At 37.5% G+C, this 72,089-nt stretch overlaps 3 protein-coding genes across 3 annotated transcripts; all 3 read left to right on the top strand.

Moving 5' to 3' along the window:
* The first annotated feature begins 32,359 nt into the window (after window positions 1-32,359).
* Window positions 32,360-34,057, top strand: LOC142608634 (presenilin-like protein At1g08700). The gene has a single exon (XM_075780333.1). It carries the CDS (start codon window positions 32,526-32,528, stop codon window positions 33,834-33,836), a length of 1,311 nt encoding a protein of 436 aa, XP_075636448.1. The 5' UTR covers window positions 32,360-32,525; the 3' UTR covers window positions 33,837-34,057.
* Window positions 34,058-41,125: 7,068 nt separating this feature from the next.
* Window positions 41,126-52,450, top strand: LOC142611350 (F-box protein SKIP24). Its single transcript, XM_075783459.1, has 5 exons — window positions 41,126-41,464; window positions 41,573-41,746; window positions 43,293-43,455; window positions 43,549-43,693; window positions 52,034-52,450. The coding sequence occupies exons 1-5, from the start codon at window positions 41,220-41,222 to the stop codon at window positions 52,042-52,044; spliced, it is 738 nt and encodes a 245-aa protein (XP_075639574.1). The 5' UTR covers window positions 41,126-41,219; the 3' UTR covers window positions 52,045-52,450.
* A 9,688-nt stretch (window positions 52,451-62,138) lies between these two features.
* LOC142609054 (uncharacterized) lies at window positions 62,139-62,576 on the top strand. The gene has a single exon (XM_075780696.1). It carries the CDS (start codon window positions 62,139-62,141, stop codon window positions 62,574-62,576), a length of 438 nt encoding a protein of 145 aa, XP_075636811.1.
* Window positions 62,577-72,089: the final 9,513 nt, after the last annotated feature.

Genomic DNA, 72,089 nt, shown 5'->3' with positions numbered 1-72,089 from the left:
AAAGACCTTCACACACTCAAGTGCTTCCGAACATTGCACATGCCACCATAATCCCAATCCTTATCTCTGATTTGCGAGCTTCTTCACCTCCACCTTACAGGTTGTGCACGCACATCCACCAAATCACCAATCTAGACACTTTAAGGAGAGGAAAATAGTTTGAGTTTGCGAGTGGATATCGAGAGAGAGTGAGAGATTTAGAGAGATAAAATGAATCAAGACTCTCTTTCTCAAATTTGAATATGTTTTTCTCTCCTCTCCCTTGTCGCAACAACCTAGTCTCATTGCCACCATTCAATTCTCTCTCTCCTAAAGGTTTATCTCCCTTGTAAGTTGGAGAATTATTTAAATTCTTGTGTGTCTCACATGAGTAGTCTATTAGTATCTATTTATATCTATACTACTATTTAAGGGGTTTCCCTATTTGGGATCCTTATTTTTTTTGGGTTCAAAAATACCCCTACACCCCTACATTTAAGTAAAGACAAAATTAAAGGACAATTTGGTAAAAATACAACTTTAACTCACCCAAAAACATTGCCTAAAAAATAGGGCTACTCTCTTGTTGATTTTCAAATTACTTTATCCACTTACAAATTCTAAATACGTAATATTAATGAGAAAATGTGTAAATCTTAAATTGGAATGAATGAAAAATTATGATAGTAAAAAAAAAAATCCTCATCGCAGCGCAAAACGCGTGTGATGAGACTAGTATTCGTATAAAACGAATTGGAGTACTAGTTTGACGCTCGTGAAGTTTAGGAAGTAAATTGGCTAAAATGAAAGTTTAAGGGATGTAATAACCACTATCCTAAAGTTTAAGGGGTGTCAGAGTATTTTTCCCATTTTTTTTAAAACACATTGCATTTAAAAAAAATCCATGACACAATAATAGTATAACAAACGAGTTTTTTTTTAATCAATAAATTTATTTTATTATTTATTCTTAAAAGTAATGTGCTTAGAAAAATATTTTAGAAAATAGGCTCATTTTAAAATCGTATTTTAAAAACCTGATTTTATTTAAAATTCTTCTAATGTAGCAAGCGTTGGCAATGCAACTCTCCATGTGGAATTCATGTTTCCAAAACACGATTTCAAAGTGCAAATTTTGAAAATTTGCAATGTGTGCAAGGCATCAGCATAAATTGTTTTGCATTAAAATCGTATTTTGGAAACCTGATTTCAAGGTTAATTGAAATGATGTTTTAGAAATACAATTTATCAATGGACACTTGCCAATTAGCTCTTGCCACATCAATACAAATTTTAGGTGAAATATTCTTTTCAATGCTTAAAACTATGATTTCACATTCGCATAAGCTTGTGCAAAAATTTATGTTTACTTAGCATAAGAACCTACTTTTCTATTTTACATACTTTTTGACACTAGAGTAAAGTAACAGTCACAAATATGGTGGCATGAGGAGTGTCCAAATAAGCATACAACTAAATCCAATCCGATTATAAGCCTAAAAAATAAGGTCATTATTTTGAACGAATTTTCCCACCATTTTAAAAGATATTTGAAGATCAATAGGTTACTTTGTCCAAGAACTCAAATAGCATTTAATTAGGATTTCCTAGGGAATATTCAGCTTTTATGTTTTAGTTCCACTAGGCAGAAAAGTATTTTATTATGTTTTTAGTTTCCATGAGTCAAGATCTTGAAAATGTAATGTTTTTAATTGCTATTTTGGTTCTCCCATGCTTAGAGCGTTGTTCTAAGCATTATATAAGTCATTTGGCATAAATGAATAATAGTGATAATAGAGTGTCTTCAAAATTAGTCTTTGTGATTTCCAGAAGATGGAATTCTTCTAAATTAATTCTTATCCTTTGGGTAGACGAGTTTGTGTTTATATCTCCTTGGGTGATGATATTTTGTATCTCATTGAGTGCTGAGTCAATTCAATTTTGTATTCTTAACTAAATTCCTTTGGGTGGTGATATATGTATCCTTTTAGATTTACTTTGGTGATGAGATTATCTATCCTTTTAAGTTTGATTTGACCATACTTTTTCGATATCACTTTTCAAAGCACCCCACATCAAATTATCTATTTTACACTACATTTTATTAAAATATCAAATTTTCTTGATATTTTTTTAATTTTTTCTCTTTCTTTATATACAACAACGATCATCCACGCTCTTCATTTTAAAGATACATATAGAAATAATAAACAACTAAATGCAAAATGAAAAATGTTAGTGTAAAGTTATATAATTATTATAGTTGCGGATGGATTTTACACGATATACATAGACTTTAGAGGTTTTGGGTTTATTATTATTATTATTATTATATATCAAAGGTTTTGGAGGTTGGTTGGGCAAAAGGTGGAACCTTATCTATTTTACACAGATTGACGTGAATGTTCTTAAGGCTATCCTCAATTGTTTTCCCCACAACCATATTTTTATAATTATTAATAAAATAACAACATTTCCCAAAAAATAAAATCAACAAAGAGGTCTATTGCTCCTACGTCCCCTCCTTCTTCTATCTCTATATGTGTCTTTGGATGATTAACAATTCACAAAATGTCAATCTCAAACACATTCCTACCAGAGGAACTGTGGAGACGAATCTTTGAAATAGGTATCAAAACCAGCAGACTTACCTAAAAGGGGAATGAGATCCTATGCAATACTGTATTGCACGGGGTGTAATAGCACAAATCTCAGTTGTCTATATAATCCAAGGCCCATTAATTTGATACGTTATAACTCCAGCCTGGCAATCCGTGTCTCCCCTTAAAGGACCTCTACAATATCTCTGTCTCTTGTAAGCGCCTCCACCGACTCTCCAACAAACACTCGCTTTGGTCTCACCTTCTCTCCTCTACCTTTCCCTCTTCTTCTTCTTCTTCTTCTTCTTCATTGACCAAGTCTAGCATTGAAAACCTTAATAAAGAATGGTAGTGATTTCTATTTGGTTAATGAAACAGGGTTGTTTTGTGTGTTTTTGTGTTTGGTAAAAGTATTTGTTGCTATTGTTGATAGTGTTTAGGCTTGCGAGAGATAGAGAGAAGAAGTTAACGGCAATTAGGACGATTGTGCGTAAAAAGGAGTCAAATTATGGAGCATACTAGAAAGATTCGAGAGCAAGACTCGATTGTGTTATGAGAACCAAAAATTGAAGACACCTGTTTCTAAATTATCACATTTACAATTAGTAAGGTATTTGTTTATCTAATCGAATTTGAAATTTTGACTTAATTTGATGTATGACTTAATTTGATGTAGTCACCAAAAATTGAGAAATATAGAATTTTAGAAAGAAAGTGAGAAAGTACACCTTATTTTTTCAATGATGAAATACTATGGATTATAAGTATTTGTATAAATTAATTGCAAATATTATTGATACCTTGTAACCAACTTGGCTCCTCTTCTTGCAATTCCATACCACTAACTAACTAATTTAACTCGACTTCAAGGATTACTATGTGATTGCAAGAATTATACCTACACAACTATAGTGCATTACATGTTTGGGTTTATTACAATTTACTCACACCTAACCAAGATTGCAAGTACGTGTTTTACCCAAAAAGTATTTGACAACATTTCACGGTACACATAACTGGTCAAAGGTGCAAACTAGTGGGTTGTAAACCCAGACAAATTAGGTTTGATTCCGGCTAGGAGTTCCATTGGCTTATCTAATGCACGGTTATGGCGGATGGGGTTGTATATTTGTGATTTACTTCTCAGGGATGGGTCCAAAGGACCCTAACTTGGTGAGATTCTATGTCATAAAAAAAGAAAAGAAAAAAATGCATGTCTTAATAGGCCAATATTAAAATATAGTCAAATAAAAAATGTTGCTAGAATGAAATTAACTAGCCTTTTGCATGGGTAAATAAAAAATTAAAATAAAATACAATTACAACTTTGGTCTTTTTTTAATTATAAAAAAGTGTTAAATATCTAGTGGTGACAATGTAACTCATAGGATATCAATTATTAGTTAGATATGTGTCTTATCCCCCTGCCTCCCAAAAAAAAAAAAAATACAGCTCAGTAGAATAAGTAATGGTGACTTGATCAAAAAGGAAATAACTAATAATGGAAACATGTCACTTATGGGAGATTAGGAAGATGTGCTTTTTTTTTTTTTTTTTTATTGCTAAATGATTAGCAAGATATGTCTTATTCAATAGAAACAGTCCCCATCAATTCAAGTCAAGCATTCCGAAGAGTCAAAGACGCCAAGGGGCTCTCCTTTTTCATTTATAGGATGTTTCTATCATCATTCTTTTCTTATCTCAAAGGCTATATACAATACTTTTATAACAAATTATAAGTGATAAGTTGATAATATTTTTAATTTAAATATATCTACTTTTTTTTGTTCATCAATAACAACATGTCACGTTATAAAAGTGTTATGCAAATATTATTTCTCATATATATATATATATATATGTAATATAACCCATCATATTTTCAGTTGCAACCATCTCTTTCTTTCTTTCTTTCTTTCTTTTTTTTTTCTCTCTCTCTCTCATTTAGATAATATGGAAGCTCACAAGTTGAGAAGTGTTATGTATGGGGTAGCAGTAGTAGTCCCAGTGATAAATGTTGCTTCAAAATCCAGTGTTGGGTGCAACAGATGAGTGTGTTTATTCGGGTATCATAAACCTTGGAGACTCTAATTCTGACACAGGAGGTTAATCAGCAGCATTTGGACATGCCCCATATCCACATGGAGAGATCTTTTTCCATGCCCCTGTTGGTCGTTTATGTGATGGCCGTCTGATCATTGACTTTATAGGTTTCCTTTTTCTTTTTCTTTTAAAGTATTAATCTTTTAATTAGCACTATTTGATATTCTTTGCACCATAGCGAATTACTCTTCAGAACTACCATTCAAAATTTCATAACATTTTTTTTACAAGAAAATTTTCTTTACTTAAAAAATATCGTACTTGTGTCAGTTGCGTGAATGGTACTAAAGTAATAAAGTATCTATTATCTTTTCTTCTACATTTACGGGTGTGCAGCTAACCCACCAACTTGTTAAAATTGACCCAATCCGTCAAAATCGACCCAACCCAACCTGTCAAGTTGGATCGGTTTTTAGGGCTTGGTTGGTTGGGTTGGGTTACAAATTTTTTTTTAATAGCGGGTCGAGTTGAATTTTGATCATAAAATTTCAAACCCACCAAACTCGACCCCATCCATCCATATATTTAATATATATTTAAAATAATTTATATAATTGATTTTTTTAAATAACCAACTCTTCCTATTTTATATAAAAATCAATTAGTTCAAACAAACCTTAGTAAATTGCTATTGTTGTTTAGTCATTAGTGTTGTTTGCCTTTAAAGAGTTACATTTATATTAATCTCTGGATTTTTTTAATATATTTATATTTTTTATGCTCAATTTAATAATAATAGTAATAAAAATTGTTCAACTCATGGGTTCAACCCACTCCAACCCGACCCATGTGAGTTGGGTTGGGTTGAGTTGGACTTATGTGATGAGTTAGGTTGGGTTGAATTTTTTTTAACCCACCATGGTGGATTTGGTCAAAAAATCTCCTTAACCCGATCTATGCACACCCCTACAGGCTCCATCTCTTATTTTTTTTCACAGTCTCAAAATTTGAGTTTTTACCATAAATCTAAATTTTAAATAATTAGAAGTATAAATAAAGAAAGTTGAAAATTTATTTTCTTAAATTATTATAAGGAATCAAATTAGATGTCTAAAATTTGTATATATAGATTAATTTCTTACTTTAATTGTTAGTAACTATCAATTGGTTGTTTTATAATTGTTTAATTATTTTACAAATATTTAAATTTTAATATATTTTTATGATAATTACTGTTTTTTATAATTTTACTAGTATGTAACTCATGCTATCGCACAGGAATGAATATAATTTAATAAAACAATGGAAATAAATATATTGCATTTTATTATTTAAGTGATACTATTGGTTTTGTTATTTATTTATTAATCATGAGTTTAGTCATGTTTAAAAGACTTAGTTTATTCATGTTTAATAAAACTTAGTATTATATAATTTTTTAACAAATATTTTTATCATACAAAATTATAATGAAAGAATGCTACATAGACATATATATTCAAGGTTGATTCATACACGATACATATAACTATGATTAAGTTGTTTTATCACAAACCATTTTTAACAAAATATTTTAACCAATTAAATGTAAATCTCATAATGTGCATCTCATAACAATATATAATAATAGAATAACGTGAATCTCATAAAAAAAAATTTATTAATTAAAAATTACTAAAATTATGAGCATAAAATTTAAAGACAAACAAATAGGATAAGTACTAATTCCTTAAAAGAAAACTTACAGTGAGTTGAGAAAACTACACAAATAATCTTTGATATTTGAAGAATAATGGAATTACAACTTCCTTTCGAAATTAGGTAGAGACTCGTGCTGATAACGTGTTATGAAAAAGAAAAGAAACATGCAATATCAATGATAGGAAAAAAAAACAATTTTATAATTAAACAAAAAAAATTATTGACAAAAAGGAAAGAAAGTATAAGCAGATGAAAGGTAATAAACATACAACATCAATCATAGGAAAATCACAAAATTATATAATTAAACAATAAAAAATTTACACAAAAAGGAATGACAGTATAGGCAGATGAAAGAAAGCAGTAATCAAACCTTAGGAATGGTTGGAATTCGTTTTGCAGAACATAAACCGGGACCATGAAAATTGTAAAGATAAGTACAATCGGAATATCTGGAGAACCTCTTCTTATATAAGATACAAAAATACCCAAATACATGCATCATTGATACCGAGAGATTCTTTTGAAATTCTATATAGAAAAGGAAGGTGAACCTGAAAATACGTAGGTGTGGAAAAGGGAGGTGAATCTGAAAATAAACAGGTGTGGAAAAAAAAAAAGCACATCGAAATTACAAATTAGACTCCAATTTTATATTTACATTGACACGCGGCACAACAATATATTAGAATTCTAATTAAGAATTTCAATTGGAGTTTCTCTTTACTTCATCTATTATATATATATATATATATATATATATATATTAGTAATATCTATTAATATTTTAAAGGTCTTTTTTAATTATTGTCTTTTGAGCTTGCTCTCTTAAATTGAAATTTTGACTCCGCTAATGCTTATGTCAATTTGCATTGAGCACCAAGGCATGGTTTTTATTTTATTTTAATATAGCATTGACGACATAGAAGAAAATACACTAAGTAGAGTAGAAAGTAGAAAACACTTCTCATCTACTTTCCTTTTTTCAGAATTCACTAAAATAACATGGCCAAAGTGAGAAATTATTAGGATTTATCAGTAAAAAGGAGAGGTGAGGTGTTTGCAAAAGAAAAAAACATAATGAATGAAAGAAACGACATGCTACTTCGGCTGGAGAGTGGAGGCCACGTGAAGCGGATATTTGTCCGCATTCTCTTTTTTCTTTTTTGCTAAATTATTTGTCAGCATTTTGATTAGTTTATCTTTGAAGTTCTTTTAATTGGGACACCAACCGACACTCCGTATAAAGACAAGGAAAAGTGGAAAACGTAAAAACCACCGCCATGCCCTCATCTTTTGAAAGATATTATTTTAATTAGCCTCGTCACATGTTCTACAAATGAGATAGAAGCTTTTTTTTTTGTATTATTTTATATTTTTATAATTTTTATTTTTAAAATTTAATTTATAAGTAGATAAAATAATTTAAAAATTAACAATAAAATAATTATATTTTTTAGGTAATATTTTAGTGGGAGTTAGAATTTTATTTTTATTGAAATATCATTTAGTTTTGTCTTTACTTAAAAATAGGAATGTGAGAATATTTTTGAAAAAAAAATCTCAAAAAAGAAAATTAAGCCTCTTATATAGTAGTATAGATATATTTTTACTTTCTAATGACTAATCCCCACGCCATTAATTAATTTAAAAAAATTATATACTAAAATACCAAACTTCATGTTTCTCATTTCCTGTCTCTCTTCCTCTTACTTCCTCCAATAGTGTCTTAGTGCATCATGGCTAAGATTGTGTCTAAAATTTTAGAAAATTTAAAACTCACATCTGTGGAGGAGGAAGTCATTGAGATTGCTGATGAAAGGAGGACCAGTGAGATTGAAAGTGATGGTACTGACGAATACTGAACTGACGAGGATAATTATAGACGAAGTTGCCTTCACGGACGAACATGACCAGTGTCCGAGTCATCAAAAAGAATTAATGCCATTCAATGCTGCCAATAAAGCTCCAACCGTTACAAGACCAGCTGGACGAACCGATGGGAACGCATTAAAGTCCATAACTCCACCAGAGACGTTATCAGGGAGTCATTAACACTCCAACGGCTACAATCCCCAAGGGTATATAAAACCCTCACAACACCAATACAAGGTACATAAAAAAACATCACCACCTGAATCATTTTTTCTGGTATTTCAATCATTATCTTCTTCGATACTGACTTTATCATCGGAGACGTTGTGGCAGGCACCACACCGGTGACCACTTGAGTAAATTCCTGCTCCCACAGGTTCGTCAGAGTACTTTCAGGAGCCGTCTGGACGAATCCAAGCAAATCGACGAGATACTGCTTCATCAGTTTGGCGCCGTCTGTGGGAACGACTTTGTCATACAACGAGAACGCAGTTCCTACCAGCTCCAGATGGAATCCAACCAGGACTCAGCGGCCTTGGCACAACAAGTCCGAAATCTCGCAGCCACCGTCGAAGAACTTACAAGACAGAATCAGGAGATGAGACAGAGGTTACAGCAAGAAGAGAACCGGTCAAGAGCTGTTCAAGAAGACGAAGGGGATAGCCATGGAAGGAGCGACCGACGGAGAACGGTAACCCCAGAAGAGCAGCATTCTGACATCCTCCAAGAGATGAGGAAGGAGATGGATGAATTAAGAAACGCCATCAAAGAGAAGACTGATCGAAGCCTGGATAAAATGGTCAGAGCGACGGACTCTCCTTTTACCATGGCAGTCTTAGAACAACCGGTACCAGCGAAATTTCGGCTACCTCAGCTTGAGCCTTTTGACGGGCTCAAGGACCCCCAAGATCACCTTAACACCTTTAAGACGACCTTAGGCCTTCAACAGCCCCCTGACGAGATCATGTGTCGTTCATTCCCAACTACGCTGAAGGGAGCTGGACGAGAATGGTTCACGAGATTGCCCACTTCGTCTATCGACAACTTTGAGCAGTTAAGTAGTGCTTTCCTGCGCCATTTCATCGGGGGGCAACGACCCAAAAAACCAGCGGATCACCTACTCACTATTAAGCAAGGAGAGAGGGAGACCTTGCGATCGTATGTAAAACGCTTCACTCGGGAGACCCTAGAGGTGGACGATGCAGACGATAAGGTCCAGCTGACGACATTTAAGGCAGGGCTTAAGTCCAGAGAATTCGTCGTCTCGTTAGCAAAGAATCCGCCCCGGACGATGGCAGAGATGTTGTTGAAAGCTCAAAAGTACATGAACGCTGAGGACGCACTGGCAGCCATCGTAGACGAGGGGAAGCTAAAGACGGAAGGAAGGAAGGAAGACGAACGCAGGGGACTAAAGAGGGAGCGTCCGAGCCGTCGGAGAGGTGACACCGACAGACGGAAAGACGAGAAAGCTCCACGACCGGTAAAATTCACACCCCTAATTATGCCTGTCGACAAAATTTTGACACAGATCCAGGATCAACACCACCTAAAGTGGCCAAAGCCCTTGCACTCGTCACCAAGTGTACGGGACAAGAGCAAATACTGTCGATTCCACAAGGACCACGGCCATTACACAGAAGATTGCCGAGATCTGAGGGGACAGATAGAAGAACTGATACAGAAAGGAAAACTTCAGAAGTTTGTCAAGAAGGGGGACTCCAGCAGGTTTAGAGAGGGCGACACGAGCCAACGAGAGCCCTCGTCCAAAAACGAGAGTCACCGGTCTCAACCACAAGAGGTAATCGGGGAGATAAGCACGATAGCAGGAGGACCTCTCATGGGGGGATCGTACAGGTCCCTCAAGAAAACATACCAGAGACAAGTAAACAGTGTCCACATGGAACCCTCGTTGAAACACAGACGGACGAACCAAGATATATTCTTCAGCGAAGAGGACGCGAGGGGAGTCAGGCAGCCCCATAACGACCCTCTAGTGATAGCACTCACAATTGAAGGGTTCAATACTAAAAGGATCCTCATCGACAACGGTAGCTCTGCAGACATTATGTACCTATCGGCCTTCCAACAATTGAAACTAGGTCCTGGTAAATTGCGCCCGTTTGAGTCCCCCCTCGTCAGCTTTAGCGGTGACCGGGTATACCCCAAGGGCATTGTGACACTAAAAGTCACGATAGGCGCCTACCCGAAGCAGCAGACCCGTCATCTGGACTTCCTGGTTGTAGACTGCCCCTCTTCGTACAATGTGATCATTGGGAGGCCCACGCTCAACCAATGGAGGGCAGCAACGTCCACCTACTGCCTAAAGATAAAATTCCCGACTGAAGAAGGGGTCGGTGAGGTAAAAGGAGACCAAGTCTTAGCCAGAGAGTGCTACCAAGCCGTGTTGGCTGCAGGAGAAAACCATACATGGACGATTGAAAGAGAAAAAGAAGACAACATGGAAGCCTTAGAAACGGTAGAACTCGTTGAGGGGGAAAGCTCGAAGGTGACGAGGATAGGTACAATTATAAGCCCCGAGATGAGGAATGAGCTCGTCCGTTTCCTTAAAGGAAATTTGGACGTATTTGCATGGAGTCACGAAGATATGCCGGGTAATCCAGCACGAGTTGAAGACAAATCCTGAGAAGAAACCCGTCCAGCAGAAACGACGGGTCTTTGCCCCCGAACGAAACCAAGCAATCATGGAAGAAGTTAACAGATTGTTGCAGGCAGACTTCATCCGAGAAGTTTATTATCCCGAATGGCTGGCCAACGTCGTGTTAGTGAAGAAAGCAAATGGAAAATGGAGAATGTGTGTAGACTTCACAGACCTAAACAAAGCCTGCCCGAAAGATAGTTTTCCCCTGCCGAGGATAGATCAGTTGGTAGACTCTACGGCTGGACATAAATTACTAACATTCATGGACGCATTTTCAGGTTACAACCAGATAAAGATGGCTGAGGAAGATCAGGAAAAAACCGAATTCATCACAAGCCAAGGACTCTACTGCTATAAGGTAATGCCCTTCGGACTGAAGAACGCAGGGGCAACGTACCAAAGATTGGTGAACAAGATGTTCAGCAAGCAAATTGGAAGAAATATGGAAGTATATGTGGACGATATGCTCGTCAAGAGCAAAGAAGAGTTGACTCACCTAGACGACCTGGGAGAGACGTTTAATACCCTCCGAAGATACCAGATGAAGCTCAACCCTAGTAAGTGTGTTTTTGGGGTAGCTTCGGGAAAGTTCTTAGGGTTCATGGTATCCCAAAGGGGAATAGAAGCAAATCCGGAGAAGGTGCAAGCGATACTCGACATGGCATCCCCCAAAACCATCAAAGATGTCCAAAAGCTCACGGGAAGAATAGCTGCACTGAATAGGTTCGTCTCTAAAGTGACGGACAAATGCCTCCCATTTTTCAAAACGTTGAAGCAAGCGTTCGCCTGGACTGACGAGTGTGAGGCAGCTTTTCAAGAACTCAAGCGCTACTTAGGCAGCCCGCCCGTCTTGAGTCCCTCAAAAGCAGGAGAGATCCTTTATTTATACCTGGCAGCCTCATCCACAGCCGTCAGTGCGGCCTTAATCCGAGAAGAAGACAAGAAGCAGCTCCCAGTTTATTATGTCAGTCAAGCCTTCCAAGGAGCAGAGGCCAAATACCCCAGGATTGAGAAGATTGTCTTCGCCCTAATAGTGGCTTCGCGAAAGCTACGACCACACTTCGAAGCACACCCTATCCTTGTAATGACGGATCAACCCATCAGGAAATCCATGAGCAAGCCTGAAGCAGCTGGGAGAATGGTCTAGTGGGCAATCGAACTCAGCCAGTTCGACATCGAATACCACCCCAGAACAGCCATCAAGGCGCAAGCTCTAGCGGACTTCATAGCAGAATTCACCCTCCCAGACGATGGTGACGGCATGGACGAGGCGGAACAGTGGACGATTCAGACTGACGGATCGTCAGCCCGAAAGAGGGGAGGAGTAGGGATCATTATAAACACCCCCAATGGAGAAAAACTCCAATATGGAGTCCAATTAAAATTCCCGGCAACCAACAACGAAGCTGAATACGAAGGCATACTGACGGGACTAAGACTTGGCAATGCTCTCGGGATTAAGAACTTGCTCATTCAGAGTGACTCGAAACTAGCGATAGGGCAGATCAGGGAAGAGTATGAGGCGAAGGAAGAAAGGATGCAGAAGTACCTCAAGTTGATCAGGCATCTAGCTCGTGGGTTCGACAAGTTGAATTTCGTCAGGATCCCGAGAAGCCAAAATGCAGAGGCAGACGAGGTCGCCAAGAGGGCCTCGTCTATAGAAGAACCAACGAACAAGGAGATTCTCATGGAGATTCAGAAATACCCTAGCATCGAGGAAGTCCCGGTATTCCCCATCCAGAACATAGGTGGTTGGATGGCACCGATCGTCTCATATCTTCAAGACGGACATCTCCCTCATGACTCAATGGAGGCCAGGAAGATTAAAGCAAGGGCGGCCAGATTCACAATTTTGAATGATACCTTATACAAAAGAGGATTCTCCTTGCCTTATTTGAAGTGTCTCGACGAGGAAGAAGTTAAGTACGTCCTCCGCGAAATCCACGAAGGGATTTGCGGGGACCACGCCGGGCCCAGATCCTTGGTAAGTAAGGTTATTAGAGCAGGGTATTTCTGGCCAACCATGCAGGAAGACGCTATGGAGCTCGTCAAGAGGTGCGATAAGTGCCAGAGGTTCGGGAACGTCCAGAGGCTGCCAGCAGAGAAGATGACAACGATTACCTCCCCCTGGCCATTCGCACAATGGGGGATCGATATCGTCGGTCCGTTACCCTTGGGAAAAGGACAGGTACGATTCTTGCTCGTCGCTATCGACTACTTCACTAAATGGGTTGAAACAGAAGCAATAGCAACGATCACAGAGGCAAGAATCCGTAGCTTCGTGTGGAGAAACATAATTTGCAGGTTCGGGATCCCGCAAACGATCATTTCAGACAATGGCCGACAGTTCGACAGCCAGGGATTTAGAGACTTTTGCTCGGGACTGGGTATCAAGAATAAGTTCTCGTCGCCTGGGCACCCACAGTCTAACGGACAGACGGAGGTAACTAATCGAACACTGCTCAGGATCATAAAAGCACGACTAGACGAAGCTAAGGGCGCGTGGCCAGAAGAATTGCCCAATGTCTTGTGGGCCTACAGGACGACAGCAAGAACCCCCACGGGAGAGACGCCTTTCAGGCTCACTTATGGCACTGAAGCAGTAATCCCAGTCGAGGTGGGTATGACCAGCACCAGGCGAGAAGTCTTCCGCGAGGAGAACAACGACGACCAGCTTCGAATCAATCTGGATTGCTTAGACGAGGTAAGGGACAAAGCCTCGAACATGACGATGAAGTACCAGCGTAAGATGACTGAATACTACAACAAAAGGGTCAGGCTCAGAAGACTAGAAATTGGCGATCTCGTCTTACGTAAGGTGACGACTGCAACTAGAGACTCCGCCCACGGGAAACTTGGCCCCACATGGGAAGGACCTTACAAGGTCGTGCACTACTCCCGACAAGGCAGCTATCACTTGGAGACCCTGGACGGACAAAAGCTCCCGCGACCTTGGAACATAGAGAACTTGAAGAAGTACCACCAACAGACATAGATCAAGAATGTACTAATTACTGAAAATTAATGAAATGATGATTCAAATGATGTGCTCATACAGGTACCAAGTATCGGAGAGTTAAAAAAAAAAAAAGTCTAAGTAATAAGATTCCGCATCGACGGATGTACATTACTGACGAAGACAAAAGCAAAGAACTTTTGTCTAAGTAATAAGATTCCGCATAGACGGATGTACATTACTGACGAAGACAAAAGCAAAGAACTTTTGTCTAAGTAATAAGATTCCGCATAGACGGATGTACATTACTGACGAAGACAAAAGCAAAGAACTTTTGTCTCAGTAATAAGATTCCGCATAGACGGATGTACATTACTGACGAAGACAAAAGCAAAGAACTTTTGTCTAAGTAATAAGATTCCGCATAGACGGATGTACATTACTGACGAATACAAAAGCAAAGAACTTTTGTCTAAGTAATAAGATTCCGCATAGACGGATATACATTACTGAAGAATACAAAAGCAAAGAACTTTTGTCTAAGTAATAAGGTTCCGCATAGACGGAAGTGTATTACTGACGAATACAAAAGCCAAGAACTTTTGTCTAAGTAGTGAGATTCCGCATAGACGGAGACACATCACTGACGAAGACTAAAGTAAAAAAAAAAAAAAAGCCTAAGTACAGGAGAAGGCTTAAGTGATAACGTTCCCATCAAGTGGGCGAACATTACTGACGAATACAAAAAAAAAAAAATTTGTTAGTAGAATATATCCAAGTAGATGTAATATTATAAAAGCCTAAAACCTGAGGCCATTGTTCAAAAAAAAAAAAACCCATAAACGCTGGGCTAAAAATACACATGAAAATTTCTAATTGTCCAGGAAATTGAGCCTGAAAAACATGTCAGGCACCTCAAAAAAAAAAAAAAACATATAAAAAAAACTTTTTAATGACAGGTTCAGGCATCCGGGTCGGCATCGTCTCCAGCTGGGGCATCGAGGGCAGGGGCATCGATGACGGGAGCATCAGGAACGTCCTCAGGAGCTTCGGCGGCGGCGGCTAGGGCAGCCTCGTCAGCAGAGATCTCCTTGTCGACCTCCTCCATATCCAGCGCCTCCAAATCCACCCCGGAAGGATGCTTGATGCAATACCTCCTCAAGAGCTCAAACCCCTTAAAGTACCAGCTGAAGAGCACAGAGTTGTACTCTTCAGTCTGCTGGAAGCCCTCGATGGCCCTAGAGGCGACGACCTTGATTTTTTCCTTCGCGGCTGCGAGCTGCTCGTCCTTTTCCAGAACCAGCTGCTGTTCAACCTTAAGATCGTCGCCCAGCTTTTTGACCTCGTCCTTGTATTGGTGAACATCCTCCATCGCGGTTATCAGTTCCCTCTTCAGCCTCGAGTTCTCCATCTCCAGGACTTTGATCCGTGAAAGCGAAGACTCGACCTTGGCCTCCTGAGCTTGATACTCCGCTGAAAAATGGACGGCTTCCCCCAACACCTAAAAAAAAAGGGGCATGCAAAAGAATAAATAAGAAAGAGAGAGGCATATGTGTAAAGGCGTCATGAGAAACAAACGATTTACCTGGACGAGTTTATGGATATGACGACCCATCAACTTAGCTGGAGTCGAACTTGAAAGCACCTTCAGGTCCTCGGCATTCACGACCCCACGAGCCCGATCCGTCGCCAACCTCTCGTCATCCCAAATAGTGGACGATCCGGCGGCATCCTTTTCTTTATCCGATGTGCGAGGCCTCTTGGAAGCAGGTGTTAGAATTTCTTCTACCGAAGTGGCCGGAGAAGCCGTCCTCGTCGTCTCGGCACCCGAAACCACGGGTGTGGTCGAGACCGTCGGAGTAACGGAAGCAACCTTGCCCTTCACTCGAACCACCTTCTTCCCGAGGTTCGACAAGGGTTCGTCTTTCTTGGACCTCATTTTCTCAAACATGCCCTTGTTGAATTTCGTCGTCATCTCTGCAAAAGGGAAAAATTTGTAAGAGAAAGAGTAAATTGAACAAGTACAGCCTCAGGGTCGAGACAGACGAACTCAGAAGCTTACTCTTCTTTCCCTCGATATCGAGGCTTCGTAAGACGTAGGGAGACGGATCGGGGCCGAGGTTGTAGAAAGCAAGTGTCCTCGGGTCTACCAAGTCGTCCCAATTGTCAATGGATTGGGAATAAGTGATGGCCGCCTCAACGCGCTCCTTGTACCTGCTTTTCAACTTCGGTCTTCGTTTAGCTGCACGAGGACGAAGGAAATTAGCAACAATCACCCAAAAATATATATATATATACATATGTAAAAAAAAAAAAAAGGGCGAGAAAGAAGACTGACGCACCTAAGGTCGGGGTTCCCCACCGACGAAGCAACCTGGGGATCTCACCCCAGTCCTGGCTGGAGGGAGTCTCAAAATTGTCCCCAGACACAAACACAAATCTGGACTTCCAGTACCTGAAGGACGAAGGTAAGCCCTTGACGATCCTGGTTCTTCTCTCCCAAGGTACTAGCTCGTAATACCCGTACTCTTTGGACTCTTTTAGACGGTATAAATATACGAGCTCGTTTACCTTAATCATATCCCCGTTAGTGGCCAACCATATTTCCATACAATTGACCACTATTCTCCACGAATTGGGCATAAGCTGCCCGGGGGCAATCCCCAGATATGCCAGGAGCTCCATCACAAACGGGTGGACGGGAAGCCTAAGTCCACAAGTGAAAGCGGCCTCGTAGAAGCACACTTCACCGGGGAAAAACGAGCAAGCCCTGTCGTCGTCAGTGGGGCGACGAACACGGACCCGCTCTGGGAATTGAAATCTATCCCTAAACCGACTGACGGCGTCGGAATCTAATCCGCACGGCTCCACGAGGGCATGGAAAGCCCTAACCTCTCTAAAAGTCGAAACGGCCGTATCTCCCTCCATAGGATTGTCGCTAGACGACAACCCAGTATCGAGATCACTAGACCTAACCTCTGACATCAACTGAAGCTTCTTCACCAAATCTTCAAACCAATCGACAGACTCTCGGAGCAATGGGAATAAATCACCCAAAACAACACCTAAACTGCTACCCTCAGAAACAAAGCCCCTCAAATTGGGGAAAGCACCTAATGACCCCCCTAAGCGAGCAAAAAGAAAAGAAATTGAAGGACAGGTTTCCCTAACCTCTAAGCTACTGACCATGAACTTCTAGTCTAAAAAGAAGAATACTAAAATTCCCACAGAAAGAAGGGAGAAACAAACAGGGAGAACCACAAAAAAAAAAAAAACAAAAATCAGATACTTACAAAGAAAAAAAAGAAAAAAGAGAGAGAATGAAGAAGCTTACCTCGAAGAAAGCAAGGAGCCCAACAGCCAAGAACCAAAAAGGAGCAAAGAAACGTACGGGGAGGATGCTTAGAGGAGAAAAACTGGAGTTTGGAAGGAAATGAAAAAGTAAAGTGCAGAGAAATGAGTTTAAAAGCCAAAATAGAAGTGAAAACCGAAAATCGGCGGGAAACCCAAGGGTCAGTCCCTTTCCAACCCCATCACGCCACGTGGCCACGACCCACGTAACGCCGCCATAACGCATTCAATGCGGCACGAAATCCTAAAGGACAAAAAAAAAAACTGTTCGGCTTCCACGATCGTCACGGACGACCATAAAGCCCGGGGGCATCTGATGGTACTGACGAATACTGAGCTGATGAGGATAATTATAGACGAAGTTGCCTTCATGGACGAACATGACCAGTGTCCGCGTCATCAAAAAGAATTAATGCCATTCAATGCTGCCAATAAAGCTCCAACCGTTACAAGACCAGCTGGACGAACCGATGGGAACGCATTAAAGTCCATAACTCCACCAGAGACGTTATCAGGGAGTCATTAACACTCCAACGGCTACAATCCCCAAGGGTATATAAAACCCTCACAACACCAATACAAGGTACATAAAAAAGCAACATCACCACCTGAATCATTTTTTCTGGTATTTCAATCATTATCTTCTTCGATACTGACTTTATCATCGGAGACGTTGTGGCAGGCACCACACCGGTGACCACTTGAGTAAATTCCTGCTCCCACAGGTTCGTCAGAGTACTTTCAGGAGCCGTCTGGACGAATCCAAGCAAATCGACGAGATACTGCTTCATCAGAAAGATGTGTGCTTAGTTTGGTAGGCAAGTTTTTAACATGTAAACTGTAATAATAAGAGAGCTACTTTGAGTACTTTAAGGAGGGTTTGGGGGTTGGACGTTGAGTTGCAAATTGTGGAAGTGGGTGCAAACTTGTTTCAATTTAAGTTTAAGACTGAATTTTAGATGGCTCGGATTCTTAAAAATGGTCCTTGGTCTTTTGATAATCAATTTTTATTGCTCAATAGATGGCAGAAAGGGATGTTTGCAGCCAATGTTATTCTTGATCGAGCTTCTATGTGGGTGCAAATTTGGGGAGCACCCTTTGACATGGTTTCTCCACAAGTAGCAACAGATATTGGTGGTTGAATTGATAAGGTGGAGGAAGTGGAAAAATGAAGGTCAAATGATTCACAAAGCTTGTTCATGTGAGTGAGAGTGTCTATCCCTATTTCTAAACCATTAAGAAGGGGGTGTTTTGTCTTTGACTCCGAAGGAAACTGTACATGGTTAAAATTTAAGTATGAGAGATTGGTGATGTTCTGCTATTTTTGTGGATGTGTTGGGCATGACTTGAAGCACTATGTGGGTTTCTTTGCTGAGGAAAAGAATGGTGCAACAATGGACCTTCAGTATGGAGACCAGTTGAAGGCAGCGGGTGGTCGGCAGAGATCAATATCACGAACTGAGGGAGAGACGAGGTTGGATTCTCAGATCAGGGCGGTGCAGAGAGACGCAGGTGGCACGAGTGAGCTGGTTGTGCAGTCTAGATTTCGTGGCACGCTCCCTGTTTTTTCAAAGAATATCCCAATTAGAGGGGCTGCGGGATCTATGGATAAAGAAATAGACCAAAGGGTCAGCTAGGGGACGCAGGGTGAAGCAGATTTTGAGGAGGCTTTGGAGAAGATTGATGTGGCAATTGAGGGGGCAGGAGTTACTATCCCTGACACAAGTTAGGCGAAATTTTAGGGAGCATTTAGTGGGAAGTGACTGATAGACGTGGCTGTTTAGGAAGCTGGTGTGAATCCTAATGTAAATGTAGAGCTATCTCCGCAAGTTTTAAGGGCCGGGCTTGAGGTGGACTGTTTTAAGTTGGACTTTAAATTAGGGGGTGATCCAACTGATGGTAGTAAACAAAAAAGGACCAATAGGATTTCATGCAAAGGAAATAAGTGTGGTAAGCTAACTACTAAGGCTTCTAACGTGGGAGTGGCGAGTAGTCCAAGCATGGGCAAGCTTAAACAGGGTACATGGAAAAGAAAGGATGAGAAACCCTTAGAGGAAACATTGAGCTCTAGCATGGATATTGATGTTGGGCAAAAATGCAAATTTTTTTTAAAGGGCCAGATGGTACTGAGTTGGGTCCAAAGAAAGGTAAGACTACCGAGATGTTTGAACTTATTTGGTTGCTAGGCAACCCCGCCGAGCACAATGATTATCATAAGTTGGAATTGTCGAGGGTCTGGGAACCTCCGGACAGTTCGTGCCTTGGAAAAGGTGGTGAATAAAGAAAAGCCCGACATAGTTTTTCTTATGGAGACTAAGGTAGATAAAAAGGAGTGGATTGATAAAGTAAAAGAAAGGTGTAATTTATAGCATGGGGTGTTCGTTCCGAGCAATGGTAATAGTGGTGGCCTGGCATTATTTTGGAAAGATGGGGTGACTCTTGATGTGCAATCCTATGCCTATGATTATATTGATGCTTGGATTGATGGTGGTTCGGGTATTGGTTGGTGGCATCTTACAGGGTTCTATGGTGGCCCAGAAATGGAAAGGAGATCGGAGTCTTGGGCTAAAATGAAGTTCTTGAAGAACTCTTCTTCTCTCTCATGGTTGGTGATTGGGGATTTCAACGAAATCATTGGGTTATCGAAAAAGGAAGGGGGATGTATAAGGCTAAAAAGACAAATGAAGCTATTTTTGGAGGTGATTAATTTTTGTGCTCTTAGAGATTTGGGGTTTGTGGGGCCTAAATATACTTGGTTATATCAACAAAGAGATGGTTTTCAGATTAGATAGAGATTGGATAGAGCCTTGGGGAGTACGGATTGGATGAATCTTTTCCTAAGGGCAACGCTACATCATCTAACCTCCTCGGCTTCAAACCATTCACCTCTATTCCTACACTTAAAAAATCAACCTAGTAAGAGAAAAGAAGGTTGTTTCGCTTCAGATCCATGTGGCTCAAAGATGCTCGTTGTGAGGAGGTAGTTAAGGAGGCTCGGGAGGAAGGGGAATTGGTGGGATCAGATTGGGCTATCTCGAACTGCTTGGAAAGGTGCAAAGTTGAATTAATGGGATGGAACAAAGAAGAGTTTGGTAATGTAGGGGCGATGGTGGCCGAACTACAAGCTAGGCTGGCTTTGTTGGAGAACCAACCTGCTTCTTCTAACCAAATTCATGCTTTGAGAAAAACAAGGATTGAACTTAACTGTTGGTTGGATAGGGAGGATGAGATGTGGAGGCAAAGGGCTAGGCAAAATTGGTTTTAAGGTGGTGATAGGAACACGAAGTTTTTTCATGCAAAGGCTTCGTATCGTCAGAACAAGAACCATATTGATGGTATTTTTATTGGGAATGTGGTGTGGCATGAGGAAGAGGCCGAGATAGCTGGAATTTTTGTGGAGTACTACACGGGTTTATTCTCTTATTCCCTACTCGAGGACTTTGAGGAGATTCTCCATGCAGTTGAGCCGAAAGTTTCAGGGGAGATGAATACTGATTTGGCTCGTGAGTTTCATGAGGGTGAGGTCCATACAGCTCTAAAGCAGATGTATCCTCTGAAGGCACCAAGCCCGAATGGCATGCCACCTTTATTCTACCAACACTTTTGGAGTACATGCGGGCATGTAGTGTGCAAAACGGTCTTGGATTTCTTGAACCATGGTATCTCTCCTCCTAACTTTAATCATACTCGTGTAGTGCTTGTTCCTAAAGTTAAAGAGCCAAAATATGTGACTGTTTTTAGACCTATTAGTTTATGCAATGTAATCTATAAGATTGCTTCGAAGGCAATAGCAAATAGATTTAAAAGAGTATTGCCATCTATTATTAGTGATTCTCAAAGTGCATTTGTGCATGATAGACTTATTACTGATAATGTGTTGGTAGCATTTGAAACTATGCATCGTATCAGTAAAAGGAAAAGGGGGAAAGTGGGGGACATGGCTCTAAATCTTGACATGAGTATAGCATATGATAGGGTGGAGTGAGTTTGGTTGGAAAAAATTATGGAAAAGATAGGGTTTGCTGAAAAATGGAGAGGTCTTGTTATGAAGTGTGTTACCTCTGTAAACTATGCAATTAAGGTCAATGGGAACCCTATGGGAAGCATTACTCCTACTAGGAGTATTCGCCCAGGGGACCCCTTATCGCCTTATTTATTTCTCCTATATGCAAAGGGTTTATCTTCTCTCATTAAGGCATCTATGGCTAATAATGTTATGAAAGAGATTTTAGTTTGCAGAGAAGGACCTGAACTTTCCCATATATTTTTTGCAGATGATAGCCTAATCTTTTTTAGAGCTTCATTGGAGGATTGTGATGAGCTTCAAAAAGTGCTGGGAGTGTATGAGAAAGCCTCGAGTTAACAGCTAAACCAGGCAAAAACTTCTCTCTTCTTTAGCAAAAACACTCCAAAGGATATTCAAGGGGAAATCCAAAGAAGGTTTGGAGCTCAAGTCATAAAACAACATGAGAAGTATCTTGGCTTACCATCTTTTGTGGGGAAAAACAAGCAGAACACTTTTAATGACATAAAGGAGAAGTTTGGCAAAAAACTAGTTGGATGGAAGGAGAAGTTGTTATCTAAAGCGGGCAAAGAAATCCTCATTAAAGCTATGGTTTTGGCAATCCCAACATACACAATGAGTTGCTTCAAAATCCCGGAATCACTTTGTGATGATTTAAAAAGTATGATTAGGAATTTTGTTAGGATTAGTGCCCTTAAATCCTATTGTATGATGCTATGTGTGATATTATGTATGACATGATGTATGACTTAATATTGTGATTGGTAAAGTTATTTTATTATTATCTAAAATAATGGTAACATGAATATGGGACATTATCATATAGTCCATGAGATGCATTGTATGTGATTTATGTGAAAAGTCACAGAAGATGTAAATCACAAGTTCTTTGTAAACTCAGAATTAATAGTTCGTAGTCGGTGATGAAATTGGGCATTTCATCTGCGAAGACTATAACGTGTCAACTAAGATGATTTGTCTTGATCATGGAAGTGGAAACTTCTAGTTGATATGTTGATATGTTTTAAGAGTTAAAACATATTGAACTGGACCGCTGTGAGATTTATTATTCTCCTAACGACTGTCAAATGAATAATAAATCTCACGACTTCTATTTGCATGAACTCTTAATCCTGAGAGAATAATGGACCTGATCATGAAGTGTAGGTTGCTTTGATATATCAGGAGTGAGACCTGAAGTGACGGTCAAAACCTCAGTATGTTGGGCAGCCACATTTAGTGTTGATGGAACATATATTCTTAATATGGAATTCATAGTCTCTTGATGGAGATATAAAATATTCCCTTGAGATAAGTTTAATGTTTTCAGTTATTCAGAGAGTTAGGCCTAACCACTTTACTAAGAAATTACTAAAGTATATATTTGTGAAATTGGATTTCATAAATATATAATGAATAACTTTAAAGAATTAAACCGGGTACTCAAGGATAAGATGTAGTAATTTACAAAGTGGCAGTCTATATTTATGACTTTGTGTTACTACGAATATTTTATGAAGGGGTTACGTGTTTAATAAAGTCTTGGGATATAATTTATTAATAAGGCCTAGAGTGCAATTATATTTATATAGTGGTATTAAATATAATTAATGGTAACTTTGGACTTGTCAAGAGTTGACGGAAAAGCTCAAGGCCCATTGGAGCTAGTGTCTTATTGGTCCCTTTTGGTCCCACTCCAAACCACACACTAAAGCCCAATTGGAAAGGCCCAATAGGCCAGCCCAATTAGATAATCAGTTAGTTATAAAGGGAGAAACAACCAGAATTTTTATTAGAAGAGAAAGAAAAGAAAAATAAGAAACGGTGTGTGAGAGAGTGTGAGACACATTTTCATTCTCCTTTTGAAAAACTGATTGAGAGACCACACATCTTGGGCGTAAAGTGGAATTGGAGTGAAGATTAAAAGTGTTCCCAAGTGCTTCTAATCTTTGTTTTGAATTTCTCCACACCAAGGTACGCCATCTTGTTCTTAAATTCTGAAATTTACATAGTGCATGTTATCAATCATGAATGAAATAGATCCTTGTTCTTCGCTTCCGCTGTGGGTTTTGCATGAGATGCAAAACCAGATTTTTTCCTTCAAATTTTTGGTGGGGCCAAAAATCCGAGGAGAAGAGAATTCCATGAGTGTCGTGGGAAAAGATATGTGAGCCCAAAGCTTGTGGTGGGATGGGGTTTAAGAATTTGAAAGGTTTTAACTTGGCTTTACTTGCCAAACAAGGGTGGAGATTGCAATTAGCCCAAGATTCATTGGTATTCCGGGTTTTGAAAGCTAAATATTTTCCTCGATGTGACTTTATTCATGCTTCTTTAGGCCATAACCTGTCTTACACATGGAGGAGCATCATGGCGGCGCAAGAATTGGTGAAGGAAGGGGTTATGTGGAGAGTGGGTAATGGGAGGGATGTGAAGGTTTGGGGAGATAGCTGGCTGCCTTGTTCTTCCTTTCATTTGGTAATTTCTCCTCGGTTGTTCTTGCATGAGGATTGTCAAGACCCAAATCCATGAAACATGAATTTAGATACATGACTAACTTGCTAACCTTACCTAGCTCAAAAAAACATATTTTATTGAAACATTGTTCCATAAAACTCCAAATAAACAATGCTTCTAATGAACCTCTTACAATAACTAAAATCCACAATTTATAATAATCTCCAAAATATTGTAAAGTCTAAGTGGAAAAAAAATAAATAATAAAAACTAATAATCTTTTCAAAACTCCACAAATTGAAAATAAACTCCACTATATAAAATGTGAACTACAAAACAAAGGTAACTAAAATTTTATGAGTCTTCAAGTAACACTGAAGCCGCCTACAACTTCCACGCTCTACCTTGCACCTCACAAGCGGTCCAAAGGTTCTAATTCCCAACTATACTTTAATCTGAAAATATTAATTGATGGGGTGAGCCACACATCTAGTAAGTAATTATACAGAATACACAACGGAATAGAGTCAAGCAAAGCACGAGTTTGATTCACAATTTCACTCAAAATATCCAATATAGTTTTCAAAACATGTAAAGAATCACTTAATACACATATAATCACATCTTAAAGTCTTTTGGAAACACACAAATAATTGTCAGAGCACAGTATCACATATACACATCACATATTCTCACATACAATCCTGTGAACGGATACCAACATCTAACCCCTGCTGGTGAGGGATCAACACATATTCTCACATACAATCCTGTGAGTGGATTTACACATATATCTGATCAATTCTAAAAACACTCATTTTGAGTCATATATCACAAACAATAAAGTTTATACAACATATAATAATTTTTTTCAATATTAACAATTGTTCCAACAATAAAGATATTTTGAATATCACAATATCAAATTGAAACATAAATCAAAAGATGCTTGACTCTCTTAGGGAACGAATAGGAACTGAAGAGTTCATATAAATGTTTTTTTTTTTTTTTTTTTACGATTCTTGAATAAGTTTGAAAATCCAGTTTGCTAAAAGGAACGTCTTAAATACCATTTGAAAAAAAACAAGAATATGATTTAGAAATCATTGGTTTGAAACAATTTAAAGAACAAAAATCTTTTAGAAAACTTACTTTGAAACTCAATTATTTTCAGAAAATAGTTTAGTTAAAAATCATCTTTTAAATGAGTTTTGGACATTCAAAACGTTATTTAAAATTCGAAATTTCTTTTAAAACATTATGTAAAAGCCAATTAAAATTTTTCTTTCAATAGTGTAAAAATGCTTTTTGATAAACTTTTAAAAAAATGTAAGCTTAAAAATATAACTTTGAAAATCTTTAACTTCTAAGAACCTAAGAGCAAAACTTGTGCATATTATGCATAATTACTTACCGCACTCGAATCACTCTGAAAGTCCAGCCAAAATAATCTCCAAAGAGCCTCAAGACACTCTTAAATCGGACCTATAATCAATTATGGAAATTACTCAATATCCTCTACAAAATATAAATTTTACTAAACTATAAAAATTGACTCACTAGTAAAATACTTTACTGAACTAATGATAGCACTAATGCAAAGTATCTCTACCCAAAAATAATGTGTTTTCCTTGAATTTATCAGAACGCAGAGGCAGCAGCTAATGTTTTAGAGTTTAAGTTAATATACATAATCCCAAACAAGCCATATTATATATATATCTACCATAGAAAACTTACAGCTATCCTAATATCCTAATATATATATATATATATATATATATATATATATATATATATAACACTACACTGGCATAGCATAAGTCCCTGAGACAATGAAACCAGCCGCATTATTTGACTTCTTCTATCCATTATATATATAACAAATCCAACAGAATAATAGCCACCTTCTTTGACTTCTTCTATAACCATTATATATGTATATATATATACACAAATCCAACCGAAGAACAATAGCCACCTTCTTTGACTTCTTCTTTAACCATTTTATATATATATATATATATATATATATATATATATATATATATATATATATATACCAATTCAATGGAAGAAGGATGGCCGAATTGTTTGACTTCAATCTAGGATTATATGTACAAATCCAATGGAAGACTTAAACAAAAATATTGATTCGTGAAATCCCATGGCTCAAATCTAACATCTAATCCAGCGGCAAATCTAACGTTAGAATATAAATTTTAGGATCAAAATCAAATTTCTAAATAACCTAATAAAATTCTAATTTTTTCTTGTTTCTAATGGAGAGAAATCTTACCTTGAACAATATGATTGTCTCTTCAATTGTACGTGCTCTAACTCCAAGGAAATCACCTTTTAGCCTTTTAGCCTCTTAGATAAAACCCTGACTATCTCTTCCTCTATTCTGTAGCTTGTATTATAAGATGTGGGCTTAGTGGGTAGTGGGCTGCAATAACAATTAAAAGAAAGCCTATAGCCCAACAATTATATTTTAAAGAAAACTCTTAAATAAAAATTATGTGGGGTATTACAATTGTGATGCCCCAATTTGATTGATTGTGTGATGTGTGTGGATGTGTGATGAGTCCCACATCGGATATTTACTGGGTAGATCTGGACTTTATTAACAACTGCAAGGAGCCTCAATAGTGACTAGTCCTTTTGAGGTATAGCGCAGATGTGGCTAGCGCTTTTCCTTGGGTTGTTACATATGGTATCAGAGCCAGGTTGGTAACCCCGTGTGGGCTCGGAAACACTACCCTACAAAGTGGGCCCTAACAAGGACGTTAGGGATTTAAGTGGGGGAGATTGTGATGCCCCAATTTGATTGATTGTGTGATGTGTGTGGATGTGTGATGAGTCCCACATCGGGTATTTACTGGGTAGATCTGGACTTTATTAACAACTGCAAGGAGCCTCAATAGTGGCTAGTCCTTTTGAGGTATAGCGCAGATGTGGCTAGCGCTTTTCCTTGGGTCGTTACAAGGATACTTGGGTTGTAGAGTTGATAGATACCGAGGCCATGTGTTGGAAATCTTCAGTGGTGGACTCTATTTTTCTACCACATGAGGCTGAAGCTATCAAAAGCATCCCATTGAGTGTCCGCTTCCCTTCAAATAAATTGGTGTGGGCTGAAACAACTAATGGTAAGTTTAATGTCAAAAGTGCTTATCATTTGGCTATGAGAATTTCATCATCAGAAAATAAAGGGAGTTTTTCAGATTGTAGCTTGATGAGAAGGTTTTGGAGAAGTCTTTGGAGGCTTCCTATTCCCCATAAGGTTAAGCAATTTGCATGGAGAGCATGTAGAGAAGCGTTACCTACAAAAGTAAATCTAAAGAGACGGAAGGTGTTGACAGATGATTCATGTGAATGGTGTAAAGTGAAGCCCGAAACTGCTGGTCACGTTTTGTGGGGTTGTCCGAAAGCACAAGAGGTGTGGGAGTGTTCTAAGTTGGTCCTAAGCATAGACAAAAGGGATGATATCTCTTTTATGGACATCTTGTGGTAGCTGTTGTTGGCTGAAAATGCAAATTTGGATGGTGCCTCTCGGCTGGTTATGGTAGCATGGAAGTTATGGCTCAGTTTAAACGAATGATGTCTTAATGGGGTGATGAAACTTGGGAAGCAACTGGTGCAATGCAGAACTGGGCTGAGTTTCTTGCAGCTAATGAGGATGATGAGCGTTCCAGCAATGCAGTCCAGAGGGTGTATTAGTCTCCTCCTCCACGGGATCTTTGCAAAGTAAATGTTGATGTTGCCACTTTCAAGGATAAAAGATCAACAAGTATTGGGATTGTAATTCGTGATAGCTTGGGGCAGGTTGCAGCAATTTTATGTAGAAAATTGGAAGCTCCTTTCGGTCCACTTGAAGCTGAATCAAAGGCATTCCATGTCGAGACTTTACTGATGTGGTGCTGGAGGGAGATTCAAAGGTATTGGTAGATGCTTTGGCAGATTTTTCATCTCCTCCCTTAGCTGTGGCTTCTGTTATTCAAGGAATCCTAGAGTTATGTATGGGGTGTACATAAATTCAGTTCTCTCATGTCAAGAGGCAAGGGAATATGCCTGCCCACTTAGTAGCAAAAAATGCTTACATCATTGTTAATGACATTGTATGGGTTGAAGAGGATCCTTGCTTTGCTAAGCAAGCCCTCATCCATGATGTAAACTTAATGTTTTCCTAGTAATGGAAAGTTTATGCATTCCCTATCAAAAAAAAAAAAAAAAAAAAAACATTCTATCTTTTAGGATCTGTTTGGTAAAACTATTTAAATTGAAAACAGTAGACTCTATAAATTTGTCCAAACTCCTCTATCTCTTATATTAAAAAACTTATCTTTATCACAAAAAAAAAAATTCAAACTTTAAATTTGAAACTTATCATTATTAAAATAAATAAATAAATAAAGATATATGAGCTCTATTCCCTTATCATTATTAAAAAATAAAAGTAATCTACAAATTCTACCGGTTACTTTTTGTAATTTTTTTTAAATCTCAAAAATAAAAATAGTCTCCCAAACTTTTTTTTTTTTTTCAATATTTAATTTTTTCTTTTTTTTTAAAAGTGGGAGTCAAATATGTTTAAAGTAAAAATTATTATCTAAAAACCAACTTCAATTCCAATTTTTTGAAAATTTTTTTTTATACTGTTTTAAAAATAAAAACAAAAACAAAAACAAAAATCCATTTATCAAATAGGCCCTTAACTATAAAAAAAAAATACAAAACAAAATACAAACAAGTAGTGTTTATTACACAAACTGATAGAACACGTAGCACACCTTGTTTCTTTTTGTTTATTTATTTATTTTGTTAATGGTTAAAAATCCTATACAACTTTTTGAACCCACTCCACCACTCTGACATCCTGCCTAAGAGCACTTGCAACAGTGGAGCTAAATAGCTATATAGCTATTTTAACTCTACCAAAACCCAAAAAAATCCTCCTGCAACAGTGGAGGTATAGCTAAAAATTTAAGCTTAATTGCTACAGTGCACATGTATAGATACATGAGCACTGTAGCTGAGAGCTATAAAAATTAATTTTTTATTCAGCTTCTCGATTAAAATAATATAGGCTGATTATTTCCTTTCATTCTTTTATTCACGCCTCTCTCTCTCTCTCACAATCACTCTCATCTCTTCTCCATCTGAAGCTCTCAACTCTCTCAAGCTCACCACAGCCGGCCCTTGTCATCTTCAACGTCACTGACCCACCAGCTGATACCCACCGCCGATCAGCTCTCTCAGCCTTAGACCCACACCGTCCCAAGCTCTCAAACTCTCTCAACGTCACCGACCCATTCTCTCCAACTCTCACCTCTGTTTCACCGCCGTCCCAAGCCGTTGGTCAGCTTAGACCCACCACCGATCAGCTCAGACCAAACACCATTTTATTTTTTAATAGTTAAGGGAAACATTTTGTATTTTGACAATCTCACAACTTCTACCAGAGGAAAAATTCAAATAGGAAACAGGAAAACGCAAAAAACCCAAAAATAAATTATACTTTTCTCCCTCTTTTCCACTGTTTACCCATCACTCAAATAGAAATTGAACACAAACCAAATATAAATTTAATAATATATATAAAAAAACACATAATTCACAGAGACTACTGAATAAGAGAAGAGAGAGGACCTTGAGTATATGCTGCGGATGGATCACGTTGTCAAGGCCGATGAGATGAAGAGAGAGAGAAAGAGAGAGAAATAGTCGGATGAAGAGGAAAACCATGGTGGGATTGAGAAATTGTCAATGTTGATATAATTTGAGGAGCGGAGGGCTTAGAAAGGTAGTATTTATTTAAAGTCAAATCTCCACTAAATTGTCATCGGGAAGCTACAAACATATCCTCTCTTTTTCTTTGTCTTCTTCTTCTTCTTCTTCTTCTTCTTCTTTTTTTTTTTTTTCCTGAATATACAAACATATACTATGCTTGGTATTTTCTTCACCTAAAAAATGGTGAGTTTTATTGTAATTTGGTTTGAGTCATGAATGTGAGTAATCTATGGATTATATTGTTCCAGCTATTATATGTGTTCTATTTTATATGTTTTCTTATAAAGTTCCACTATTTCATAATTTAGTTTGAGTTTTGTATATATATAATTTGGGGTTAAAACAAAATATTATTGTTACTCTATTTTCTTATTTGCTATCATGATGATTGAGAAATTGTTTTAGTAAAAAAAAAAATGTATAAGTACAATTTGGGGTTAAAAAAATTACTTGTTAACATTAGACGATTATTTACTATCATGTGGCGGCGGCGGCGGCGGTGGAAGAGTCAGTGGCGGCGGCGGTGGTGGAAGGGTCGATGGCAGCTGCAGCTGCGGTGGTGGAAGAATTGGTGGTGGCGGTAGCAGCGGCGGCGGTGGTGGCAGCAGCGGTAGTGGCGGCGGTAGCAATTGCGGTGGCGGCGGAAGAGTCGATGGTGGCGGCAGTAGCAGTTGTGGGTGGTTGTGATTGTTGTTTATTGTAATGAATATATTATTTTATTGTAGTGGATATATTATTTTATTGTGATGTTTATATTATTTTATTGTGTTGAAAGCTAAAATAGATCCACTGCTGCAGTATGTTTTGTAAAGTGAGTAAGTAAAATAGATAAAGTAACTTTTTGTAGAGTTAAAAACCTAAATTTTTAGCTCCACTGTTGTGGATGCTCTAACAAGCAGGTGGTAACTTTTTCTTAAACTATTATATTTGATTTATGATATACATTGTAAATTTTTAAATTGAATAACCAACAAAATCACCTTAAGCTGTTATCCAAATATTTATTTATTTATTTTCAAATTTTTTTTTTTTGTGAAGAAAAGCTGTCATCCAATTTTCAATGTCCCGGAAACAATAAATTGTGGAATTAATTTTTTTAATTTAACTTAGAATTGCTTCTTCTTCTTCTTTTTTTTTTTGTTTTTGGAATGATTTAATTTAGAATTACAAATAGTTCATCATTGCATGCGATTAGTGATTTTCTCTCCCAAATGCTTTGAATTTCTTAAACCCCCTAAATACTTAAAATTAAAAATCCTTATGATGTTGAATATCTTAAATTAGAAGGAAATTAATAATGGTAGGACTAATTTGTAATTTTTGATGAAATTAGAGGGTTGGCTGCTTAGATTAAAGTGTAAAAAGCATATTATAAACCAAGTAATAATTAGAAGACTCATATGCTAGAGGGAGATTTGGGATATTTGTTACAAATGCACATTTGAGTGTCGAATAATATTAGTTTTATATTTTTTCCTAACTATGTATCCATTTTAATTTAGCTTTATAAAAGTAACTAGTCGCTAGCCCGTGCGATGTATAAAAAAACTATTGACTTTGAAAAAAATTCAACAATGAGTAAATAGATATTCTGAAAAAAAAAATTGAAATTAATACAAACAAATAATTAATCAACCAAAAATATAGCTTATAATAAGAAAACAAAAAATCACATGAACCTAAATAAAAAACGTTTGAGGTGAAGAATTAAGATCAACCAACTGAGATGCAAATACCAAAAACCCCAAGACTTAAAACTTCAAAATTTATAGAATCTCCAAATTCTACTTCAGAGCCAAACCAAATTCAACAAATTTATATATAACATACCAAATAAAAATTTATTATTCCCTAGGCTGGAAAATATAGGTTGCATCTTTGAATTTTCTCCAAAAAAATAGAGATGCTTTATTTGCCATGTACAATAAAAAAAAATTAGTAGAAATTTCAATCTAAAAACCAAACCCACAATAATCAACGTGAGTCTTTTTCTTTTTTTTTCAACGTTAGTCTTTTTTTTTTTTTTTTGAGTCTTATCATAATTTTTGTTTTTATATAGATTATCAACGTTTGAGTTTAAGTTTAAGTTAGACTTGTTAGATAGATAGAGTTTCACTCCTTATTAATTAAGTTTTGATTAAACAAAAATAATTTTATTTAAAAAAAAATGATAATGATAAGTTTGAGTTTAAGTTGGACTTATTAGAGAGATAGAGTTTCACTCCTGGTTAAGTTTGAACTAAAAATAATAATTTTATTTAAATAAAATGATTATTTTATTTAAATATTGTGCTGATGTAGAAAATTGTGATTTTATTTTGAAAAAAAATGATAATGATGAGTTTGAGTTTAAGTTGGACTTATTAGAGAGATAAAGTTTTACTCCTGGTTAAGTTTGAACTAAAAATAATAATTTTATTTAAATATTATGTTGACGTGAAAAATTGTGAGAGTTTCAAAGGTTGTAGGTTTAGGGGAAATGGATTCGAGTTGCGGGATTAGCAGTATGTTATAATTATCTCTAAAAAAAAAGGCATTATGTTAGACATATTGCATTAAAATCAATTGGAGCGGGAGAAACGAAAGAAAGTATATTTTTTTAAAAACTAATTTAAGGATGAAGATGAATTTTTTAAAGTTTAGGGGGCAAAAACAATAGCTTATCCTTCTATATTACATTTTTTTTTTTGAGAAATAATTACAACATGCTGCTAATCCCACAGCTCGAACTCTTTCCTCCCTAAATCTTTAAGCGTTTTATACATAAGGAGATATCAATCCAGCATTTCACATCCTTTTATTTACATTGGTTCAATGTGATGTGCCTTATGGCTTTCTATTTTCTAATAGGGTAACAAGTGAGCAAAGTTTAGAGTAGTGAATTTTTCGGCTTCCTTTGAGGCTTGAGTTATACAGGCATATTATGGGCTTTATAGGAGGAACCACCGTTGGACGCATGACGCGAAAGAAACGTATAAAATTAAAAGTACTCCAGACCGAGCTAGCTAGCTAGCCAGCCTTAATGCCTTAGCCGTCGACACCCTCTCAAAAGTCACACACCCCACGGCCTGTTCGACGAAATTCCCCAACGAAATGGAGTCAAGCATTCTTGAATCGATCGGCGTCGAGATCATCGGAGTGATGTCCCCAGTCTCAATCTGCATGTTTTTGGTAGTCCTCTTGGTCTATTCCCTCTCTCCTTCCAACCCCTTTTCTTCTTCTCCCTCCGTTCCTATTCGCACAGCAGCCAATCTCGTCTACCTTGAGAGCCCATCTGACTCCGCTACCCAAAAGCTCGAGGGATCTCTCCTGAACGCCTTGGTCTTCGTCATCCTCATCGCCATCGTCACTTTCCTCTTGGTCGTCCTCTACTACTATAACTTCACCAATTTCTTGAAAAACTACATGCGCTTCTCTGCTTTCTTTGTTTTGGCCACAATGGGTGGCTCGATATTTCTCTCGATCATTCAACATTTCTCGATACCGGTCGATTCCATCACTTGTTTCTTGCTGCTCTTCAACTTTACGGTTATAGGTGTGTTGTCAGTTTTCTCAGGTGGGATACCCATAATCTTGAGACAAGCGTATATGGTTTCTTTGGGAATAATTGTTGCCACTTGGTTTACGAAATTGCCTGAATGGACTACTTGGGCTTTGTTGGTAGCATTGGCTGTGTATGATTTGGTGGCAGTGTTGGCCCCCGGTGGACCTTTGAAGCTTTTGGTCGAATTGGCGTCAAGTCGGGATGATGAATTGCCGGCGTTGGTTTACGAGGCTAGACCGATTGCGTCGAGGAGCCGGGGGTCTAATTTGGGGCTTTTGGTTGGTGGGGTTTCGGATTCTGGCTCGGTTGAGCTGCAGGCGGTTAACAACAGCGAAAGCCGGACTACTAATGAAGGGGAGAGTTCCCCATTGGTGAGTCATTCACGGGAACGGCATTCGTTTAGCAGTGATTCCTCGGAACATTCGACTGTAGTTGTGTGTTCTGATCGAGTGCAGAATCGGGAGCCTGAGATTGTTGTTGATGAGGAGATGTCTCCCCTTGTTGAGATGATGGGATTAGGGAATGAGAGAGAGCAGCAGATGAGGAGGGATAATGTGGAAGTGCGTGGTAGTGGTAGTGGTAGTGATAGTGATAGAGGTATTAAACTTGGCCTTGGAGACTTTGTTTTCTATAGTGTTCTTGTAGGCAGAGCTGCAATGTATGATCTTATGACAGTGTATGCTTGTTACCTTGCAATTATTTCGGGACTCGGCTGCACTCTTATTTTGTTATCAGTGTGCCATCGAGCTCTGCCTGCCTTGCCTATTTCGATTGCATTGGGTGTTGTTTTTTACTTCTTGACTCGGTTATTAATGGAGCCTTTCGTGGTCGGGACAGCAACAAATTTGATGATGTTTTGATTGTCCATTTTCAAGAGACCAATTAAATGTTAGAGAAACACTGATATGTCTTGCTACGCATGAGATTTGAATTCAAGGTGAAAGGTATTACCCCCTAAATTTTTCTCTCCTTTGTGATTAGTAATAGTGAAGCAACTTTTTAGACCATTTGGTAATGAATTGAAATGTAAGTTGGCTGGCTTCAAGGGTCTTACTTCTATAAAATCTATAACATTTTGTCATACTGCAATGTTTGGTGGATGTCTTTCTTATTAAACTTTTGTTGTAACTGAGATATGTAGGAAGTGAAGCTGGCATATAGAACTGATATATATATTTTTTGATGTATTCTAAATGACCTCTCACGTTAGAAAAGGGAGGAGTGGTGTCTAAAATACTTCTTCCTTCGCCTAAGTAGGGTAGGATACCTATGGCATAAATGGCACCATGAAGTTAGGCTACTGATAACATTATACTTATATATTTGGGGGGATGGGGAAGATTCAATGAGCAGTGAGCACATCAGGAACTCTATATTCCAGTTTCTATGCTTCAAAAGCCTATTTTCCTCTTGTAATTAACTGTTGAGATTTTATTTCTTCTTGTGACAAAAATTAAACAAAATATGATCTAATAGAAAGATAGCAGGAGTGCCAGACTTAAATAGCAAAGTATGGAAGATGCATTGCTAACTATCACAAGTTCTAATGAAACCATTATGCAGAATGTACCTGGACTTCTCACTTCTGAGTAAATTTACATTGTAGCAATATCTTCCAGTTAATAATTGGTTGTGCGTAAATGTGCTTTACAATTCTTCAATTGTATTGAATGCCACATTTAATTTTGCTAACACATGGGAGGTCATGACCTTATTTGATAAACCACATATTCATGTTTAAGAGCCCTATCCATTTTCAAGTAGAGCAGATAAAAGATTAGTCATTTAGTAGTTGTCACATATATTGCTATCCTTTTTGTAGTGTTCAGATATTGATGTTATGACCTTTATGACCTTCATGTGTGCCTTTGCAGATCCATGCATATAGAGATCCAGTAATTCCTGTTTGTTTTAGATTAAATAAACTAAATATATTTACAAATTATAAGTACTAATAGATACTTATATTCTCATATTACCCTAGAAAGAATTTCTAGGGTTGGTATTGGTACATGTGCACTAGTCTAGTGTTTACTCTTTAAATTTTTATGTGTAGCTAATCGTTGGTGTTGATGATTATCTGTTATCAATGACTATGAGTTCTCAATTGGGTACGACTTTAACCATGATCCAAGAAGAAAAATGTCTACTTATTTATGTAAACATTTTTCCAGAGTTTTGATGTGTTGTAATGGTCATCACTTGGTGCATGACTTTGAATAACATAACATTTATGCTGGATTTGTATCTTGCAAACTGCTATTGAAAAAGAAAAAAGGAAAGGAAGAAGAAACTTCTGCTTGCCAAGTTTCACAGGTGGCATCTCTGCTGCGTATAATTGGTCTCAACTAAATTTGGCATCCTCCTTGTGGTTGCCAGAGTTGGATTAAATGTAAAAATAATCTCATACCATGATGGATCAAATGTGTGATCCATTGAGTTAATCTCAAAATTGATTGGTCTAAGGCTTTAGGAGTTAGGCTGAAGTTCTATTTCTGGTTAAATTATTTTCTCTGCTATTACCATATAAGTATTTGAGAGCTAACTGTCTTTTCTTAAATTCCCATCCATTAAAAGTCTCAATACATGATTAAAGTTTGCTCATAAATTATATAAATTTGTCAATAGTTTTCGTGCATAAAAATTGATATCGCATATTTTATGGCATTTTATAATGGATGTTTTATTTGATGATGATACTAAGATTAAAAAATAAAAATAAAAAAGAAGAGAAAAGAAAATAAAATGTGTGGATGAGCTCTAGCTCAAATGGAAATCCTTCCCTCCGTGGGATATTGGGTTTACCAACTGGGACAAAAAAATAAAATGTATAATTTACCAATTGAAACAATTAATAATAATAATAATAATTGTTACGTTTACAAGTGTAGGGAATTCAGAAAATAATGGCCAAAGCCCACCTTGAACAGTGGTGCATTGTCTCTCAAATCAAGCATAAACAATAGAATTTTTAAGAGAGTGGGTCACTAATTAGAGTGCAATACAAAAATAAGTCCAAGTCTAAGACCGAAATATCTAAAGTAGCAAATAAGTGCAATTAGAATTGTAATTGAGGATAATATCCTCCTCAGGCAAGTCCGAGGATCAATTTCTTGTATATAAGTTTAGTTCAAGTTCCTTACAAAGTAATCCTCAATTCTTCTTGCTAGTTTCCTTTTACTTAGAAATTGTTCATCCCATTTTTCTAGGGGGTTCCCTTCCTTTAATAGTCCCTTCTCTTGCATTCCTACCCTTTACTTATACGTTTCATGGCATTTCTTAAGCTACTTGTTTTATCAAGACCCTTCTAAAGGTGGTAGAAGGAGTTGCTAGCTGTGAAGTTACTGTTCACGGGGCATTTCCACATTACTACAGCTAATGAAGTTGGTGCAGGGTATTGAATGCGAAGGTGAGAGGTATCTCTTTCAAAAAACTTCCTCCAACCAACCTTGCTCTAGTCGCTGTTTCTTCTCCTATGCTTGGGCCTCTAAGGGATATTAGTTGTCCTAATTCTCTTCCTCTCCTCTAGTAGGCGCAATCCTCGGAGTTTGGTTAACCATCTTAGCTTGGATTTGGCGAATTAATCCTCGACTGGGACTCCTTGGTCCTCAAACTCCCCACAATAGCCCCCTAAAACCTTGCTCTTAGGAGATAATCTGAGAGTGAGGTTTTAGTAGTAGTGCTATTACGTGCTAAAAATATTCCCATGTGGGAACATCGTTTCACTTGTCTTGTGAACACTCTTGATGCTTCGATATCCACATCGCTGCAGTTATTGCATCAGACGGCTGTTTGTTCCCCCACGTTTGACGGTACGATGGAGATCCAACGACTTAAATTTCTTGGGATTAATGAGCGGGAAATTTACCGCTCATTTCTCATCCTTGTATTAAGGGGGAGTAGGAGTAATTTTTCCCATTTATATACTCTCTACAATTTTCTTTTAAAGCAGCCGTCCAAGGAGATCTTCTTTCAGTGCTTGTAAGTGCCTTTGGCCTCTCACCCCTTGTTATAAAAGAAACTCTTTTTCTTTCTTCTCTTCTTATTTTTACTTGATAGGAATACATGGGTAGGTTTGCTAAGTAAGTTGACACTTCTGAGGGCATGGTCACCTTTAGGGCAAAGTATAGAATCCCTGAAAAGGTAGAACTTCAACACCGTGAGTTAGGAGAGTAGCTTGTGAGTAAACCATCTGAGACAATAATTATTCTCATGATTGCCTTCATTAAAGGTGGAATGGAGATTTCTCGGAATCTTTATTTTCTAGTGGGTTTCAGTTAATTCAACTGAAAAAGTTTTTGATGATTAAATCAAAAATATGAGGTTTAATCTTCACCTATATTAAAAACTGATTCAATAAGTTAAATCTCTATTAAAAAAAAAAAATTTTGATTTTCTAATTTAGCCTTGATTTACATGTCTCTCTCTAATTGTGTGAATGTTATAGATAAGGTCAAGAAAAATAGTTTTGGGAATCGGGTCAAGAATTTGTAAGAGGGGAAAAGAAAGATCCACAAAGAGAATGATGTCTTAAAATATTGAGGGGCGTGCATCAAACAGGAATATACCACGCAGTATACTTTTTCAGGAAGTGCTTTAGCATTTTGTTATTCGTAGAAATTACAAAAAATATTAAGCGATCGAGGTTGGTAGAGACTAGAGAGTGATATCTGAACATGTAATTCAAGAAGATTAGGAGCTGTTTGGTTGGTGAGTTTAAACAATAATTTTTTGTGCTCAAACAACATATTACACGTATTTTTATATATATTTTTTCACCCACACGTATTTCTAAAATATACAAACAACGTTAAAAAATGAGCCCTTAATGTTTTAATTGTGGCATGTGAGTTTAAGGTTTATTGGAAGAAAAGAAGATTAATGTTTTACAATAATAATGAAAGCAGTGTGGTTTCTTTGTGAATATTTTATATTACAAAAATAATGCCAGTGGTTTTTTTTTTTTTTTTTTCATTTTTAATATTCTTATCGCAATTCTATTTTAGGTTGATAAATTTTTGTGTTGAACTCTATTTTAGATTGGTTTTATTTTAACTTGTTAGCCTTTTTCTTTTCTTTGATTATTATATGTTATCTTACTACATTATATAGCATATAATGATAAAATGTTATTCTATTGCGTAGCATGATTTAAATAATTTGGTATTTGCAATTATATATTTTTCTTTTGAGTATTCTTCTACTGTTCTTCTTATATATAAATTTTCTATTTTTCTAACACTCTCTCCCAAAAGAAGTGATTGTTCTCTCTCTCTCTCTCTCTCTCTCTCTCTTATTTATTCTTTCTTGCAACTCTACTTTTGATTGATAATTTTTATGTTTTAGCACCTCTACTTTGGGTTGATACCTTTTGGTGTTGTGTTTTTTGAGTTCCCACATCACATATACTCTCTATCTTGTATTTTTTAGTTTGAATTAATTCTTAAAAAATTTGGAACTGAGAGTTTGAATTTATATCAAAATACAATTTAACAGACTACTCATATGAGATACATGTGAATCTAAATAATTCTCAAAATTTACAGGAGAGAAAAACCTTTAGAAGAGATAGATCGAATTGCAGCGGAGGGAGGAATATTCTTGATGATCTCGACAAGTTGTTCAGACAATAGGCAAAAAAAATATACCCACTTAATCACAAACCCAGGCAACAGAACCCGTAAGCATAACACTAACACACACCTAAATCAACATATATCAACCCCAAAATTTTTAGTACAACACAATAACCACAACATCCACTATATATATCAACCCAAAGAGACGCAAGCAAATTCATACACTTGCACACAAACATTCAAAAAGACCTTCACACAAAAGTGCTTCCAAACATTGCATGAGCTACCATAATCCCAACCCTTATCTCCAATTCACGAGCTCTTTCACCTCGACCTTACATATCATGCATCCATGCCTACCAAATCACCGATTTGTGCACATTGAGGAGAGGAAGAGAGTTTGGGTTTGTGAGAGGAAACCAAGAGAGAGTGCAAGATTTAGAGAGAGAAAACGAATCAAGAATCTCTTTCTCTTATTTGAATAGGTTTTTCTCTCCTCTCCCTTGCTGCAACAACCTAGTCCCTTTGCCATCGTTCGATCAACATCCCTCCTTCCCGCTGCCACTGTTTGAGCCTTTATCTCCTATAGGTTTTTCCTCCTTACAAATTTAAGAATTATTTAAATTCACATGTATCTCACGTGAGTAGTTTGTTAGTATTTTAATGGAAAGCCAACTCGAGTACCAATTTGACACGTGTGAAGTTTAGGGAGTAAACTGGTTAAAATGAAAGTTCAAGAGTTGTAATGACCACTATTCTAAAGTTTAAGAGGTGTCAGGGTATTTATAGCATTTTTTAAAATGGTCCATTAAAAAAAAAAGGGTAAATTAGATATTTGGTCGGGCAAAATGGATAAATACAATTAATTTTAAAATTATGTAACAAAATACCCATATTTTCAAATTATTTAGCAAAATGCCCTTGTTTTGGAACTTGATTTTAATAATATTGAATTATGTGTAAAATTTGATATCATCAAAATCGAGTTTAATATGTATTTTTAAGTAAAACTTGACATTAGTAATGTTAAGTTTCACTTAAATTTTCAAAAAAATTTAAGTGACAAAATATAAAGGAATTCTAGCATTTTGCCCTTATTTTTAATTTTTTTTTAGTAATATGTCCCTATTTTGAAACTATTTAGATCCATGTTCTTGCTTTGAAACTCGATTTGTAAAAAATCAAGTATGGGGCGATCAAACTTGAAAAAAAAAAAAAAAAAATTTGGAACTCGAGTTCATGGAGCTCGAGTTCCAATTTTTTTGTTTTAAGGTTTCATTTGGCATAACTCGATTTAAACCAATCGAGTTTCAAAATAGGGGTATGGACTTAAATAGTTTCAAAATAGGAACATATTGCTAAATTTTTTAAAAAATAAGAGAAAAAATGCTAGAATCTCCCAAAATATGCATAAAACTCAACATTGCTAATGTTGAGTTCTACTTATGACTTGATTTTGTTAAAATCGAGTTCCAAAAACAGTGTATTTTGCTAAATAATTTGGAAAGAGGGATATTTTGTTACATAGTTTTAAAATTAAGGGTATTTACCCATTTTTTCCTATTTGATCCGTAACCTTTAAGCTATTTGTCAATTTGGTCCTTAACCTTTTAAATATGTCAATTTAATTTCTAACTTTTTAGCATTGTGTCAAAATGATTTTTACTATTAAGTGATGGATGAAAAATACTGACATAACTAACGGCCAAATTAAAATATTATTTTTATGCCACATGGACTTCCACGTAAGCTACCACATGGTAATTAAAAAAATCAACATTTTCTAATTCACTTCCACGTAAGGTATTTGCATAAATTATTTTGCATTAAAAGCATGTTTTGGAAATTTGTTTTTAAAGTTAATTGAAAAGTCTAAAATCATGTTTTGAAAATATGATTTCTTAGTGGACAGTAGCCAATTAGCTTGTGCCACATCACTACAAATTTGAAGTGAGTTCTTGTTTTCAGTGCTTAAATTGTGTTTTCACTTATAGGCTATTCTCCAAATTTTTTTTTTCTTGGTAAATTTCATTAACATAGGTTTGGGTTAATACCAACTAGTTTTAAGATATTTCAAAACTGATTAATTTGGGTTTTTAGTCTTGAGTGAAGTTGTAGTATGCCTTTGTGTTAGAACCCTTTTCTTTCTTTCTTGTGCATGTGATTGTTTGTTTCTCAAAAAAAAAAAAAAAAAGAAAAAAAAAAGAGCCAACTTTGTCTCTAAATATTGTCAGGCCGTTAGTCAATTTTTTTTTCCAACTGTCTTAAGGATCTAGTGAGACCAAATTGGTTAGTTTTTTTTTTTTTTTTTTTTGGACAAATTAGTTAGTTTTGAAATATTTTAAATGTAATTAGCATTAGTACCATTAAATGTGATATTTTGGTAATCTGGTATAGCAAGTTGACTACTAGTGAGTACTATACCCAAAAAAAAAAAAAGGGAGTATGCTAGAATTACCCACGTCTTAAGATATGAAGTTAGCATTAGCATTACCTCTTTTTATTTTTCACAACCTTATTTTTATAATTATCAATATCATTTTCCTTTGGAAAAAAAAAAAAAAAAAAAAACAAACAAGAAGTCTATTGCGGCGTCTAGAAACAAAATTGCTCCTATAATCTGTCTGTGTCTCTCCTTGCTATCTGTCTTGGGAATTCACAAAAATGTCGAATTCAAACTCATTCCTACCAGATGAACTGTGGAGACGAATCCTAGAAATCGGTATCAAAACCAGCGGTTTTAGGTACAAGGACCTCTGCTCTATCTCCATTTCTTGTCGACGCCTCCACCGACTCTCCAATGAAAACTCGCTCTGGTCTCACCTTCTCTCCTCTGACTTTCCGTCCTCTTCTTCATCATCATCATCATCGACCACCAAGTCTAGCACCAAAACCCTTTACAGAGAAAGGTATTTCGTTAACGAAACGGGGTCGTTTTGTGTGTGTGTGTGTGTGTGTGTGTGTGTGTGTGTGTGTTTGTATTTGTATTTGACTTGATGGTGTTTTTCTTTTTTAAGGTTTGAGAGAGATAGAGAGAAGAAGTTAGCGGCGAATAGGAGGATTGTGCTTAGAAAGGAGAGTCAAATTGTGGAGCATTCTAGAAAAATTGGAGAGATCGAGACTCGGTTGGCAGATGAGAACCATAAATTGAAGACAACTGTTTCTGAATTATCGCATTTACGACTCCTCATGTAATCAGCTTCTTCAACCTAGTCCTTTGCAATTTCTTTATTCAATCATGAAATAATTTGCTAATGCTATGCCTATGGATTTCAATTAATTTTAAAAATAAATTAATTTATTGCATCCTATGCCTAAATTAATTCACTTACAACTTACCTCCAATTCTTGCAATCTATCTAACTAACTAACTTGGACTATTCTAGATTACTACGTGAGTGATTACTACAAGAATTAAATGTTTGGGTTTATTATACAACCAATATTACTATTAATACTATTATACATTCAATTATCAGTTGTATTTATGCCCCCAAAAAGTACTTTACAATGTTTCAGTGTACACATAACTCATCAAGGTGCAGACTAGTAGTAGTAGTAGTAGTTGTAGGCTTGGGACTTGGGAGTCATCCCCACTGCCACTAGGAGGAGTTCCATTATGGGTCCGTTTGGGAACAACTTATTTAGTTAAAACTGAAATTTTTTTGCTAAAAGTACCGTAGATAAAGGTAAAAACTACCTGACATAGTATGGTGGGCCTATGAATAGTACCAAAAAGTGCATTGAGACTTATGAATAGTAGCAAAAATAAGCTAAATAGTAAGATAACTTGACTTTAAACTCTAATCCCAAATGTAACCTACACGGTTCTAGCGGGTGGGTTGTGTATCTGTGGTTTACTTCTCAAGGTCAAGGGTGGGTCAAAAGGGCCCTACCTTGGTGAGGTTCCATGTCATTAAAAAATAATAATAATAATAATAATAATAATAATAATAATAATTGTTTCACCATCTTAGTGTTTGTGTATAGTTTGGTTTTGTTTTGTTGGGAAAAATACACAAAACTTCCTTGTGGTTCTCTTGTTAAACACTGAACCCCCTTAAGGTGTTGACTGTAACACTAGACCTGTTTTATGTTGAAAGTGTAAATCGTTAATTGTGTAGCACTTAGAACTGTTTTATGTGATAATAAAGTAAGCTGCAACCTTAGATATGGGCACGGGTCCTTACATGTCATTATAAGCAGCTCACGTTGTTTATTATCATGGATGTTTAATGACTTGCGCATAAAATAATACTGCTAGTACTAGGTTAAGTGTCACACTCAAAACTTCATAGGGGTTTCGGGTTTTATAGAACACCGCTCGAGGGTTTTTGTGTTTTTTTTTTTTCCTTTTTATTTATGTGGAAAAGGTAAAGAAACATAATTTAATAGAGTATTAAATACAAGTTTACTCGTGCCTTAGGGCATTTGTCAACAAAATCAAAGGACTATGGAGTAAATGAGAAAACAGAGTAAAATAGAGGAAAAAAGGGTATTGGAGTTTTACCCTTTCATTTTAATTTGCATTTATGTTATTATGTATAATTTCAATAATCTTGCTTTTAAAGTGAAAAAGAAAACATAGCTGGAATTTTTATAAGGTTTAATGGTCATAATGATTCATCTCTAAGAGCTATTTGTATTAAAAAAACGGAACCTTTTTCATTTTTTTTTTCTTCAGTTCTAATACGTTATGGTTTTGGACTTGTGGGTGATGTGATCTTGGGATTGAAGACAAGCTTCGGTAGCTTTGAATGTGTGGCAGCCAGAGGTAATCCGAGGTCGACAAAAAGAAATAGTTGGGCAATGTGTTGTGCCTGTGGAATCTCGGATTCATGCCCTTGAGATGGAACTTAGGCTTTGCAAGCAACAGATTTTGGGGTTTGAAAAAGCTCATGTATATGTCTTTCTCTCACTAAGTAGTAGGTGCTATCATGTTAGCATTACATGGTTCATTGTTTGTGATTTTTTTTGTATGTTTTGCGGGCAGAAAGATGAAAAACGAAGGCTTGATACAGCAAAAGAAGAACTGGTTTCAATGAAGTATCACCCTCTACGAGATTATACCACGGTAATGAATGGTGGGGACAAAGAATGTAACATTAAGAGAAAGAAGTTGAAAAGATGCCACAAAGGTGAGGATTTAAATCCTGGTTCTTTATTGAAATAAAATATGCATATACATCTGATAATACATGACTAAGATGTCAGAATTTTTATCTGTCACTTTTCTAGTTTATTTGTCATGTAGTTTTAAGTGCATCAACTCTTTTTTTTTTCCCAAGGTACCGATACATGTAGGGAAAGGTAGCTGGTTTCATAATTGCTTTTTCTGTGAATACTTTGTGAAGAATATGAATTGCTTATCAAATATGCATGTTTTGTTTTTTGTTTTACGTGATTATTTTAGGCTTCCATGGATTTTTTTGGTTTTTTTTTTTCTTTTTCCTAAAGTTAAATAATTTTATTAAAGAAATAGGTTGCAGTTTGAATTCACAACATTTGTACCAAACTACTCCTTAAGAATTACAATCTCAAGTTCAAATAGTCTAGGAAATCTGAAAAAGGAAAAGAAGGAATACTTCCGATGGCAATCATCCAAGCATAACTCATTCATCATAGATTGTTTGATAACATGATTTGGATGTTTGACAGTCGACGCCATCAAATGTTTTTCTATTATGCTCTCGCCAACTTACTCACATAACACAACCAAACCACCTTCCTTCCATATCTTAGTGCTTCTATGTGGACGGTCCCTTGCCAACATCAAAGCATCTAAATCATGATCTTTGGCATAACCCAAGAAACTCCAAATAATGCAAACACAAAAGACCAAATGCATCTTGCCATTGAACATTGAACACAATTTTCAACTGATTTTCTGCCATTCTTACACATAAAACACCAATCAATGGTCAAAATATTCCTTTTCCAATGAATCTGCATTGATAAATTCTTACCCAAGAACATTGTCCAAGTGAAGAAAGCAAACATATGGTGTATTATAGCCTTCTTTTGTGATATTCTCTGTTGCTTTACCACGTGTATTGTCTTGGATTATAAGCTGCTCAATATGTTTCTTTTCACACTAATTGTCCCATCCAAAATGGGTGCAGTATAATTTTGAAGTATGTTTCCAACGCTCCTCCATAATTTGATGCCATTTCTAAAGCTATGGGTGTCATGTTTTTGGGAACAAAGTACTCAGTGCTCACTTATAGGTGAAATTTAAAGTGGCACACCAGCCTGAATTTTGTAATGCGATGGACTCGACATTTGTGGAAAAGAGAAATGCAACATGGTATGAGTCTTACTAGCAGACCTTTGGGGTCCATTTGGTTGGGGTGAAAATAGGGAGGATAGAAAATGGAGGAGAGAAAAGGGTTTTTGGGGTTGTTTGGTTTGGGAGAAAAATTGGAGAGCTTTTGGTGGGGCTGGGGCCCAAGTATTTTCTCCCCTGGCCCACCAAAATGCTTTCTCTCCAATTTGGAGAGAAAACTCTTCTGATTTTGCTGCCGCCGTTCCAGTAACATTTCTACCCCTTAGTTACCACTTCCCAATTCTGATGGAAGGGGGAGTCATCAGAGAGGTAGAACTCCTTTTCATTTTGAAAACATGTGGTTGAGGGTGGAGAATTTTGTTGATAAAGTGCAGGCTTGATGGGCATCTTATTTGTTCCAAGGAACTCCTTATCCTAGCTAAGAAGTTGGAAGCTTTGAAGTTGGATCTAAAAAAGTGGAACGAATCGGAGTTTGGCAATGTCACTTTTAAGAAATAGCAACTTTGGAACAAATTGAATGATTTGGATGTTAGATAGGAGACTCATCCTTTAACGGTTGAGGAAAAGTTAGAACAAATTAATCTCCGTACCGATATTGAAAAGCTCACTCTTTTAGAAGTGATTAGTTGGAGGCAAAAGTCTAGAGTGCTGCACTTGAGGGAGGGGGACACCAACACCAGTTTTTTTCTTAGAATGTCTAATTCCAATAGAAGAAATAACGGTGTTGAGAGTCTTATGGTTGATTGCAGCTTGTCTTTTGATCAAGGTATGATTGCTGATTGTATTACCCCATTCTTCAAGAATTTATACTTTGAGCAGCAAGTTGATCGATCATTTCCAGATATCTTGGTATTTCCAATGATATCCGGCGATAATACAGACTGGCTAGATAGACCATTTGAGGAGGCAGAAATTTTTGATGTCATATTAAATTTTAATGGTGATAAATCACCTAGACTAGATGGGTTTCCAATGGCTTTCTTCCAAGCTTGTTGGGGGATTCTTGAACCTGGTCTTATGGCTGTGTTTCGTCATTTTTTTTCTAAAGGTCAGTTTGAGAAAAGTTTGAATGCAACATTCATCACTCTCGTCCCTAAAAAGAATGCAGCAATTGAAGTCAATGATTTTTTTCCCATTAGCCTTCTTGTGGGGTTTATAAAATCATTGCTAAGGTCTTACCCACCAGACTTTGCATGGTCATGGAAGGTATAGTTTTAGCTTCATAGAATGCTTTTGTGAGGAACAGACAGATTCTTGACCCTGTACTTATTGCTAATGAATGCCCTAATAGTAAGTTGAAAACTAGTTTGCCAGGGCTACTTTGCAAACTAGATGTTGGGAAGGCTTTCGATCATATAAAATGGGGATTTCTTATGCAGTCACTAGAACAGGATGAGTTCTTTGCTAAATGGAGGCTGTGGATTTTCTTTTGTATATCTATAGTTCGCTTCTCTATTCTGATTAATGGCTCTCCTTGTGGGTTTTTTGAGAGTTCTAGGAGGTTGAGACAAGGTGACCCATTGTTTCCTTTGCTGTTTGTCTTGGTTTCGGAAGCCCTTGAAAGAATGATGGATAAAGTTGTCCATGATGGTCACATGTCAGGCTTTGGTGTGGGTAATTAAGAGGGAAGATCCTTGGCGGTGTCTCTTCTTCTATTTACTGATGACACTCTAACTTCATTCTGCAATTGGGTTCCAATGAACATGGCTCTTTTCTAATGATCTCAGAACTTTTGCATGGTCATCAGAAAGGTTTCATTGTGGTACTGGACGAAAATTGGGTAGTGGTTGGAGAGGATTTGGATTTAATCTGCAGAAGGCTATTGCTCCAGAGACACTTGCTGCCAAACTGCCCTCCCAGAATTTATCTAGGATCAAACAGACTGTTTTGAGACTAGCAGAGACGTGCTGACATAGTGATTCCAATACACTGATGTTGGCAGCGGTGGAGGAGTGGTAGAGCAAAGGTGGTGGAGGTAATAAAGGAAAGAAATTAATTCCAAATTTTCAAAATTAAAAAAATTCATACTTGAGCGGTCAACACTACGATTTATGCAAGAGAAATTCTGGGATGGTGAATGCACAAATTGGGGCAAAAATTTTGTCCGTTATAAATGGTATTGTTTTCTAGTGGAACTGAAGATGGCTTGCCAAATCTTTTAACCATATAAAGAAACCAACTCCTAACCCTAAACCCATTTCTGTGTGGTGGCCTAAATCATCGCAGCCCATTAATTCTTCTCACGTAACCCAACCCCAAACTCTTTCCCTTCACAAGTCCTCCCAACAGAAGTCGTCCCACCCTTCTGTTTCGGCATGCACCAAGATAGGTCCTTTGATGCTTCCTAGCTCCAATGTTGCAGTTTATGAACTGAGCCAAACCCATTTTGAGCCGATTTGCACTGAGATGATTGCGGTGGCTAAATCTATTTGTTCCGATATGTTCGTAGAGACCTGTAACTAAAGGGTTGGAACCCGCATTTGATTGCGACGAAGGCTTGCAACATGACTTGCAACCTGTAATCGGACGGAACCTACATTCGATTACGACAAAGGCTTGCAACATGACTTGCGAATGATCCTTCAGGAGCATACTGGCAACATAATGAAGAAATGGGAGAATTCTGAGCAGTGGGTCCTTGAATCACATGATGGGAGGAGGGTGTCAGTCCCGATTCTATGGAGAGGAAAACTGTTTGGGGAGAAGAGGATGACATTGTGGAGGATTGGGTTTCAGCTACTTGTTCAGAGGATGTTGCTCAGTCAAATGAGAGGTGTTTGTTGCCTCTATCAGTTGAACCACTGGCTTTCTCTATGCCTTTGGTTGGCATGGATAACTACTGTGAAGGGCAGTAAGACGGTGTGGAAAGTTCAATCGGTCAAGAACATTACTCAGAGTGGTTCCAAAGTAGATTCAACAAGTTTGATGACTTTTTGGGGACATTTCTGAAGGGTTTGAAAGAGCAGGCAACTAATTTTTTGTTGGTTGTTGAAGCTAAATTATACTAGAGGGCTACTAAGGAAAAGAATTAATGAAAAATGAAGAGTTAAAGAGTAAAAGGGATAAGGGAGCTGAGGGGTCTATTCAGCTCAATTATGGTTCAGTATCAGCAAGGCATAGTGGTAATAGTAGGGATAGGGCTTTGCTTGTTTCTCAATGAATCTGAAGTTGCTATTGTGTACATGGAGGGCTGATATTGTTTGTTTGCAGGAGACAAAATTGGAGTGGATTACAAGAGGAATTGTTCATAGCATCTGGAGTTGTCCTTATATAGATTGGTTTTACTTGGGTTCTAAAGGTGCTTTTAGTGGTATTTTGCTTATGTGGGATCGAAGGGTTGTGGAAAAGGTGGAGGAAGCGGTGGGACATTTCGCAATCTCTTGCAAATTTAAAAATGCTAGCGATCAGTTTGAGTGGGCTTTCAGATCAGTTTGAGTGGGCTTTCACAAGTATTCACCGTCCAAATTTGAACAGGAAGCGTCATATAATGTTGAACAAACTAGTAGGACTTACCAGTTGGTGGAATTTGCCATGGTGTCTTGGAGGTGACTTTAATGTAATCCGTTTTCCATAAGAGAGGTTAGCAGCTGTAAGTTATACTTGGTCTATGTATGATTATTTTGACTTCATTTCTCTCCATGGGCTGATAAACATCCCTTTGGAAGGGGTCTTTTCCATCCCTTCAACCAAACACATATGAGGAAAAACTAAATCTTTTCTATCCTCCCATTTTTCCATCTCCCCAACCAAACAAACCCTTCCTTAGGATGTGAAGACATTCATGCTTAAAAAATGGTTAATAAAGGAATGAAGGGATATGGACAAGAAAAACACACGATTAACAACCAGTGGACTGATGAGTTATGTGTTTTTAGACAGTAATTTGAAATGATCAGCTCCAGGACTGGGCACATCCAAAGTCAGGCAGCTATCTTTTATATGTAAGACATGTAGTAAAGGAGAAGATTCCAAAAAGCAGTAAGCATAACAAGAAAGAAGGAAGAAATATTCTTAAAAACATAAAGGAAGTATATGAAATTTGACGTAAAATAGTGGTTTCCTTAAGTGGTACAGTACTTGTAGGAGACCTGGAGGCGTATGTTTAGCTGTTTCCCACACACACACACACACACACACACACTCACATATATATATATATATATATATATGTTATATTCTGGGCTGGTATAGGGTTTGATAATTTGATTCATGTCAGATGAATTATGTTTTGGAGTGTTGATCAATTTTAGGCTGAAATCCTACAGTGATGTTTCTTTATTAGGACTTTAGTATTGTTTCTTTACTTTTCGTGATACTGTGAGAAATTTATGGTCTCTAGTATTACGTTTATTTGGGGTACAATGGGTCATGCTTAGGAGGGTAATTGATATGTCAGCTTGTTTGAGGGCACTTTTGCTATACATCGGAATGGAGATATTTGGAATGCTATTTTGTGCCCATTTGCATCCCATTTTGAAACCGCACTTTTTTCAATATACAACTATTTTAAATGTCACTTTTTCCTAGCTTTTTCAAATTAAAAAAGTTGAATAAATAATCCGAGCCAAACAGGCACTCTTTCTGCTTATTGTGGACCATCTGGAAAGAATGCAATAGAAGTATGTTCGAAGGAGTTGAATGCACCATGACGGATCTTAAGATGATCTTCTTATGTACCTTGTATGATTGGATGGCATTAAGTGGTCATTCTTTTTATAATTTATTTGAGTTCCTAGATTATTGTGTTCTTAGTTGATATATGTTGCCTTTTGAGTACACAACCTGTGTACTTGGTTGTACCTTCTTTTAATAAAAATGTTACTTACCTATAAAAAAGGTATTGATTTCTTGAAGTAATTCCCCTTCCTTGGTCTCTGTAGTTAACCCTTTGTTTGATGTCTTCCTCCTTTTTTTGAACTGTGGACCTCCCTGCGATCATGTTCTTGTCTCTGAGTTTTACACTGTTGCATAATTGAGCGAAGACAATCTAGTATTTGACTTTACTTTTCCTAGTTATAGGGAGAGAAATAGTCGTTGTTTTGAAGATTTTGAGAGATCTATTTTGGACCTCAAGCTTCTCTTTTTTAGAACTTTGTTAGATTGGTTGTTTGCTTTGCAAAGCCAATCATTTCCTTCTTTTATTGATTTCCTAGATTCTTGCAATTTTTTTATCTGATTTGTTGTTCCCTTGTTCACTCCCTGTGTACTAGGGTGCTTCCTTCCTTTTTGGTATCAATTTATCTTATTACTTATCAAAGAAAGTTATAGCTTTTTCAAATTAAAAAAGTTGAATAAATAATCCGAGCCAAACAGGCACTCTTTCTGCTTATTGTGGACCATCTGGAAGGAATGCAATAGAAGTACGGATTTCTTGAAGTAATTCCCCTTCCTTGGTCTCTGTAGTTAACCCTTTGTTTGATGTCTTCCTCCTTTTTTTGAACTGTGGACCTCCCTGCAATCGTGTTCTTGTCTCTGAGTTTTACACTGTTGCATAATTGAGCGAATACAGTCTAGTATTTGACTTTACTTTTATCCTCCACCCCCCTCCCCGTGCCCCTGCAAGTACAGACACCAGAATTTTTTTGTCTGATTTGAATGATGTGATTTTATTTTGATTTAAGTATTTCTGGGATTTATTTACGCTATAATAATGGGCATTATTTTTTTTTTCCCTTTTGATGTGACCCTAGTTGCCCATTAAAATCAGGCTCTCATAATGTTGACATCATGTTGAATTTGATGAATGAAAAATTGAGTGATATTTTCTCTAGCTTGGTGGTGATTCAAACAGCTTTAGGTGGTGAAGCTTAGGGTTTAAGCCCTGTTGCTTGTTTTATTTTATTTTCTTATGCAAATTCTGTTATTGTTGCTACATAGAATTGGTATCAAACCAAACCCCGATCTGGTTTTCCAACAAAACCCTAACAGCCACTTCAATCCGAACACCCACATTTCATATCCCAACCTACAATCTTGTACCCAACAACAATGAAATACTCACCTAATGAAATGATAGCCTAGTCAACTGGAATCTGTTGTAGGAATTATTCATCATTGTCACCAAAGCATCCATTTCTACCTCCCAGCAACTTGTGAAGCCCACTACCCCACATCATACTGGAATTTGGACCCACCGTCAACCAACAACAAACCCACACCCACGCATCAAAGCCAACCAATGAACCCAAAACCTAGAACCACATGTCAACCACTGTGAGCTCACCCTGTTGATATCCATACTGATCTAGCTACTTAGTTGTGGGCTATGGTGTTTGTTTTGTTTGGAGTTCAATGGGTTATACCAAAGAGTGTTATTGCTTTGCTAACTTCTTCGCAAGGTCAGTTTGGTTGATATCAAAATATAATTATTTGGAAGCCATACCTCATTGTTTGATGTGGTGTATTTGGGAGGAACAAAATGCTAGAGGTCTTGATCTTAAGCTGTTATTTTTCAAATATTTGTTTGATTCGATGTTAGCATTGGGTTCTTTTTTCTTGTTTTCACTACTAGATTTAATTTATTTTTGTACCTTCAGGGGTTTTTTTTATTGTATCCATAACATACCCACTAGGTACTTAGGCTATTTTTACATCATTATTTCTTATACCCATAGTATGCCCCCTATGTACTTGGTCTATTTTCATCAGTAAATTTTGTTATTTATCAAATAAATAAATAAAGATATCCTCAAGCCCTACCAATACTGATCTAACCCAAATCCATAAACCTGGGGGAGTTTACTTTTGCTACTTTGCCCTACTTGCTTGATCGTTGTACTTTGTGTGTTGAATTTTAGTGTACCTGTTGCATACACCCTGTGTACATTAGTGGCGCCCCTTTGCTTTTAGTTAAGGGTCCAGTTAATGGGTGCCTATAGGGCATTTGTTAATGGGTTGTTTAGAGGCTTTTGCTTCGTGTAGGATTTAAAGTCTAAGAAAAAGAACTCTGCTATAACATAAAATTTTTTCCTCCCAAAGCCAAAACTTATGAGACTTGCTAAGCTAATGTGTCAAAATTTTAAAAGGTCAACAAAAAGTTCATGGCTTTGGTTTTATATTATTTATTTCAATTGTTTTTATCGAGCTTTGGTTATTTGTATTCATTTTTAGTACCAAAACTGCAAATGCTATACTAACTGTGAGATTTAGGTGGGAAGCAGATTCTAATGTGTAAACCTACTTGTTTGTCCAGGTGATGGATGAAAGCCAAGGTAAAACATCATGGGTTAGTAGGTGTCCTGGATCAACTTGCCGATCCCTCCTCGGTAGTTGTATAAACCATCCAGACTTGCCTTGCTGAGTAAGCTTCACAATGGTTACTGCACAAGGCATTGATGAGCCTTGCAACAATGGGACAATGATTATTGGAAAGATTTCTGGAACCAGAGTTCTTGATAATATTGTGAACTTTGTTGCAGCCATTGGTATGGCTTTCCAGTGTTTAAGCTCGTGTATCATTATCAAGTTCTCTATACTTATACAGAAGTACAATCTTCATTTATTTTGAATTTTCAAGTTGAGATTTCTGATTCATAGAGCAAAATAGTATATAAAAAAAAGAAGAAGAATATTATCCTTTTTAACATCTTGTTACGTTATTTTATATAAACATTAGTCGCGTCATTAAACAAAATGGTTGCATTACACTATCTTTTGCCATTCATTCGTTGATATACGTGGGACCTAAACATATCCACCCCAAAACCAGCTGAAGACTCAGATCATGATAGTGGTATGACCACCTAAACCCCAAAATAATTTCTCATGATATCCACCCAGGCCAAAATCACAAGCCAGCTGCTAATCCAAGTTTTAATGAGAACATGCTCTTTGCTCTAAATTGTCAAAACTGAACCAAATGAAGAAAATTTAGATGTCCATTTGGAAATATAAAGTAAAGTTGCCATGGAGGGTGCTGTTATTACTGCAATCAATGTTCTGATGTACAGTAAATCTTTGATTACTCAGTCTTGGCTGGCAACTCCATTCTGCTGGAGGACTGCAAGGTCAGTTGAAACTTGAGAGGGTACAAGCTTTGTCAGCAAGGATAGAGAAGGCCAGAAGAGGATAACTGGTTGTTGCAGTTTGTTGGCCGCAAGTACAATTATGGCTGTGTCTGACAATCAGGGAAGCTCTGCTGATGGGAGCAGGTATATGGTGTACCCGGCATACATGCCGGGTCACTCACACAGTGGCGGGTCCCACACACTGTGGGGCCCGCCTCTGTGTGAGACACCCGGCATATATGCCGGGTATAGCATATAATTTTCGCTGCTGATGGTATGGGAGGAATTCAAAGCTGTTATACCCCTCCCCCGAAGCACAAAAAATTTAGGGTCACACAATTGTCCACACACTTTGACACAACTTAGACATGTGACAAATGGTGATTGAATTACTTTTCACTAAGTACCAGTAGTGGACCCTGTGTGCGAGTGATGTAAGCAATCTAAATATTGACAAATGTGTAAATTGTGTCAAAATGTGGCAAGTGTGTCCATAGAAGAACTATTTGCAGCAATAGGGAAGTGTCCGAAGTTGTTAAATAACGAGATAACGAAAGCAATTTGGCAGATGGAATCAGTCTCAGGCATTAATAACTATGGAGGTGTATGTAATATAGTTGGGTGAAGCAAGTTAATTGACATGGGGACAGTGTCCTGGCTGAAGGCTTGTATGAATATTATTATTAGCTGGTGCAAGCAAATAGGTTTTTGTTGTGTTTGTCCTTTTTCGAGTTTGGTCAATTAAAGACCAACCTTCTGTTATAAATCGTTTGTTTTCTACATATCTGCGACTGAGGATAGCCTTAAATGTCTGGTAAAGAAAAATCTGTGGATTTTATTTTTATTTGCTAATATTTCTCCAACATTCAAGGGGTTTCAAACCCCTTCACGTGGGTAGCTAATTTAGCCCAAGCACCAATTCCAAGTAGAGTTTTTTTTAATGTGAAATTATAATATATTTCTTGAAGTTTATGGAGAATCTCAAGTTTCAAGTGAATATTACTGGTCTCTCAAGTTTTAAAAATTAGTCCTTATCTTAACCATCATTAGTGGTATTTCTTATGTAGTTTTTTTTTTTTTTTTTAAGAGAGTTTCAAGTTATGACATTTGCTCTTGATGTAGCTAATATAATAATAAATTATAATTTTTTTTTTTAATGATATGACATTATTTATTTTACACATAAAATCCATTAATACTAAAATATTTGATCTGATAAGTGAAGGGTAATGCCAAATCAAAATCTTCCCATGATCTTAGTTTTTCAAACTCTAGGGATTTTAGGATAAGAGTACTTCTGGGTGCCTGGGCTTGGAGGACTATTATGTTCCTTGAGTTTAGAGCACCAAACTTCTACAGGTCACAAAGCGCAAAACGAGCCTGGTTTTATCTAAAAGTCTAAAACCCTGTGCAAAAGATTACAAATAAAATAGCAAATGAATTGACACACAAACATAATACCATGGCACCAAGTCTCAAACCTCAACGTCAATCTCCACCGCCTCTTCCATCTTCCCTCTTCTTTCCCCCTTTAAACCTTCTTCTCTCTCCAACCTTAAACCCATCGACCAATCTTCTTCTTCTTCTTCTTCTTCTCTCTTCCCCATTGTCGCCTCCTCTAAACAACACGTTCCTCCTCCTCACCTTAAACCCAGTCTCACTCACATAAACGCTAGTAGAGACCAACAAAAAGTGGTTCCAATGGAAACAACAACTGAGCCTCAGCATCCTGTTGGGTCCAATAAGAGAAAGGCTGAAGGTAGAGACAATCAGACGAGTGATAAACCCCACAAGACCTTGCAGTTGAAAGTGCGCAAGCTTAATCCTGAAAAATACCATTTCTTATGTGCACGTATTTTTTTGGGGTTTTGGCTTTTTCCAAACTCCATGAATTTCAGACTTCGATTTGATATTACCCGTTACTTACCAGGTCAAGTATTTTGGTATTAATGAGTTTTTTACATGTAGAATAATTATTTATAACTTTTCATTAAAAAAAAAAAATGTCAAGTCACTATTATGTTAGCTAGCCATGTATGCAAAGCCACTAACAACAATTAAGTGAAGGACTAATACTATTAATTTTTAAAACTTGAGGGACCAATATAGTTTATTTGAAACTTAAGGGATTGATTGCACTTACATAGTAAACTTTAGATACCAATAGTGTAGTTTTACCTTTTATTTTTATATTTTAAAAAATAAAGGTTATTCTTAGAATGTGATTCTTTTTGGGATTTTTGTTTTGTTTTGTTTTGTTTATAGCCTCGATTTCCATTTTCATATTCAAACTATCATTAGAAAAGTAACATTGGACTTTGGTGGATTAGTCCTTCCTCGTTAATAAGAGAGGAAATCGAATGAATGGGAGTCATAAATTAGAAATAGAGCTGCACAAAAAATTGAATGAATGGTCATTGCACTGCTGGCCACAGTGAAAGTGCAAAAACTGCACCGACACCACATCGCATATATGTGTGTGTGTATATATATATATATATGACACACAGTCACAAGCCCAATTTCCTTGGGCCCGGGCCGAGATAGAACCATAAACATTATCGAGCCTAGGCCCGATGTCACGACCGGTTTACTGTTTGCAAGCTTGGTCCCTAGCCGTAGCCCACGTATGGGGTGATTGGTGGATTGGACCTATGTTGCGTGGGTGGTTACTCGGTAGCTCGGGAGTGCCTTGGGGTATCACGCTGCTGAGCAAATTTCGGAGGTTGTCACTAGTTCCAACGTCCTTTACACCATTTCCAACGAAGCATATCCCTTGTTAGGAATAATCAATATGGGCCTCACCCACACGAGTGAAACCAAAGGGTAATCATAAGCCTCCCACTAACCTCAAGTTATAAATAGGAGAAGGGAACAAAGAGAAGGGGTTGGACATTCTGGGAAGAAAGAGAGAGAAAAAGAAGACGGTAGTAGTGAGATTGGTTGAAGGGGAGTAGGGGGAATAGCAATTGGTGGGCCAATTCCTTATTAAGGCCCAGTTGAGGAGCTACCCATAGCAGGAAACTCATTACCCACTATACAAATAAATTAGAAGACCAACTATAGGTCTGGTCCATTAAGGGAAATTGGGCTTGTACAATTGGCGCCGTTTGTGGGGATCTCCTATGTAGCTGTAGTTCTACCGAGAATCGAGTGAGGAAGATGTCCAAATATCACTCAGCCAGCTATGTCGCTAGTAGTTCGGGGGGGGGGGGTCTTCTCGGGGTTTAAGTTGGTGAGAAAGAAGTCATAAGAGAAATGAGGATCGAAGTCACAACCAAGAAGGGGGACACTTTGGTTCTGGGGAAGGATCGTCACAGACGTATCGATCAGTGTTGAATGTCTCTGGCCATGAACGTCATGATAGGAGGGATCAGGAGTTGGAACTGTTAGGATTAGTGCCCTTAAATCCTATTGTATGATGCTATGTATGATATTATGTATGACATTATGTATAACATGATGTATGACTTAATATTGTGATTGATAAAGTTATTTAATTATTATCTAAAATAATGGTAACATGAATATGGGACATTATCATATAGTCCATGAGATGCATTGTATGTGATTTATGTGAAAAGTCACAGAAGATGTAAATCACAAATTCTTTGTAAACTCAGAATTTATAGTTCGTAGTCGGTGATGAAATTGGGCATTTTATTTGCGAAGACTATAACATGTCAACTAAGATGATTTGTCTTGATCATGGAAGTGGAGACTTCTAGTTGATATGCTTTAAGAGTTAAGACATATTGAACAGGACCGCTGTGAGATTTATTATTCTCCTAACGACTGTCAAATGAATAATAAATTTTACGACTTCTATTTGCATGAACTCTTAATACTGAGAGAATAATGGACCTGATCATGAAGTGTAGGTTGCTTTGATATATCAGGAGTGAGATCTGAAGTGACGGTCAAAACCTCAGTATGTTGGGCAGCCACATTTAGTGTTGATAGAACATATATTCTCAAGATGGAATTCATAGTCTCTTGATAGAGATATAAAATATTCCCTTGAGATAAGTTTAATGGTTTCAGTTATTCAGAAAGTTAGGCCTAACCACTTTAGTAAGAAATTACTAAAGTATATATTTATGAAATTGGATTTCATAAATATATAATGAATAACTTTAAAGAATTAAACTGGGTACTCAAGGATAAGATGTAGTAATTTACAAAGTGGCAGTCTACGTTCATGACTTTGTATTACTACGAATATTTTATGAAGGGGTTACGTGTATAATAAAGTCTTGGGATATAATTTATTAATAAGGCCTAGAGTGCAATTATATTTATATAGTGGTATTAAATATAATTAATGGTAACTTTGGACTTGTCAAGAGTTGACGGAAAAGCCCAAGGCCCATTGGAGCTAGTGTCTTATTGGTTCCTTTTGGTCCCACTCCAAGCCACACACTAAAACCCAATTGGAAAGGCCCAATAGGCCAGCCCAATTAGATAATCAGTTAGTTATAAAAGGAGAAACATATAGAATTTTTTTTTAGATTAGTGAAAAAGTGAAATAAGAAACGGTGTGTGAGAGAGTGTGAGACACACTTTCATTCTCTCTTGAAAACTGATTGAGAGACCACACATCTTGGGCGTAAAGTGGAATTGGAGTGAAGATTAAAAGTGTTCCCAAGTGCTTCTAATCTTTGTTTTGAATTTCTCCAAACCAAGGTACGCTATCTTGTTCTTAAATTCTGAAATTTACATTGTGCACGTTATCAATCATGAATGAAATAGATCCTTGTTTGTTGCTTCCACTATGTGTTTTGTATGAGATACAAAACCAGAATTTTTCCTTTAGGAACGCATGCGGAGAAGGATAAGGGATTTGGAGCTAGAATTACAAGATAGGTACTAACGAAGGAACCGCGATGAGCATGCTGAAGGGTCTAAAATAGTGAGGGGCAGCCATAGAGAAGCATCCTGTCAATCAGGCTCACATCGGTCTCGGGGTTACGGCGACAGAGACTCGGTTTCCCCTAAGTGATGAAGGCCTTGGAATGCCGCACTAGATGCTATGGGTCGAATGTTACGCAGGGAAAGGATGAAGTATGTTCGGGAACCCATTGCCTTCAATGATGAAGATTTGGAAGGAACGATTCAGCCACATGACAATGCATTGGTGGTTACGGCCTGGATTAGTGACTTTATAGTAAAAAGGGTGTTGGTGGACCAAGGAAGCAGGGTCAAAATAATGTATCCCGATCTGTTTAAGGGGCTTGGACTGAAGAACGAAGATTTATCCAGGTATGATACACCTTTAGGTGGATTTGATGGTCGAATGGTGGTTCTTGAGGGGCAGATTTCGCTCCTCGTTAATATGGAGGGTAAGGAGGTAATGGTGACGTTCATAGTGGTTAATTAATTTTCCCCGTATACAACATTCTTGGTAGGCCATGGATTCATGCAATGGGGGCAGTTCCGTCCATTTTGCACGTCAAAGTTAAGTTCCACACTGAACACGGCATTACGATAATGAGGGGAAATCAGCAAGTGGCGAGGCAGAGCTTGGTGGCAGCTGTTAACAAGAGATAAAGCAGAAGGAATCCACCGAGGAGGTTCCTTTATAGCAATTACTGGGGCCCCCACAAGAAAATGGCGCCAGTTATGTCAAGGAGCTGATGAAAGTGAGTATATTGAGAATAGGAGCTTCCAAATAGGAGCAGGTTTGCCGAGCAAGGATATGATAGTAATATTATTGTTATTGGTATGAAATGTGGATGTTTTTGCTTGGAGTCCATATGAGGTGCCCGGGGTAGATCCGGAGTTCATAGTTCACCGACTTAATGTGGACTCGTCATAACCCCCTAAGAAACAAAGGCTGAGGAGATCGGCCAAGGAACATGTGGAAGCTGTTAAGTAAGAAGTGGAGAGGCTGAAAGAGGTGGGGGAGATAAATGAGGTTTTCTTTCTAGAGTGGTTGGCGAATACAGTAGTTGTGAAAAAGAAAAATGGTAAATGGAGGGTGTTTGTGGATTTTACCGACCTTAATCGTGCATGCTGGAAAGATCCATTCTCGGTATCGAAGATTGATCAACTGGTAAACGCAACGTATGGACACTCGATGATGAGTTTCCTAGACGCTTTTCAGGGTTACCATCAGATCACTTTGGCCATAGAAGACCAGGAAAAGATGTCATTTATCTTTCCCGATGCTAATTATCATTATATTGTGATGCCATTTGGTTTGAAGAATGTTGGGGCCACCTATCAAAGGATGATGACTAGAATGTTTAGGGAGAAGATTGGTCATACGGTGGAAGTGGACATTGATGATATGGTAGTGAAAAACAAAGTAGAGCAGGGGCATATCGGTGACCTCACAAAGATTTTTGAAGTATTCGGACGGCACAGGCATTGCCTCAATTAGATATGGCAAAATGGGCGGGTCGGGTCGGGTTCGGGTTAGGTCAATTGGGTTTGCGGGTCAAATGGGTCACGGGTTAAAACAGGTCATTTTTAAATGAGTCAATCGGGTTATAGGTCAGGTCGGGTTGGGTCGGGTTGACCCGTATTTTTCAAGCAAGTTTTTTTTTTTAATTACAAAAAAAAATCAATGACAACCTGTTTAGAGAGAATCAATAAAATCAATTAAGAAAATGAATTGCACTTGATACCACTTATTATTATCCTTCCAATTTTGATATTTTTGAGGATGATAAAAATTATTTGTTAATAGTTCACTGTCAAAATGCATATAATTATAAGTTTACATCTTCAAATATTTAGCATTGCAAATATTCATACTTGAAAAGTGTAGTTCAAGTTGGCCAAAATCTAAGACTGAAAGAGTAGAGAAACTAACTGGGAAAGGAAGTTTTGTGGTTTGGTTTGACTCAACTTTCAGGTTTGCCGTTTGTGCATTGTGCATTGTTCTTTTTTCTTTTTTTTTGATAACCATTGTTCATTTGTTTGTGTTGTGCCTTTGGCTTTGGTCCTTTGGAGTTTGGACAATGGACTACAGCTGCTGAATGAGATTTTTTTTTTTTTTTTTAATGGCTATCTTGACTGATGACTCTTGACAGCCTTGGCCCTTGTGTAACGTGTTGTAGGCAATTGGTAAGCACTGAAGCTAGGCTAGCTAGCTCTTATTAGTTTTAATGATTTTTTTTTTGAGAGACGATTTTGATGAATTAAATAGTCATTCTCTGTGATATATTGATTATTAGTTTTGGTACTTTGTGCTTATGCACCTAGTATCAGGACATAATTAAAATATTTTTTTAGCGAATTTTTTTAACGGGTCGGGTCATGGGTTATTCGGGTCGGGTTAACCCGCAAAAAATCGGGTCAGGTCATGGTTCAACTCGCTTTTGTTTTAGGTCAAAAAAATTGGGTTCGAGTCAGGTATTTTTCGGGTCGGGTCGGGTCGGGTCAGAATTTTCTGACCCGTATTGCCATGTCTAGTCTCAATGCTGACAAATGCGCCTTTGGAATGGGGGCTAGCAAGTTTCTCGGGTACATGATCACTCACCGAGGAATAGAAGTGAATCCCAACCAGATTAGTGCCATAGAACGCCGCAATTCTTCGAGCAATCCTAAGGAAATACAAGTATTGACTGGTATGTTGGCCGCTTTAAACTGATTCATTTCAAAGTTTGCTGATCGGTGTCATCCTTTTTATCAGCTATTGAAGAAATGGAAAGGATTTTAGTGGACCGAGGAATGTGAGGAGGCCTTTTAGGATTTAAAGAAGGATTTGGTACAGGCGCTGATATTGTCGGCATTGGAGCCCAGTGAGGATTTATTCATGTATCTCTTTGTATCTGAGCATGCCGCAAGTGCTGTGTTAATGAGAGATCAAGGTATATAGAAGCTGGTCTATTATATTAGTAAGACTTTGGTCGATGTAGAGACCAAGTATTTGACCCTAGAAAAATTGGTGTTGTCATTGGTACATGCCACCTGGAAGCCACCCAATTATTTTCAAGTCCATACTGCCTATATGTTGACCGAGTATCCATTACAATCCTTGCTAAAGAGGTCTGACTTCACGGGCCAGATATCCAAGTAGGGGACCAGGTTGGGTTCGTTTGACACATAGTATAGACCCAGAAGTTCTGTTAAAGGCCAAGTTCTTGCTGATTTCGTTGCATAGTTTTCTCCGAGAGGAGAAATGGAGATCGTGTGCCATTTGGAAGTTCGGCCTTGGAAAGTATTCGTAGATGGAACATCTAGTGCAATGGGAGCGGGGGCTAGGATCGTTATAATCATGCTGGAAGGATTACGGGTGGAACATTCTTTTAGGCTGAGTTTTAAAGCTTCCAACAATGAGGCTGAGTATGAAGCTTTACTTGTTGGACTTAGATCTATACTTGATTTAGGGGTGTGGGACGTAGAGATTCACTCGGACTCACGGCTGGTCGTCAACCAAGTTTAAGGAAGTTTTCTAGCTAAAGATCCCTGGATGATAGATTACTTGAGGTTAATGAAACAAACTATGAGTCTGTTCTAGAAGGTAAAGCTGATTCAAATTGCTTAGTGGCAAAACAAACATGCGGATTCTTTGGCCACGTTGGCGTCATCATTAACCTAAGAGGTCCCATGGTTGATTAAGGTGGAAGTTGTGAAAGAACCCAATATTGATGTAAAGGTGAATATCTAGACTGTTGTGGTACCTGAGCCTTATTGGATGGATCCGATAATTGACTTTTAGCTGAGGACCGTGTGCCAAATGATGAGAAAGAGGCTAAAAGAATATGTAGAATAGCTACTCGGTATTGGCTGTCTGAAGACCACAGACTATACAGAAGATCTTTTGGGGGACCATGCCTTCTATGTTCACATCCGAGTAGGGTTGATGAGCTCTTGATCGAGTTCCATGAGGCGGTATGCGATAGTCATGCCGGGGGACGCTTGTTGGCCCACCGAGCAATGACCTAAGGGTTTTGGTGGCCTTAGATGCAAAAGGATGTTGTTGATCATGTCTAGAAGTGTGAGCAGTGTTAGAGACATGCACCATTGATACATTAGCCAGGAGGGAGTTTGAATCCTATTAGCAACCCATGACCCTTCACACAGTGGGGGCTAGACATCATCGGTCTATTCCCTCGAGCTACAAGAAATCGAAGATTCATCTTAGTGGCTGTGGACTATTTCATCGAGTGGGCAGAGGCTAAAGTACTAGCCAATATTCGAGATGTAGATGTCAAAAAATTTGTGTGGAGGAACATAGTGACAAGGTTCGGAGTGTTGGAGTCTTTGGTATCTGACAATGGATTGAAGTTTGATAGTTAAATCTTTCGCAAGTTTTGTAGCGACCTTGGCATTAAGAACATGTATTCAACTCCAGCATATTTCCAGAATGATGGCGAAGCCGAGGCAACTAATAAAGCAGTTGTTAATGGATTGAAGAAAAGGCTAAAAGGGACTAAAGGTAGATGGGCCGAGGAGTTACCAAACGTTTTGTGGGCCTACCGAAAAACACCCAGAAGATCTACAAGAGAAACTCCATTTTCTTTAACATATGAGGTAGAAGCAGTTATACTGGCTAAAATAAGTTTATGTAGTGCTCGGGTTTCCGGATTTACCTTAGCCGAGAATGAACAGTTAATGGTGAAGCAACTGGATTCGTTAGAAGAATGCTGGGAATCAGCGACCATACGATTAGCAAACTACCAGCAGAAACTTGCACGGCGATACAACAAGGATGTGAAGAAAAGGGAGTTTAGCGCTGGAAACCTCGTGTTACGGAAAGCCGTTGGGAATGAATAGGATGTTGGTTCTGAGAAGTTGGCACCGAACTGGGAAGGACTGTATAAGGTTACCGCCATTGTCGAAGCAGGAGCATACTATTTGGAAGACATGGAGGAGAGACAACTTTCTCGGCCATGGAATATTCAAAATTTGAAGAAATTTTACCATTAGCTGTAGTAAATATAACAGTGTGGGTTGTGTACAAACCACTATGTAAATAATAATGTTTATGTACGTAATATACAGAAGTTTCAGCTCAATTATTACATGAATACTATCTAAGGATAGAAGCCTACGTTCGTTTCAATCCTGGTCGCTAGCCTGGTGGAAATTTTATTCATTAAATTAGCTAAGGACGGAAGCCTAGGTTCGAATCTATCCCGGTCACTGACCAAGTGGAAACCTTATCCCGGTTCGGCAGAATAACATTTGCACATGATCCAAATAAAAATATGGCAAAAATAATATGATTTTAATGAGAAACAATAGTAATAAAATTGTTCATAGGTATGAGGGTTTTAAAAACTGAGATAAATGTTTTGTCACCACATCTTGGTGACCATGGGCAAGAGTTAGTAGAACCAAAAAAAAAAAAAGACAACAATAAAGTAAAAAGAGTATCTTTTCTTCAAGCAGCATGGTTTTGAGGTCTATCTTGTTGAACTGGAGTCATGTCTGTGGTTGGTTGGGCATTGGGGTCTGAAAATTGAGGTCGAGTTGAGTCCTTCACGACATTGGGGTTACTGGTGATTTCAAGGACAATTAACTTTGCATGAGAGTCAATCTCCTGCACCAACCCCCTCATGCTAGGAGTATCTTCTTCTTCTTCTTCGGCACTCGTGGGGTTTTGTACTGGGGGAGGAGGATTCGGGTAGGGTATTTGCTCAGGGTTTCTTAGTGGGGAATCTTCGGACGCCCCCATAACTTGCAGCGTAGCCATTCACCCCTCACCGAAGCCGTGTCGATGCGACTGGTAAATGATTAGCTCGACTGAATTCTCGGCATCCACAAATCCCGCATTGTACCACTTGTCCTCACAGGCCTTCAAAGCAGCCTTTAGCTCGACAATTTCATTAGTAAATGCCAGATTTATACTTTCAGCCTTAGCCAACTTGAGGTCCGTTCCCCCCATTTTGACCTCCATCTCCATCAGTTTCTTCTTTGCTATTGCTCGGGCTTTCTCAGCCACCGTTGTCCTCTTCTCGGCATCCTCTGTAGCTTTATCCCTGTCTTTTGCCATGGCCTCAACAACCTCCTTCAAGGCTTTCTCCTTGTCAGTCTCCTTGGCAGCATCCCTTAATCGGTCTTTCATCATATAAGCTAATTGGGCTGCCTGTTATAAAAAGAAAGAAATAATATATATATATATATATATATATATATATATATATATATATATATATATATTCACTTATGTAGCAAAAGAAGGAAAAAACAAGATTTATTACTGTGATTGAGTGCCACTGAAACCAAGTGGCCAAGGCCTCATCACTATCACTGGAGAAGTAGTGCACATCCTCGGGGAGCTACAAGCCTTGTCCAAGGCTTCGGGTAGTCCGCCCCTTTACTTTGGGCCCAGTTTCTCACATTGGAGGTCATCAAAAGAGGCTCGTTCCCAAGCCTGAAGATTGTGTGCCATCCTATACTTGGAAGGGAGGAAGAAGACGCCACATTGGACCTAACTTGCCTGGTTAGGCGTACACCGCTGGTCGGTTTGCGGGTGACCACAGTAACCGGGGTAAAACTTAGGGGAGTCCTTGATGGAGTTTCTTCCGGCCTTTTGAGGGGTTGATCCGTAGTACAGGGCCTCTTCTGAGTACGAGTAGCTGGAAGGGGCTGATCCCTACCTTAGGTATGTTGTTGCTACACATTGAGACGGCCATTGGGCAGAAACTGATCAATTGCCATAGTTCTTTAAACGACCATCTCGCCTTTTGCTTGTTCGGCCTCGACTTTTGAGGAGTTTACCGACTTAACCTTTGCTTGGTTGGCTGGCTGGACTTCAACGTGGTTTTCCTCAATTGGTATATGGACGACGTGACCTTGAAAGACGGAGTCAACTGGTGAATCCTTCACAAGTACCAATGAATCCGCCTTAACCAACTGGGGGCCGAGGTCCTGAGCTTCGCCTACTGTTAGGTTTGGGGGAAGGAAATTCGGATGCCGTAGGTCAATGGAAGATAATAGTGGACTATCCACCAACAGAGCCTGTCTAAAAGGTTGGTAGTTTGTATAAACTGGGGTGCAACTGAGTATAAGATGGGACGCCCGAAGTTGTCCATCAAAGTTGAAGAAGATCTCTGAACGGAGTACAAAATTTAAGTCCCTCACATGTACGACCCTAATGTCCGGTTTGAATCTTTTGCCCTATGAATTAAGGCAAAAAAAAATGGTTAATAGGTGTTTAAATGATAATAAAAATAAGCAAATCGCAGTATAAGTTAAAAACAAAGTTAAGTGTGCACGGTACCGACTAACGTCCTGAGGCGAAGTCGGGCAGGTGAGTTCGTTGGCATGCCAATTGCTGCTCACCCGAACAAACTCTCCTACTGAGTTTCTGTTAGAATCAGGAAGGCACGATATTAGCCGTACCCGTACATCCCTAACCTTTAAATAGTATGCCAATCTAATATTACCGCATAAGCTATAAATATAGTTTATGTCATGGTGGTCTAAGTGTAAACCGTACAAATGATTTAACCGGCTGACATAACTCATTACTCGGTAAAAGTTAGGTTGGAGTTAGTCGGGACATAGACCATAAAACCTAAGGGTCCTAAGTATTAACAGGTCCACGAGGAACCTAACCCCTCCTTCTAAGATGGACATCAAGGGGAAAAATACTACATGGGGAAGCCGTTCTAGAGCGATGCTGTCCTCGTGACAATATGATACTTCCACATTGTCAGGGATAGCGAACCTAGCCTTAAAATTGGCTAAGGCCACTTTAGTATCAAGAATATGAGCAAACCCCATTTTTAACTATAGTAAAGAAAAAGGAAAAGAGAGCAAATAAGGAAAGGAAGTGAGCAAGGAAACTTACTGTAGGCACTAAGAAATTTTTGTTCTTAGATTAAGGATTTGAGAAGTGTGCTCAAGAAGAAAAGTGTGCTCGGTAGCGAAGAACTTAGAGAGACAAAGGAGTGAAAAGATGATTTAATGGGAAGAGGGCCCCTATTTATAGGAGGAAGGCAGTTAATAAAAAAGAGGAAGGCAGTTAATGAAAAAGAAGCGTGAGAGTCTCTTCAAATCATTTTTAAATCAACCTCCTCGGACGTAAGCCAAGAGTTGTTCTTATATTATCACTTTCTCTTTTTTTCTTTTTAGATTACCCAAAAAAGTCCGTCCCCCTCTTTTCTGTTCTAGGTTGCTCCTTAAATACTCTTCTTTTTGATACTTTGTACACGTGTTGCCCCAACTCCCCCTTAGCCTAGATATTTCTTTTCTCAGTGCCTTTGAATAGTAACCAGAAGTTTCCCTTCCACTGTTCAGGTGTCACTTCCCCATTAATGCGGCCAGGGTGGTAGGTGCAGGGTCTTTAATGTGGAGGTGGCAGCCTTTATCTTCGGTATTTCTCTGACATCGGTGCTTCTAGGACATTCAAGAGTTCACCCCTTTTAACCATTGGTCTTGACCGTGTCATTCCCTAACCTTTACCATGAAGTCCCGGGTTCTCCGGTGTCAGTCCGAGGGGAAGTTCACCCTCGGTTGGATCCTCGGATCCTCGGCGTATGGGCTGATCCATAGTACTAACAAGTTCTAAACCCAGGAGAAGGTTGGCCTTCCTTAGCATGGCCCAAAGGCCCATATACCCATCAGGATCTTTTTACTCCCCACAGTTGGTATTGCATACATAAATAACCATGACAGTCTTGATCATCTTGATATTGTTGATTTGCTTGCATCTAGTTTCACTGGTTGTCTTCGCGGATGGTGGGATTCACATCTCACAGAAGAATCCAGAGAATCTATTAAACATGTTGTTAAAAGAGATATTGATGGTATGCCTATTTTTGATCAAAATATTAACCATGGTGTTCCTGATGGTGTTAATACTTTGGTTTACACCATTCTTAAACACTTTGTTGGTACTCCTTCCAATATTTCGTCTCGAATTTCTGATTATTTGAATAATTTGAAATGTCCTACTATGTCTGATTACAGATGGTACCAAGATGTATTCACTTCCAGAGTCATGCTTAGAAAAGACTCTACGAAGCCTTATTGGAAAGAGAAGTTTATTGACGGTCTGCCTCATATTTTTGCTCATAAGGTAAAAAATGAATTAATTGGTAAAAATGATTCTATTGACTTTGATAATTTAACCTATGGTGATATTTTCAGCACTATTAAGAAAATTGGAATTAATATGTGCAATGATGAAAAATGGTTAAAACAACAGTTAAAAGATAAAAAGAAAGCTAAATATGAAATGGGTAATTTCTGTGAACAATATGGTTTACCTCCTATTGCCCCTTCCAGGCAAAAAGGAAAAAGTAAACATGATAAGGTTTACAAAAGTTATTCCCATAAAAAGTATAAAAGACACAAAACCCACTTTGTTAAACCCAATGATTTTTATGCTAAAAACAAATCTACTTTTCGAAAACATGATAAACAGAGATCAGGTAAAGGTAAGTGCTTTAACTGTGGCAAATTTGGTCATTTCAGTAAAGACTGTACCCAAAAGCCTGGTAAGTTGAAAAATAAGTTGAACATGTTGAACATTAATAATAGTGATCAAAATGAATTATTTCAGATTCTTGAATCTGCTGCTTCAACTGATTCCTTTGAAGAGGATTTTTCCTCCTCATCTGATTCTGATTACCACTCCCGTAGTGATGTTTCTAAATCTCCTAATATTAAACTTGGCTGTAGAGATTCTTGTTGTAATGTGATTAAATCTGTTAAAATGTTAACCAAAAGTAAAGACAATGATGATTTACTATTGACAATGATAAGTAAGATTGAAGATCCTAATTTGCAGAAAGATTATCTTGATAAGTTTTTGAAAAACTTAACAAAAGAAGATAAGGTTAAAAGACCTAATTCTATGATAAGTTTTGAAGAAACTCTGAAAAGATTTAATAAAAATAAATTAAAAGAGATAACTGTTAATGATCTTCAACATGAGATAAAAACTGTTAAACAAGAAATAATCCAATTAAAAAATGATGTTAAAACTATTAAACATGATAATGATCATCTTAAAAAAGAATTGTTAATTCTAAAAATTGATAAAACTATGGATAAGCACCAATCTGATGATGATGAGCAAAAAGACGGAGATGAATCTGATCAACAAGTTTCTCCTTCTGGTAATGTTTCTGATTGTACTTTGATTAATTTGATTGATAATCAATTGTCTCTTGTTAAACATATGCTGCCCAAATGGTATACTAAAGTCGAAATTGTTGTTGCTCATGATTTTGCTTTTGATGTTGTTGCTATGATTGATTCTGGTGCTGATGTCAATTGTATTCAAGAAGAACTGATTCCTACTAAATATTTTGAAAAATCTACTGAACGACTAGTTTCTGCTAATGGGACAAAAATGAAAATCAAGTATGAATTAAATAATGCTTATATTTGTTGTGATAATGTTTCCTTCAAAATTCCCTCTGTACTTGTTCAAAACATGACTGATAAAGTAATTCTTGGTTTGCCTTTTATTAACTCTTTGTATCCTTTCCTTACTGAGGATGATGGAATTACTACTGATCCTTTTGGACAAAAAGTAAAATTCAAATTTTGTGCAAAGAGTGAAACTCATAATATTAATAAACATCTTAACTTTATTAAACAAAAGAATAGCTCTACTCATTTGTTGCCAACAATTATTGCCGATTGTCACAGTGTCCTGATGAATGATAGATACTATGATAATATGGATATCTCTCTTGTTGACTACTTGCATGATGACAAAATCCCTAGTGAAAGGTGTATCTTCACCAAAGGACTTCCTATAATTCCTACGGATGCTAAAACTCAAAAAGGTCTTCTTTGCATTAGACTTTTGACCAAGTCTTTGCTTTGGTCCAAAATCCTCGGGATATCCTCCTACAATAATGTTCTCCAACACTCTTTCCACAATATTCCCAAACACAATCATGGTCATCCTAATATTCATTGTCCGGCACAACTATTACATATTCTTATTAAACTTTGGCTTTTGAAACATACTTTTCAAAAGAATTTTATTGATACTATTGACTCACACTTTTCTAAAAAATATTCTATTATTCTATTAACTATGGCCAACTGGCTTAACATCCTCTCCCTTACTTGGCATGACAAAATAAGATTTAATACTACCACTACTAAGTGGAATATTATGACTTCTTCGGCAGAGAAGAGGGACAAGGGGAAAGCACCTACACAGGACTTTCCTCAAGACGAAAGGTTCCCAGCGGGATACCCTTTTGTAATGCATGAAGGCGCATCTTCTGGAGTAAAATCCAGTAATGCAACATCCCTTCAGGAATTTGTCCCGGCAGAGGTGACATATTCCAGTGGTGATATCATTTTAACTTTGCAGGAAGTATTGAACACAGATTTGCAATTCCATAATGGAATCTATAGTGAATTACCAGATTCCATTAAATTCATTCTAGACAATCTTCAAGCTGCCTATTCTTCAGTCCACCACAAACTATTTAACAAAACCATGAGAGCACTTGAAATTCACCTTGTTAACCTTGCTACTCAAATTATTGACCCCACTACTGAAAATGCAGCCTTTGCTGACCAACTTTTTAATTGCCTTGTTTATGCTCAAAACCGTCATGATGAATCACACATGATTAGTCAACTCTTTGGCAAAGAGGAAATCCATTCAATGGATAGAAAGACTATAATGGGTACTGATTTTGCTAGATTGAGTCTAAAAAATCAATCTTTGCTTAAAAGTGCTGTTGCCAACTTGCCTCCAGAAGTACAAACTTGTATTTTTGAAAGCAAGGCTATGACTAAAGATCTTGATCTTTGGTTAAAACATTTCAAAACTCTTGTTTCAATTGCTCCTACCATTGTTAAACTTGATGGCCCCAACAGAGGCTACCTAAAAAAGAAATGGGGAAAATACTTTGGGAGCAGTCTCAGAGTACATGAAAAAACCCATCATTTCCCCGGTCTTTTTGATTAATTATGAAGATGGTTCTGATGATGATCCTTTTTGGCTTTCTCAAATGTTTGAATTTGGTTTTGTCAGACTCATCAAATTAACGAGTCATAATCAAATTAACCAGTTCCCTGATATTATCCAAAAGGCTGTTGCAGATGTTGCAGCAACCCCTTATGTTTCAATCCGATGTTGGAGTACTTTACCCAAATGGGAAAAGAATAATTGGATGAATGTTCAACCTTCCAAGCATCTTGTTCTTATTAACGGATATACTCACCAAGGCCAATGGTATGAAGGCAATGCTTATGTTTCCCATAAACATCCCTATGCTCTTACTGAATGTTGGAGAAGTTACTTTAATAATCGAATTCTTGATGTCTCCGAAGAATTATGGAAAGACTACCATTTCTTTGGCTGTACAGATAGAATTTCTGTTTTTGTTAACAAACCTTATACTTCTGCGGCCAGGCACTTACAATGGGTAGAACATGATGACACAAGAATATTCCTCACAAGAGATCCTATTCACGAACCATTAATGTATTGTGGTTTCTGTAACCAATATTCAACTTATCATGAACATGAATGCAATAATGATCCCCCATGGGATCCCTTTCCAGGAGACCCATATGCTGGTTACCCGTCTGATGCAGCTTCTACTTAGAATCATACTGGTCCAGCTAGATGATGCTACTATTTGCCGACGATACTTTCCTGACAATAATGATCCATTGTTGACTATTCCAAGATTCAAGTTTTTTTGAAAAGACAAAATTATTTTGCTGATACTTTTGGCACTACTAGCCAACCTACTTTCGGTCTCAAAAGCCGATTTGATTCCTTCCGGATATTGCGCTCCTATTACAGCTCCTATTGCCCTTCACGGGTCCTGATGTGAATAGTAAGATGACATTATTTACTTTGTACTGTTTACTACTTTATTCACTTATATAAGGGGGGTTGTCCCTTATTGTTAAACTCAGAATCTTTTTCTAGGATTTCCCTTAGAACTCTCTCTAGGACCTCCTTAGATCAAGATATCTCACTACAAAGCTTGTAACTAGGAACCAGGACTAGCTTTCAAGCCTTGTACTATTTACCCAACCTGTTGATCACTATAATCTTGTTACTACTACTACTGTAAGTACTTTGATGTATATTCAATAAACAACTGCTGTTTTCAATACTTTGAATTATTTTGATATACAACTGCTTGGCTGGTTCTACTGCCTTACTTTCAATTATTATTTACTTTGAATTAATCCATATATCTGCTATCTGTTGTGCTTCCGTCTTCTGCGCTGTCGTCCTTCCCCCTTTATGGTATCAGGATAACAATCAAAATAAACAGGACCATTATACAAGGAAGCAGTAATCATGCCAAGAATGCTATCATTAAATTTCTTAAATCTAGCATCACGTAAACACATAAGCACAGAAACATCAATTCCTTTTCTTGTTAAAGGTTTAACAACAATTTGAACCAAACCAATGTGTAAATATTTAAGATTTTTCTTGGACAAAAATTCGTTAATATTTTTCTTGGAAAATAAACAACATTTTTCATGAGTTCTAGAAATAGAAAAAGTTTGTTCAACAGTTCGAGCTCTATATTCAGAGAAAATACTTTTTTCAGTCCAATTAAGATCGTAAACAGATTTAGTAGAAACTTTAGGAATATTCCATTTTCTAAAATCTGGGTACTCACTTTCTCCAACAGTGAGGTCTTCTTCATTCACAATATCAGGAGGACAACCAGTCCTAGAGCTAACAGAGGAGTCAGATCTCCACATCCTATCAATATCTAACTTAGTTATAACACTCAATTATTATGTTTTTCTCACAACCGTTGCATTTCGTAACACATACCGGACATCAACCCTATTCCTCTCACGCCCTCACGCTCTAATACCATAAAGGGGGAAGGAGGACAGCGTAGAAGGCGGAAGCACAACAGATAGCAGATATATGGATTAATTCAAAGTAAATAATAATTAAAAGTAAGGCGGTAGAACCAGCCAAGCAGTTGTATATCAAAATAATTCATATATATTGATGCTATCTGTTCAATATATATATATATATATATATATATATATATATATATATATATATATATTGTGGGGGTAAAATGGTCAGAATATGTATTTGGGCCGTGGGCCTGATTTGGTGGTGCAAGCCTGTCCGAGCAGAACCTTCGAGGCCCACAAGTCAACTCATGCTAGAAAGATTGGTGAGGTTGTCCAAGGAGAGGCATGTCCTCGGTTAGGTCAGGCAAAGACCGTGTGACATGTCGTGATGTATGGATAGAGAATTTTGGAAGGCCTGGTGGATAAAGATGTGTTTCACATAGTTATAGAGAGGAAGAACGTATGAGAAATATTTAGGGAAAAGGCTGCTACCACCGC

The sequence above is a fragment of the Castanea sativa genome, chromosome 9, assembly GCF_040712315.1.
Source record: "Castanea sativa cultivar Marrone di Chiusa Pesio chromosome 9, ASM4071231v1".
NCBI classification, from domain to species: domain Eukaryota; kingdom Viridiplantae; phylum Streptophyta; class Magnoliopsida; order Fagales; family Fagaceae; genus Castanea; species Castanea sativa.
Note: the sequence above shows the minus strand (reverse complement) of the source record. Positions and strands in the feature narration are given on the sequence as shown.

Excerpts from the sequence above, each read along its gene's own strand:
- LOC142611350 (XM_075783459.1), top strand. The coding sequence starts at position 41,220 with ATGTCGAATTCAAACTCATTCCTACCAGATGAACTGTGGAGACGAATC. Across the intron at positions 41,465-41,572 it reads AAAACCCTTTACAGAGAAAG|GTTTGAGAGAGATAGAGAGA; the intron begins GTATTTCGTTAA and ends TTCTTTTTTAAG. Across the intron at positions 43,456-43,548 it reads TGGGGTTTGAAAAAGCTCAT|AAAGATGAAAAACGAAGGCT; the intron begins GTATATGTCTTT and ends TTTTGCGGGCAG.
- LOC142608634 (XM_075780333.1), top strand. The coding sequence starts at position 32,526 with ATGGAGTCAAGCATTCTTGAATCGATCGGCGTCGAGATCATCGGAGTG.
- LOC142609054 (XM_075780696.1), top strand. The coding sequence starts at position 62,139 with ATGTATTCAACTCCAGCATATTTCCAGAATGATGGCGAAGCCGAGGCA.